The sequence below is a fragment of the Lotus japonicus genome, chromosome 1 (genome assembly GCF_012489685.1).
Source record: "Lotus japonicus ecotype B-129 chromosome 1, LjGifu_v1.2".
In the NCBI taxonomy this organism is placed as follows: Eukaryota; Viridiplantae; Streptophyta; class Magnoliopsida; order Fabales; family Fabaceae; genus Lotus; species Lotus japonicus.
The window spans coordinates 73,105,753-73,177,841 of NC_080041.1; the positions used below are offsets into that span (position 1 = coordinate 73,105,753).

At 38.0% G+C, this 72,089-nt stretch overlaps 5 protein-coding genes and 1 long non-coding RNA gene across 6 annotated transcripts; 3 read left to right on the forward strand and 3 right to left on the reverse strand.

Annotated features, from left to right (window-relative positions):
* Positions 1-11,201: 11,201 nt before the first annotated feature.
* Positions 11,202-12,132, forward strand: LOC130745269 (NAC domain-containing protein 83-like). The gene is made up of 3 exons (XM_057597441.1): positions 11,202-11,406; positions 11,627-11,886; positions 12,025-12,132. The coding sequence occupies exons 1-3, from the start codon at positions 11,202-11,204 to the stop codon at positions 12,130-12,132; spliced, it is 573 nt and encodes a 190-aa protein (XP_057453424.1).
* Positions 12,133-25,903: 13,771 nt separating this feature from the next.
* Positions 25,904-27,297, reverse strand: LOC130745282 (uncharacterized). The gene is made up of 2 exons (XM_057597456.1): positions 27,091-27,297; positions 25,904-26,992 (listed from the first exon to the last, which is right to left on the reverse strand). The coding sequence occupies exons 1-2, from the start codon at positions 27,295-27,297 to the stop codon at positions 25,904-25,906; spliced, it is 1,296 nt and encodes a 431-aa protein (XP_057453439.1).
* Positions 27,298-29,414: 2,117 nt separating this feature from the next.
* On the forward strand, positions 29,415-30,254 carry LOC130745284 (uncharacterized). Its single transcript, XM_057597459.1, has one exon. It carries the CDS (start codon positions 29,415-29,417, stop codon positions 30,252-30,254), a length of 840 nt encoding a protein of 279 aa, XP_057453442.1.
* A 1,499-nt stretch (positions 30,255-31,753) lies between these two features.
* Positions 31,754-32,277, reverse strand: LOC130745292 (uncharacterized). Its single transcript, XM_057597469.1, has 2 exons — positions 32,128-32,277; positions 31,754-32,026 (listed from the first exon to the last, which is right to left on the reverse strand). The coding sequence occupies exons 1-2, from the start codon at positions 32,275-32,277 to the stop codon at positions 31,754-31,756; spliced, it is 423 nt and encodes a 140-aa protein (XP_057453452.1).
* Positions 32,278-52,206: 19,929 nt separating this feature from the next.
* LOC130745298 (uncharacterized) lies at positions 52,207-53,250 on the reverse strand. The gene has a single exon (XM_057597482.1). The coding sequence runs from the start codon at positions 53,248-53,250 to the stop codon at positions 52,207-52,209; it is 1,044 nt and encodes a 347-aa protein (XP_057453465.1).
* Positions 53,251-57,251: 4,001 nt separating this feature from the next.
* Positions 57,252-59,203, forward strand: LOC130732025 (uncharacterized). The gene is made up of 2 exons (XR_009016921.1): positions 57,252-57,312; positions 58,939-59,203. It is a non-coding gene; the product is annotated as an uncharacterized LOC130732025 (long non-coding RNA).
* Positions 59,204-72,089: the final 12,886 nt, after the last annotated feature.

Sequence of the window (72,089 nt, forward strand, 5' to 3'; positions counted from 1 at the left end):
GTTCATATCAAAAGGTTAACTTGTAATCATCAAAACATAGAGTTGTACTACTAGATCAAAACTTGATCTTACAAGATAGATGTAGAATTGATGAACTAAGTCAGTAAAACTATATATGCATCACATTAGTGCAACACCAAACACACATCTCTATCTCTTATCTGGTGAATATATACATATGCATCACTGTAGTGCAACACCAAACACACATCTCTATCTCTTATCTGGTGAATATATACATATAATGGACTGAGAAAAACCTCCATGAGTACTGGTCTCACATGTTTCGTGGCTTACTTGAAATGAGAGCAAGATAAGATCTTGAGTCATCAATCATGTTTCATCTTCAGCTAGCTGAGAATCAGAGAGTGTAGTCAGAAAGAGGTATGCATCTCATTGTCGTTCTGTACCTACGGATAAATTCATGTCAAATGTTTCCAGGGAAGCCAAGGAAATCAATTTATTGTTAGAACATTGGTTTAGGCATTTAGCATATTAGAAAGGATAGCACCAGTTTTAAAAGTCTAACCTCAATAGTATAGCTTGAGCGAACAAAGATAAGCAGTAAAATCTCATCCATAATATGTAGTTCTGTAGTTGTAACGCCAAGCACCAACAATAATAATTAATTTCCTCGGTGCAAGAAGCAGGCAAAAAGAAAAAATTACCAAATAAAAAAGTTGCAAGGAAAAAAATCTACAACTTCTCCTTTCTCTCCCCTCAATTCTTTAGCTCCCTCAATCCACTTCACTGACAATGATTAGGTTAATCAAAACATACACAGATCAATGTTTCACCTCCTATAACATAGGACACAAATTTTAGATGCAAATTAAGAAAAACGAATAAAATAGAATCACATACAAAGGAGAATCAGAAAACATAAAAAACAAATCAAAATATTGCAAAATTCCATATAGAATATAAAATGGACTCACCATCCATGGCTTCCAAAGAATCTCTTTTGGTGGAATATCTATAAAAAAAAAAACCTGAAGAAAAGAATTTGAAATTAGCATGGCAAGTGATGAACGAAATTGACCTTGATGTCAAACATGAGTGAATGAAAGTTAAAGGTAAAGTAAAATAAAATTGAAAAAAACCATAACATATTATGCAAGCAAAGGAAGAAAATGATTTGAAACCTCCAACTATCAAAATCTAGCAAATCACAATAAAAACTCATAAAATCCAGAATTAATTAAAAATCCGAAAATTCAATAAAAATACCATAAAAAATAATTAATACTCTAAAAATAAATAATAATATAAATTAAGATAAAATACAGAAATAAACAACATAAATCCTAATCAAATCTAAAATTAAAAAATGTACTAAATAAAAATAGATAAAAACTATCAAAATCTAGCAAATCACAATAAAAACTCATAAAATCCAGAATTAATTAAAAATCCGAAAATTCAATAAAAATACCATAAAAATTAATTAATACTCTAAAAATAAATCAAAAATAAATTAAGATAAAATCATGAAATAAAAAACCTAAATCCTAATCAAATCTAAAATTTAAAAATGTATTTTTTAATTAAGGAGAAATAAGGTAAGGAAAAATCAGGGCACATGTGGCTAGTGAGGCCAAGGAGAAAGAGCTTACATGTAAAATATTAGGTGAGAATTAATCTGGGAGCGACACGTCACTAACTTGGCCTGTGAGAGCGACACGTCATGCTAGAAGTTGTTCTTTTCTAATATATATATAAAATTTAAAAATGTACTAAATAAATATAGATAAAAACTATCAAAATCTAGCAAATCACAATAAAAACTCATAAAATCCGAAATTAATTAAAAATCCGAAAATTCAATAAAAATACCATAAAAAATAATTAATACTCTAAAAATAAATAATAATATAAATTAAGATAAAATACCGAAATAAACAACATAAATCCTAATCAAATCTAAAATTTAAAAATGTACTAAATAAAAATAGATAAAAACTATCAAAATCTAGCAAATCACAATAAAAACTCATAAAATCCGGAATTAATTAAAAATCTGAAAATTCAATAAAAATACCATAAAAATTAATTAATACTCTGAAAATAAATCAAAAATAAATTAAGATAAAATCATGAAATAAAAAACCTAAATCCTTATCAAATCTTAAATTTAAAAATGTATTTTTTTATTAAGGAGAAATAAGGTAAGGAAAAATCATGGCACATGTGGCAAGTGGGGCCAAGGAGAAATAGCTTACATGTAAAATATTAGGTGAGAATTAATCTGTGAGCGACACGTCACTAACTTGGCCTGTGAGAGCGACACGTCATGCTAAAAATTGTTCTTTTCTAATATATATTGATTAATATTGACATTGATGTGAGTATTAATTATAAACAAAGAGTTTGTATTCTTGTTTAATAATATCATAATATTATTATGAAAGAAAATACTTAATTATTTTAAAATATATAGTAGTTCAAATGAAATTTAGTGACTTCTACTTTTTATATTTTCTCCATCATTATTGTAAAAATATTATTTTAATTAAAATTTATTCATTACATTATATTAATTTCAATATTTATTATTTACAATGGAATTAATATCAATCGTTTTTTTACAACAAAACAAGAACTTTATTGAAAGAAATAACTTCAAGAGAGCAACACTCTCGAGAACCCAGAGAACACCGAAACCCACCCTCATGAGAGGTCATACTTAGATATGTGTCTCATTAAAACCTTACTATAAGTAAAACTCTATTAGGAAAAAACCAAGTGAAGAAAAAAGAATATACAACAAACTCTAAGTAGCCTTATAACATAGCCTACAACAAATCATTACATCCAGTAATACTAATCTTAAAACTTTAACCTTGCAAAATAATTAATTATTAGAAAGTAAATTACTTCTAATGTGAATGAAAAATAATTGAGGTTATAATTAACAATAATAATAAAATAATATGTCTAGTAATATTGATGGTTAAAATTATATAGAAAATAGAAGTCAATAAGATTCATTTGAGTAGTAATATATTTTAATATAACATGTAATTTCTTTGATAATAACATTATCATATTAGTAAATAAGACCCAAAACTATTTATTAATAATTAAGACTCACATAATCCACATAAAGACATAAAATATTTTAGATATACATAATAATTGTTAGCCATAAAAATATACGCATAAGAAAAAATATTTATTATATATATTACGAGACATAATATGCAATGGCCGGAACACAACTATTATGTGTCAAATATACGCATAAAATTACCATATGGTTATTTAAATAAAATACATTGACTTTCCCTTTTTATATACTTTTTCCATCATTATTACTTAACATATTTTTCACATTACAAATGATTAATTAATTTTTATTTATATCAATTGTTTATTACTCATACTAGAATTTATACTAATTTTAGTTACGTGCCATTGAAAAGTAATTAACTTTAGAAATCAATTTTAAAGAAAATGTTAAATAATTGACATCTATAAAATCTATAAATTAATTAATTAGAGTTGATAAATATTAAACTTTTTCATAAAATATTAAAATTTTAAAGATTTGTCCTAATTATCTAAGATTTACCTAGATAAAGTAAAAAACAAAAAATACCATAAAAATTAATTAATAAAAACTATCAAAATCTACCAAATCACAATAAAAACTCATAAAATTCTGAATTAAATAAAAATCCGAAAATTCAATAAAAATATCATAAAATTTAATTAATACTCTAAAAATAAACTTTTTCTTCACCTAAAATTTATTTTCATAACAAATCTTGAAACCGATTTTTTAAAGGTAATTTTAAATCTGAGAAACTATTTCAGAAAATATTAAAATTTTAAAAGATTTACCCTAATTATCTAAGATTGCGCCTTCCTCCATCGAAGATTTTTGTGCATATGGTGATTACGTTTCTTTCATTTCAAAAATTGATTCAGTTTTTTTCCTTTAAAACTTCCTTAGGGTCTGAAACGTAGCCAATATTCCTGATCTGGTTCCAATTTTGATTCTTACGAAGAAGCAAGGTTGATGATTTTTTTTATGATGCACAGGTCACTCAAATTGATGAAAGCATATGAAGAGCTCATATTTAATCTTCATGAGTATGTCTAGCCCATTCTTAAGGTTGGTTCATCTTTCCTTGAAACTCATCAGCTTTACATATAATCAATCATGTTTTAGTACGCCAATTGGGTGACATATCTTACTTTGCTCTATATATTTCCTTAAGTTCAATTTAAATTGATTTTTAGTATAAGTTCATGTTGGGTTCATATCAGAAATCTATAGATTAGAGTCTCTTCCGAGTTCTGAGAGATACTTCTCCGAACAGTGTGAGAAGGAATGCTTGAGAAACTTCTCTCATACAACCCATACAATTGCTGATGTGAGGAGTGGTGGAAACTACGTAGATTAGACACATTTCATGAATTGGAGATTGGGGTTTTTGTCTAACCGTGAATTTTTCTTAATTTAAGGGTTTTTGTGAATTTATTATTCGAATCTTTAGTGTTATGTTTTTCTATTTCTGTATTAGTTAGTTTTCTTTGAATTTTTTGTTATTATAATCTACTATGATAAGTGCGCCCAGGCCTGAATTTTCTATTTGTTTTATGTTATAGTTTAAAGAGCTTGATACAAGGATTCGAGTATGTGGGTGGTGGCGCTGACCATGAACCACCTGACTGAAGTACGTTTTTTTGGTATGTCCCTTTTACTTTAAAACAAGGGGCCTCTTTACATGTGGTTTTGTAATGTGCGATTTTTCTCACGAAGAAATATTGCATCTTTGAACAAGTTGTAGAAAGTGAGGACGAATGAAATATGTGGTTCTCCCTCTGTATTTCTCTTTTGATGACCTCAACTCGCTGTGATTTGTAGAAGTTCTTTAGATATGCAATTCTTCCCTTTTCTAATTGTATGAGAAAATTGATTTTGTTGGAATTTTTTGGTTTTTTCTGAGTGGTTTTGCTCGTTTTTTTTTCTACAATAAAAGATAGGATGAAACCAAATGGATTTGATTCACATTTTGTTTGAGGAAAGCATATTGGAAACTGAATTTGATTTTAGTTTTTGTTTAGTCCAATGATTCCAATGCTGGTTTTGTTGCAGGAACTCTATCAGCCGGTCTAGATGTCCGCTAGATGTGGTAGAAACTCGAATGCAATAGTTGTTTGTTTCTGTAGATTTGGTGGGATCTGCTTTGTTCAAGTTTTTTTTTTTTACTTCTACAGATATCTAAAATCTCCTCATATTTTCTATCTTTTAGAACTTGTCCATCTTAAGAGCAAACACTAAGAGTATTTATTTCTTTGAAGAAGGTCAAAGGACAAAGTAGAAGAAGCATAAGAGAAAACTTTCATTAACCAGAGGAGAAGCACACCATTCCTCATTGTGAGTCGAGGAGTTGGCAATGTTGCATTATATCTTACTTCTGGCGGTAAAGAAGCATGTTGAGGTGAAAGAGAGCAAGTGGAGCTATGATTGAGATGAGACAAGAAGTGGGAAGGTTGTGGGGAAATATTTCTTTTATTAATATAAGTGGAAGTGAAATTTAGCATCTCGGATGATAGATTTTGGTCAATTTTGGTTTGTCATTGTCTGTAGATTTGGTAAATGTACAAGCATTGACTTGGCTGGGATATGTGGAGAATTATGATTCACTGGATTTTTGAGGCATTCTATGTAATGAAAATATGTTGAATTATAGGCGTAAGGAAATTTATTGATTTATGTTGTTTAATTATTTTGGGAAAATAAAGCAGTTATTATTTGATGGATACGGGGAAGATTACAATATTTGATTTGATTGGTTTCCAAATGTTTAAGAAAATGAAAGGTTTTAATAACCATTCCAGAAATAAGAAATTATTATAGAAAAATAAATGGGGGACCCAACTGTCCGCGTACCCGAACCTGCTTTCCTGAGAAACCTACCAGGTTTCCTGTGTATGACATCAAATCCTTGTCTGTCAGCCCCAATTGTCCGAATGCGTCCCCGTAGATGATATCCGCTGAGCTGCCTTTGTCCAAAACACCCTCTGCACATTGAAACCATTAATTCTTACCATTACCACCAGTGGATCATCTGTATGGGCCTTGATTCCCTCAAAATCTGTGGATGATACTACTATATATGGGTGTCGGCACCCAAATGCAGCTGGATATCCATGGACCGATGCCAGCGCCTCTACCCGCTTTTTCCTTGCCGCTGATGTGATGTCGCCGTCGTAAAGGCCCCCTGTGATTGCGTTAACAGTTCTAGCTATCGCCCCGCCCCTGTCGTCGACGTCTTCCTGTGCTTCCTTTCCTTTCGCCATATTTATCTTCTCGTTTCCTGCATTTGGCGCTCGCTTCATGCTGTCCCTGTCCAACCCATGTCCTGCGACCCGTGGTTGCCTCGCCTTGATCAACTGCCTAATTTGGCCCTTCAGAGATAAGCAGTCACTGGTGTTATGGCCTTCCAGGTTGTGATATTCACACCACTTGGACAGACCCTTGACGTCGTGCCAGGGGTCAATTCCGTACTCGCCATCCTCGCCTGTTTTCGCAACCGTCACCTCCAGGAGTGACTTTGCTAATTCATCGCCTGCGTCCCCCTCTGGCCTCTTTCGTCGGCGAGAGTTAGTTGCCCGCCGAGAGCGCTTGCGCTCCACGCTCTCTTTTCTCGAATAGAGTGGATTTCCCTTGAATTCCTTAATTAATTGGCTAACTTCCTTAACCTTCCGCACATTACTTGCTTCCTTGTCCTGTATTTGTTTCCTCGCCAGCGACACCTTTGCCGCCTTCAACCGTTTCCTCTTACATGCGTCGTCTTCTTCTTCTATGATGTAGTCTCTCGCTCGGGTGCGTACCTCCGTCATCTAGTGCGCTGGTTTCCTACTCAGCTCGCAGCTTGGCTTTCTTGACGTTAATCCGCTCTTAAAAGCGCATACGCATGTCCGGGGTTCTGCCTCTTCAAATCTTGCGGACGCGGTGCTGTACCATTCCATGTACTGCTTCAACATCTCTCACTCCTCCAGCCGAATCTGAAACAGATCCACGACCTCGCCGGCAGAGAACTGGCCCAGGAATTTCGTCGCGAAGTCGCGGAACTTCTTTATGGATCCCTATGGCAGGGCCATAAACCAGGTCATTGCTGCGCCTCGGAATGTGGACGGAAGCATTCTACACTTTACCGTGTCCGAAACCGTGCTCATCGCCATCTTCATATTGAAACGGAGCAGATGATCTTTCGGATCGGTTTGTCTGTCATACGTCTCCAACACGAGGCTTGTCATATCGTCCGGTACGGTCACCTCTCGCACTGCTGCCGAGAATGGTTTGACCCCGGCAGCAGCCTCAGCCTCCTTCTCCTCCTCATTCCACTGCCTAAGGTGATAGTATTCCAATTGTTCCTGCAAACACTCATTTTGCAGTCTTAAGTCGCCACTCAGTGCACGGCGTGCCTCCACACGACGATGTGTATCTAACCTTGCGGTGCGCGGGGAAGAAACGTGGCTCCGCTTCGGTTCCTCGCTACACCGTTGGCGAAACGATTCCATCAGGCTCCGTCGATGAACCAAGAATTCGACCAAAAATCTTCAAATCGTAGAAAACCTCACAGAAAATCGAATTTCGCTAAACCAAATTGCAATCCACATAGTCCTGGAATCAAAATCTACCGATCCCCACAGACGGCGCCAAATGTTCCATCATGAACATTGAGATGAGGTATAGTACCTAAGGTGTAAGGAACGTGATGTGAGATTCCTAGGGAGAATGAGAGCGTAACCGCTTTGGAGAGAGAATAACTGAATTTCAATCTTGTTATTTCACAAATGAGCCAAGAGTCCCTTACAATTGGTATTCCTCCCATATTTATAGTTGGGGGAGTTGAGCTTAACGCCTCTGAATCATCATAATGGGCCAGTTGGGCCTCCGGGATGAAGGCCCAAATCCCTGGACCGCTCATCGCCCTATGCCAGCGCTCCTGGGCGAGGGACCCTGGGGTCTCACCCAGTCCAAGCTCCAACTGATTCAGAGAACACCTCCAAAATCTGCTTAGAGGAATTTCTCAAAACCCCCCACCTATACCACTCAACCCTGGATTGCCCAAGGAGGACTCATCCACATTAAATTTAAGAACATTTTCTGAAGGGGTGTACCAGATAGAAGAACGAGGATTGGAGCCACTTGACTTAAGCGATATTGCCACAAAATTTAGAAGGAAGTCAGTTATAGCAAAATGGCAGTCTTTTCGCCAAGCTTTAATCCATCAAGCTATTCTTGAGATGTGCATATCCCAAATGTTTTCTATACCAAACCTCGGATTTGGGAAGATTAGATTATTTCTATCTAACCAAATGCTCCAACATAGAGAAAAAGTAATCAATTCCCAAAGCACTAGATCTGAAACACGCCTCAAGGTTACGTGGTATGCATCAGCTCATGCCTTCTCGAGAGAGAATTGAGCACCACAAGCTCCATATCGACTCACAATGAAGGAGAAGATGGCTGGTAGATTCCACAACGGCGCCACAAATACTACAAAGCCCTCGTTTTCCACCAGCTTTTGCAAATTCTCTTTGACGACAATCTTGTTCAAAGCGGCTTGCCAAAGAAAAATGACCACTCTTGGGGGAGCAATTTTCCGGACTTTCTTGGAGATAATCAGCGGATAAGCACCAAGGATTTTGATCTCCACAAAGTTTTAAATAGCCTTAACCGAGAAAACACCAATCTGGTCAACCAACCAAAGGAGCCACGTCTGCACCTGGACTTGGTAAAACATAATTTATAAATTTGAACAGTTTTGCTTTCTCTTCCAATTCTCATCCAAAGCATTGTCTACGAAAATCCACTGACTAGATTTAAACAATATTTGTGATATTACATTTTTTTAATGTTTTACTATTTTACCATTTCATTTAATATTTGTTATTTATTTTATTTCCAATGAGTATTAAAAAATATTTAAATTATTTAATTGAAAAAGTTTATGTTTAATCCAAAAAAATTAAAAGTTAATTACAAATAAAAAATTTATTTTACAAACTATTAAGGTAAATGATTTAGAGTTATTAAATATTTACTATAATTTTGAAATATTAAATTAGTGATTATGATATTATTTTATTTTAATTAGCTATTATTGTATTTTTGTATCTAACAATATTTAATAATTATAAAATCTCAAAATTATTAATTATTTCAAATAAGAGATGGCATGTTGAGGTTATTGAACATTTAAGTAGTTTCTTAAGTGAAATTTTATAAACATATTACAATTGAATTTAATAAATTTTATACTATTTTGTATATTACTTAAAAAAAATTAATTTTTTAAATGAATTTACAATGTGGTATTTTATGTTAGTTTTTTAATATATTTTAAATTTAAATGATTTAATCATTTATATACTTTCCATAAATTTAGAACATATTAAATATTCAAAATTATTATTCTGTAAAATATTAATATAGGCTAGTTAGAATTAGAATTTTTTTATTTTGAAATAATAACAGTCAGTGACTATGATATTATTTTATGCTTATAAATGAATAGTTATTACATTTCATTTGAAAATGAAATGATTTTTAATAATTATAACATTTAAAATTAATAATTATTTAAAATATCAAATAACATCTTTTTTTTTGAAATAAATATGAGAGAACATGTTAATTTTTTTATTATTTGAATAAATACTTGATTAACCACATAGTTTCAATTTAATTATTTTTAAATTAAATAATGGGTACTCTTTTTCCTTTACTAAGTTTTTATCCCTCTCAGTTTTTCTTAGTGTAAGGTTTTAATGAGGCACATTCTCTAAGTATGAATACCATAGATGATCTTGGTTGATATATTTCGCTTTAAAAAAAATCAAATAATTTATTGATTTTTTTTAAACAATGATTATTAGTGTATTATTTTTTTTTACAGCAAAAGATAGATAGGTAAATTTCATGAGAACAATCTCTTACAAATATGACAAATCAACAAAATCCTACCAATCAATACCACTCCAAAGACCACACCTAGGGAACGTGCCTCGTTAAAACCTTCATAGAAATAACCCATTGGGATAAAAACCTTGTAAAGAAAAAAGAGTACACGATCTCTTAAAAGTGCATTTGAGTCTCGCTAAGCAAAAACAACAAACAGAACATACTTAATAAAACAGAAAACTACTAAAGCCAATACAAGGAAATAATTGAACCCCAAAAGAATATGGCCACCCCACAATTATTTCCATTTAATGGGCCACTATATTGAAATTATGCAATTGAAGAATTTTTATTCAATTCAATAACTTGAAATTTAATTATTATCAAAAAAATTATATTTTAGAAAGTATTAAGGTATAATGAATTGGAGTTATGTAATAACTATATTTTAAATAGTAATTCTCAATAATTGTTTTTATCCTTTCATCATAAATAAATTACATATTTTATTTTGAAAGAATAAATTACATATGTTCAATTAGAAAAGTTTGGAATTGAAGAATTTTTATCAATTCAATAACTTAAAATTTAATTACTATTAGAAAAATTATATTTTAGAAAGTATTAAGGTATAATGAATTGGAGTTATATAATAACTATATTTTAAATAGTAATTCTCAATAATTTTTTTTATCCTTTCATCATAAATAAATGACGTATGTTCAATTAGAAAAGTTACATTTTGGATTCCTATTGATGAAATAAAATTATTTTGACTATTCATATACATTCTCATTACTCTTGTAATGTGCTTGTCAACAAACATACTCTTCTAAAGGTTAACATAAGTGCTATTTTATATACTTTAAAAAGTTGAAGGCCATAATATGACTTAATCTATTAAGGAAAATGATAAGGAAATAAAAAGTAGAAGTTTTCTAAATTTAGCATTTCTTATTATAAATTTTTTAACTACAATATTTTTTATAATTATTTATTATCCCGTCAAAAAAAATTATTCATTATCATTCAAAGCATTTGACTCATTCCCCTTTAGGATGTGCATAAAATAATTTCCCCTATAAAATGCCCTCACTTACATGACTAAAGTGCTCGAATAGTGCTTTGTCACTTCCTTTCCCTAAACCCTAAACCTCTCTCTCTCACACACACACAAACACGGATGGCAATGCATATCTTGTAGCTATAAATTGATGTTCTAGCCGCACAAGTTTACTACACTAATCCATTTAGAGAGTTTCACACACTTGCGATGACGTCATTTGAGATGGAGGCCCTCATAACTTGTGACAAGGATGGGAGTGTTCGGTTGCTACCTGGTTACAAGTTTGATCCCACTGATGAGGTTCTTGTGAATTTCTACCTGAAGAGGAGGGCCTTCGCTCAACCTCTTCCTGTTCAAATAATCCCAAATTTCAATGTGTTTCAGACAGAGCCATGGGGGTTACCTGGAGGAGGTCAATAAATTTTTACTTTTTTGAATTCTCTCTATTTTTCAAAATATCCATTTAATTTTTGGTGGCTTTTGTACTAGTTGGAGAGCATTGTTTTTATCATAGAAAATTCAATTTTAATTCAATTTTTCCATGTCCCATGAAATGTTTATGTGTTGTTGACAAGTGGGAATTGAACAAATATGGTGTTTTAAATTTAATTTGGGTTTGCGTATCTTTGTAGATGGAAATATTTTCAACGAAAGGAAGTGCTTCTTCTACAACACTATGGGTCGTGACCTAGAAAGCCTTGACATAAGAATTGCAGGGAGTGGTCAATGGAAGGTTGTGGAGAAAGGAAAATGCATTCCTATCCGTCAAAACAATGAGGTGATTGGAAAGAAGAACACTTTAATTTTCTGGGAGTTGCAAGGAGCCTCAGCTAAGATGACCAAATGGGTGATGCATGAGTTCCGCCTTGTGTTAGTAGCTAAACAATCTAAGGTAAAAAAAAAGAATAGAACAATGATTGTTTTCAAAATTGAGTCGGTTTAGAGTATTGTCTTTTTGAGTTCTTATGATCGTTTTGTTTTACTCATCACCAATATCATATGACTGCTAAACTTTGTGACTCAAATCTAGATATCAAATTGGGTTGTGTATCGCATATTTCTTGAGAAGGATGCACAGAAGGTGAAGAGTGCAAGAGGGCCTAATGGGAAGAGCTCTAGCAGTGGCGAAAATGCCTGAAGTGTCGAGGTCATTGACTTCCCTAAGGAGAGTGAAAGTTTCTCATGCAATCCCCAATGATCCATTTCTTAAGTGAGGGTTGTGAATCTGCGTAAAATGTTCCAAAATTCTGCGCCTCCCTCTATGTTGCCATTTTTCATGATTTCTTTTGGTAATATGGGAAATAAGCCATTTTTCTATTTGTCTATATTTGGATTGACAATGACCCATTTCATGAGAGGGTTTGTTCTCATGTAATATTCCTTTCAATAATATATATTCAGTTTTTGAAAAAAAAAAAGAGAACATATATTTTAAAGTAAAATGTATGACTATAAATTTAGTTAATTTTTTTAACTTATTAAGTAAAATTTAAACACCTTTTATACTTAAATATTTTTTTGGTTTTGATATACTGTAAGATTTTAAATAAAAATTATTATTTACTATGTTTTCTAAATATTAATACTGTGAAAAGATTTAAAAAAAGAGTGGAACTGAATTTTCTTAAAAGTATAATATGTATTTAAAGGCTTGTTTTAGGTGCATATGAAAAAGGCTTGTTTATATATTTATTTAAAGGAAAATTTTATAATTTGAAATTTTAATTCAATTTATAATATTTAAAAAATTATACAACATTTAAGAATTGGAATTTCCTATTATTACAGATATGGATATTTTTTTTTTGAAAGCAGAAGAATATTATTAAATGGAAAGAAAGCATGAGGACAACCCCCTCTATTAAGTCCCTACAAAATCCTCTCCCAAACCCATCGTTAAGGCCAAAACATAGAGAATGTGCCTCATTAAAACCTTACTAGGAAAAACCCAATGGGAAAAAATCCTAGTGAAGGAAAAAGAGTACTTAAAACTCTAGTAAACCTAAGGGAACCACACAAACCCACAATCTAATATCAATATCATATCAAAACATAAAAACCACAAAACTAGTAACCCCTCAGTACTTTGCCCAATACATTTCCTTCTAGCACACTATTACACCAAATTAGCATATCCCAACAGACTTCCTCCATGTAGTCAAGACCCCTGCATTCGAATACAACAATCCTTCCTGCAACCTTGAACCTTTAATTCCCAAAACAAAACCTTGTCAAACCAATTTGGATTAAAACTCTCCCCTGCAATCACGAAGGTAAAAGAACTAAACCAATGGCTTGAATTAAAAGCACCAGAAGCTAAAATTATAACACCCAAAAGAGGTATACACTCCCCTGAACCAGCACGCCAATAATCAAAATACTCCCCCATCTCCTAGCAGAGCCCATGGTATCAATCCCATGCACCATAAGTAATGTCACCGAAACCAAAAATTCAATAACTGTCAAAGACCCAGAGGGAAAGATAGCTGCAACGTAACACCCCTATTTTTCAGAAAACATCAACTACGCGACCTCTTCAATCCTACTCCATAAAAGCAATATTTCTCTCCCTCCCCCTTTTTGCCAAACAATCTGCCATGCCATTCCGTGAATACATGGTGCCCCCATCTTAAGTCAGTGTTCTGCCAGATGGGGATGGTTCTTTGCGATTTGATCTTGAAGTCCCTGTATTGCCACCTCTTCGTCCCCTCTAAACACCAAACCCAACTCCTTACCTAACTTCCAAGTCTCCTTTGCTCTTGTTTTAAGGTCCAGGACAAAACCATCATCGTCATCCCAAGCGAACTCAGGAGTTACCGCAACCTTAGGCTTGTTTTTACTTCCCTTTGGTCTCCCTCGCTTCCTCTTAACCTTCCTTTCCTCTGGTTCTCGAGCTTTGGTTCTTTGTATTTTTTTGGACCGTTTTTTTCTTTCTCTTTGATCCACTGTTTTCAGCTCATCAAACAACAAATCATTAGCAACATTTACTCCATCCTTCTCTGCGTTGTAAAAGTCTTTTACGTCACTGTTGTTTCTTTCCCTCTCACTGGCGGTCTGTTGAATCAAGCCCTCCTCAATTACAGGTTCTACAACTTCCGTGATCCGATTTGTCCCCTTTAATCTTGCCACCGCTTTTATTTGACGTAATGAAAATCTCCTTTCATTCAACATGCTTTGAATCACACCATCATAATTAAAAACGTGAGCCCTTGTCACTAAAGCTTTGTTTAAAACCACCTCAGTATCCTCATTTGCATCATGGGTCCCTTTCTTCAAAAATTGCCTCACCACCAGAGAATTTGAATTGGAATTTTTCAGCATATTATCATTCCAATTCCAAAACTTACGCCCCCAATTTCCGGCAACACTATCTCCCTGCCACTAGCGTGAATTAAAAGCATTTACTAAGACCCAATTATTTGGTTTCCAAAATTGCAAATTGAAATCACGTCCCATGACGTTAGTTTCTTCCTGTTGTTTCATCAATGCTTCTTCCGTTTCTAACAAATTTTCAAAGCACTTTAATCCCATTAACTCTTGCACCCCATATCCCGCCTCTTTCAAAAATTGTAACCAGAGTTACCAAATTCGTTATTTAGCCTGCGTACCACGTTCCGGTTCACATGAACTGGTTCGTGGTACATTTACGTACCGGTTCACTGTAATTCACGTACTGGTACTCTATGACCGGTTCACTGTAATTCACGTACTGGTACTCTATGTTTAGTGTACTAAAAAAAATTTCTAAGTTGATTTTATTGTAATACAATAAATGGTTTAGAGTTTAAATTTTAGAATCTTGCACCACTGAGAAACGTAAAGCATTCATTGTTGCAGATGAAATTATACTAGGCTTAATTGCAACTTTGGTCCCCGACGTTTATCAATACCACGATTTTGGTCCCCCACCTAATTTAATTACATGGATGGTCCCCGACGTTGTAGGCCGTGTGCAACGTTAGTCCTACCGTTTATTTTTTAATGGAGGAGGCTTACATGGACGTCCAATTGGAGAGAGAAAGGAGGTATAAGAAGAGAGGGAAGCACGTGAGTATCACGTGACCCTTATTTGAACCCATTATACCCAAACCCCTGACCTCTCTAGAACGAAGAAGGTAACACGATTTAGATTCCTAGGGTTTCAGATTTGGGTATAATGGGTTTATATAAAGTTCATGTGATACTCACGTGCTTCTCTCTCTTCTCAGATCTCCTTTTTCTCTCCAACTATACATCCACGTAAGCCTCCTCCATTAAGAAATAAACGGTAGGACTAACGTTGCACACGACCTACAACGTTGGGGACCATCCATGTAATTAAATCAGGTGGGAGACCAAAATCGTGGCATTAATAAACGTCAGGGACCAAAGTTGCAATTAAACCATTATACTAATATCATGACTGTAAATATAATGGTTTTTCAATTATCAATAATTGAAAATTCTTAAATAAGTATTGGAAAATGTAGACTCATTTGTTTACCTAGAAAATTTGCAATTCAATGTGCCAATTTAATAGAGTGATTTGTTCAAATATAAACGGATATAAACTTCTTTTCCTTACCAATGTGTCGTTTCAATCCAATCATTTGGTTAGATAGAAAATATTTAATAATGAGAAAGTGAATAGTCTAATTCATATAGGCTACTTATAAATTGCTACTTATTTTTTTTATTTTTTGTGAAAAAATTTACATGAGTGTACCAGTTAATAGATTAGAATGTACCGCGAACCCAAATAGCGAACCGACTATGTATACCCCCCTCGTACCGAATACTTTACCGGTCGCGTTCCACGTTCCCGAACCCGTACCACGTACCGGAGTGTACCGCGAACCAGGTAACTATGATTGTAACGCCTCCGGCACCGTAACTGGGTAGTCCACCGTTGCCACCGTTTTGCCGTCGGTGATGCCTTCTTCATCACCATCTTTGCCTGGTGTATCCATGACCTCCTCCTCATCGATCCCCTGACTCTGATCCTCTGAATCGGCAACGAAAGCTTGCTCTTGTGATACTGCCTTCTGACGAAGACTCAAACAATCTTGATACACCGACATCTCTTTCTCCACAAGCACCTCACAAATTGTGCCATCTATGTTCACATCCATAACCTGTTGTTTGATAAGCGGATTAGATGTCTGCACCAGCAATCTCCCATCGTTGAGCCTCTCCTTTCTAGCTGTGATCTCATCTACGCACACAAAATTTCCCAATGTATCACCCAAAGCCGCAAAAACCCTTATATTCCATGCTCCAACCGGAACCTTCCAAGCTCTAACCCATATCAAATGCGATTTACCAACCATGAAATTCGAGCATGGTTTCACCCAATCAAAGATCTCCTCCAATGGACTCTTTGCCTCCAAGAGAGTAGTTTCCATGTCAGCTTTGGACTCAAATTCCAGCAACACATCACATGCACCCAACACCTTAAGGATGATGTTAGTAATTCCAAACATTATAAGTTTCTCTCGGACAGCTTCAATTGATTGTAACCCATGTGTCGTTGCACAAGCGCACTGTTGTATCCACATAACATCATCATCATCCATAGAGTACATTGCATTTGTGTTTGGATCCTCCACCACCTTCCTTTTAGCATCCTCACTTGACTTCACCTTTGGCTTCCATACCTTTCCCTTCACTTCAAACTTCAATGTTGTATTGTTCTCACGTAAATTAGAAGCACCCAGAGCCCTTTTCATCTTATACTTCGCTCGTTTTACAGTCAGAAACACCCCTTGAAACTTCAATCCATTGAACATTCTAATCGCCCGCCGAGCATCCATGTCATCTTCGTATCGAACAAAGCCAAACCTGAATCTTCTTCCCTCCCTTCGTCGTGGTTGTAAGTACACATCCCTCATCGGGCTTGCTTTCATAAAAATCGCTGTCACCATCTCCTTACTACCACTTTCTCTGAACCCATCAATGAAAACTGAAAAGGAGCCCCCAACCACACCTTCTCGACGCTGCCTCTCTTTCAATCTCTCTCCCCACCGGTTACTCTGACGCTCCTCCACATTCCTCCTATGCGGTGGCCGGAATCGCCATGCAGACGTTCCAGGGAGCTGAGCCCTAGCAGAGCTCATCTCTCTACATATATGGATATTTAACATTAAATGTATGATATATTGGTAGGAATATATATATCTGATGGTTATATGATATGATGATCCATCACCATTTTTGTAAAACGATACTCTATTAGATATACTACTAATTTGTATATGTGACCATATTTTGTTATTTTTATGGCTTGAAAGTTGAAGCATTATTTAGTTAAGGGTTAATCCTCTACTTGGTCCATGTGGTTGTATGGCCGTCTGAAATTAGTCCCTCCCCGGAAAATTTGAAAATCTAAGTCCTCGCGTTTGGAAAGTGTGTGGAGCAGGTCCGCGCCGGAGTGGGGAGCTCCGACGAGGCTTGCTGACTAGATAATTTTTTCTGACGTGGCATTAAAAAAAATCCCTTAATTAATTAACTTACTCTAATTAACCCTAAACACTAACTTAATCCTAATTACCCCTAAACACAAACTTAATCCTAATTAACTGACTAACACATATCCAATTACTCCCCCCAATGATAATCCACAATTCCCCCCTCAATTAACCCAGGTTCCTAATTTCAAACCCTAATCATCTTCAACCCTCTCACTCGTATCTCATCTTCAAGCCTCTCTCTCGCATCTCATCTTCATCCATTTGCATCATCATCTCCAACCATCAACCAACTTCATCCATTTACCTCAGTTCAAGCCTCTCTTCCTAGTCGCGTTCTCTCCATTGCAGCAAGTTTGAGCAACTGTGAGAAGGCGAAGTCGAAGTTGGGAGCTCGCGTTTGAACTGAGGTAAGCTTGCTTCTTCTTTGCGTCTTCGTTGTGTATGTCGTTTGAAGTTGGTGATTGCGAATAACTCATGTGTTCTTGCTGTGGGAATTTAGTGGGTGATTGTTTAGGGTTTCTTATTTGGGGTTTTGTCCTTCGTACTGGGTTTTGCAAATTTGGGGGTTTATCGATTGTGTTGGGGCATGATTATTTGGGGTTTTCTCGTTCTTAGGTGTAAGGATTGCTTGGGTGGGTATGATTTGGTTTGGATGCTTGGGTTCTTGGGTTGCTATTTTTGGTCTTTGTTTGACTGAACAATGATTGTTTCAGGATGGTGTTTTCCTTGGTTGTGCGGCATGGTGGTTGGTTTGGTACTTCTCCTTATTGACACTACTTTGGGGGTGGTAGAACTGTGCTACGTGATATGGATGAGGATAGATGGTCCTTCCTTGATACTGTGGAACTTGTCCAGAAATTGGGTTACAAAGAGTTTGATCTATGGTGGGTAAATGCTGAGGATATTATTGAACACAAATTCAGGAGGTACAAGACTGACAACGATGCTATGGAGTTAGCTAAGTATGCTACTAGTAATGGTTACAATGAAGCTTTGATGTTTGTTGAGACTAAAGGTGTCCCTGGTTTTGTGCTTGCTGGAAAAAAGGAAAAGGAGAAAAAACAAGTAAAGAAGAATGTTCACCAAGGTAAAACCAAGGCTGTGAGGTAGTCACATAGACTGCAAGCAGTGATGAGAAAGACAAACAATGAGGGCCAGCCCTGTACAACTATTGTTTTGTATGATGATGATGAGTCCCAGAATGATATGTCAGTCCAAGGAGTTGAATATGGCTCTTCACAGGCTGTTCATGAGGATGTTGTCCTCCCAGATATTGTCCCTGAAGTGTTTGATGAAGTGAATGATGAAACTGGGATTGAAGTTGAAGTTGCTGAGAGTAATGCTGAGAATAATGCAGAGAATAATGCTGAGAATCATGTAGTTTTTGAAGTTGTTGAGAATGATGTTGAGAATGATGCTGAGAATCATGCTGAGAATAATGCTGAGAAAAGTCCTGAAGTTGCTCCCAATGCAAATTTGATTGCTGATATTCCCAACCAAGATGGAGAAAACAGTGATAGTGACATTTCCGAGGAGAGCATAAGGCTTGAAGACAGTGAAGAAGAGAGAGACCTTGGGAATGAAGATGGGTTTCCAAACTCAGCTTTTGTTGAGGCAGAGGCACTGTTGAATGAGCATATCAACCAACTGATGCTCCAAGGTAAGGGGGATGACCCAGACTATGATGGAGGATATGAGAGTGAGGACCTAGAAAGTGTTCCAACTGATAGTGACCTTGAAGAACTTCCTAGAAGAAAGTTTCCAAGGTTCAATGAAGAGGATCTCAATGCAGATTTCAGATTCAAACTAGGGATGGACTTCTGTTCCCTACAAGAGTTCAAAAATGCTCTAGTTGACCATGTTGTTGCAAATGGTAGGGAATTTAGCTACAAGAAAAATGATAGCATAAGGTGTAGGGTGGTATGCAGAACTGATGGGTGTCCATTTGTCATGTTATGTAGTAAGGTTGGGAACAAGCAGACATGTAGAATCAAAACACTTATAGATGAACACACATGTGCCAGGGTGTTTGACAACAAGTCTGCTAGTGTTACATGGGTGAAGAAGAAATTGTTGAACAAGGTGAGGACAGTAAACAAAATAAGCACAAATGAGATTGTTGATGACTTTAGAATCAATCTAGGGACTGGAATTACAAGATATAAAGCATGGAAATGAAAGAAATTGACTACTAAAGAGGTAGATGGAGCTATTGATATGCAGTATACTCTCTTGTGGAGATTTGCCAATGAACTAAGAAGAAGGGCAGCAGGTAACACATGCAAGATGAATTTTGTGTCTCCAAGGACTACATTGCATCCTAGATTTAGCCGATTATATATGTGCTTGGATGGATGTAAGAGAGGGTTTCTTAGTGGGTGTAGGCCATTTATTGGCTTGGATGGATGCCATTTGAAGACCAAGCATGGAGGAATTCTATTGTCTGCTATTGGTAGAGATGCTAATGAGCAGTACTTCCCCCTTGCCTTTGCTATGGTTGAATCAGAAAACAAAGACAGTTGGATGTGGTTTATGGAGTTATTGATGGGTGACATAGATCCTGCTAGATCATCTAGATGGGTCTTTATTAGTGATCAACAAAAGGTACTGATCGAGGCCGTACCCGATACAAATAATTAATTTAGAAAACTGTAGTAACTAGGGAGTGACTCCTAGGTCGTTTCCCAAGGATTATCGTTTCAACAAAGACTCAGTATTAAGAATGCACAACGCACACACACTGGGGGGGTTTTGTGATTCAGTGATTCAGTTCAAAAGATCAGCAGAAAGTAAAAACAGATTAATATGATAAGTAAAGACAGACGAATCCCTTTGTTCAGTATATCGCTGCTCAATCACGGGTATCTAAAGATCAATTCTTGTTATTAGTTTCCTAGTGCGTGAGAATTAATTAACTAAGCGATAACTAATTCACAGATTCCTAAACTAAGCGATTAAGAATCGTTTACGCCCTAATATGAACTAAGCGAACATACATCATCTTCTATTTCGTGAACATAAGGAATTAAGCAAACCTAAGCCAGAATTAGAGATGAAGAAAACTAATCAGGTGAATTCTATTAAGCACTATACCTCAAGAGCGCGATATACTTTGCAAAGGAATTCGTTCGAAAGGGATTAGCCTTCCATGGATGGGGCGAATTCAGCAATTGATTTGGAGAAGAGAATAGGGATTAAAAGCATAAAACCCTAGCAGAGCTCTAATATAACTGAAATTCGAAAATTGCATAAAATAATAATGTAGAAGGTAAAAGGTAATTGTTTCTCTCAGCACAAACCCTTAAATAAGAGCTGAGATCACAAATCCTAATCAAAATCAAATCCTAAAAGATAACAATAAATCCTAAAGATAGAGTTTTAAAATAACAACCTAAATAAGTTTGAATCTGAAAGATATCAAACTTAATTTATTCCGAAATTAAATCCTAATATTTCCTAAAATACAATCTTCACTCCAGCACAATCTTCATTCCGCAAATCTCCAAAATGCCCTAGATGTCAAATAAAACCTGAAAATAAGAATAAACGTAATTAGACCAAATAATAGAAATCTCTGTCAAGCAAGGTCAATTAATTACGAATAATTATTAATAATGACAAATTAAGGCTATATAAAATGGGTAAAATATTGCTCATCAAATACCCCCACACTTAGCCTTTTGCACTCCTGGGCAAAATAAAGAATTAAGAACATGAAAACCAATTTGAAACTAGAAGTGAATCATGCAATAACCTAAAAGATCACATACTTAACAATGAATCCTAGGTAATGTAGAGAAATGAGCAAAATCAAGTGAAGAATCAAAGAGACAAGAAATCCATGAATATCATCCAAACATCCAAGCATGTAAAGTAACCAATCAAACCAAGAGGTGAGAACAAAGATGATAGAACCTCACAAGTTATGCTCTCAAAGTGTTTACACTCAAGTGTTTAAGGTTTGTGTTTACGCTCAAAGCACTTCATGAGAACAAACACTACCATAGGCTTGACAAGCCGCTAACATCAACAATCAAAAACACATGCACATAAAGATCAAAAAGGACTTTTAAAGGTTGTAATGGGGCCAAGGACAAGGTAGGATACAATATGGGATAAGTAGCTAAAACCTTAAGAAATAGAGGAGCAATGGGGAATAAGTAAGAAGTAAGTCAAAATCAACCCAATTTCATAGCATAAGATTTGCAACTCTTCCTCCAATTCCACACTTCAACTTTTCATCCTTCATCCTTTCATTCATTTTTTTTTCCTCTTTGGCCTTCTTTTTTTTTTTCTTTTCTTATTTTTTCTCTTTTTTTTCGTTTTTTTTTTTTTACTGAATAACAAAACTAGTAAGAAAAACAGCACCACCATACTATTTACAACAACCAACTAAGCATAACCGAGAATCGGAAGAATTAAAGAACAATGCACCCTTACCCACTTAGTACTTACTCCCAAAACAATTCCAAAGCTCCAAAATTCCCTAAGATTAGGTCAATCATGGTTTTTCACTTATGAGCTTGTAATGAGCTAAAGAAAAGAAGGGTAAAAAGGCTCAAAGTGGCTATCAAAGGATAATTCATTCAAGGTAGGCTTATATGGCTAGTGGCTTATTAATTAAAAGAAGAAAATGCCTAAAATCACCTCAATATGTGCATGTGAATATCAAGTAGAAACAAGCGTCAAGTCAAGTTCTAGAGTGCAAGTAATCAAGAGTGCAATCACACAAGAAAAAGATTAGAGATGGCATACAGTTGACCACCTACAATTAAGGCTCAAAACTCTCACAGGGGGGAATTAAGTCTATCATAATTGTTTCAACCCCTCAATTTTCAAAAGTAACTTGAAACACAAGAACGCATGGATTCACATCACAAGATATCATGACTCAATTCAAAGAAAGAAAAAGGCCCATAATCTAAAAAAGACCTAAGAATTCAAAGAAAAGCATGGATCAATTTATTCATCTAATTTATTCTACCTAAGCTAATCTCCCCCCCACACTTAAACTACACAGTGTCCCAATGAAGCATAACAAATATGGAATTGAACAAGTGCAATAAAAGTAAAGAAGGAGAAAGAAAACTCCCTGATTCATGGCGGGAGGAGGGTGGAAACAACCAAGGAAACATCTTCCATGGTAGCATCCACAAGAGAAGGATTAGTGAGGAAATGCTTGAGGTGATGACCATTAACTTTGAAGCTCTTATCTGTGGATTCACTTTTGATCTCTACAGTACCATAAGGAAACACATTAGTAACAACAAAAGGACCAATCCACTTAGAGCGAAGCTTACCGCTCATTAGGCCAAGTCTAGAGTTATACAACAACACTTGTTGTCCCACCAAAAAGTCTTTTCTGGAAATCAAGCTATCATGGAATATTTTGGTCTTCTCTTTGTAGAACTTATAGTTCTCATAGGCTTCCAAGCGGATCTCATCTAACTCACTCAATTGAAGCTTCCTTTCGCCACCAGCTTGATCAAGAGCCAAGTTGCAAGTCTTCACAGCCCAATAAGCTCGATGCTCTATCTCAACTGGAAGATGACATGCCTTACCAAAGACGACGCGGTAAGGGGACATTCCGATGGGTGCTTTGTAAGCAGTACGGTGGGCCCAAAGAGCATCCTCAAGTCTATTGCTCCAATCCTTCCTGTTAGGCTGGACAGTCTTCTCCAAGATCCTTTTTATCTCTCTGTTGGAATTCTCAGCTTGCCCATTTGTTTGAGGATGGTATGGTGTGGAAATTCTATGAACAACCCCATATTTCTTGAGAAGAGCTTGCATGGACCTATTGCAGAAATGGGTGCCTTGGTCACTAATGATTGCTCTAGGAATGCCAAACCTGCAAAAGATGTTAGACCTAACAAAATCCACAACAACTCGAGAATCATTAGTCCGGGTGGCCTTAGCTTCCACCCATTTAGAAACATAATCAACAGCAAGCAAAATATAATAAAAACCAAAAGAAACAGGAAAAGGACCCATAAAATCGATACCCCAGACATCAAAGACCTCACAAAACAGCATGGGCTGTTGAGGCATCTCTTTTCTCCAAGAAATGGTACCGCCTGCTCTCTGACATGGATCACAAGTGCTGCAAACCCTTGACGCATCTTTGAAGATGGTGGGCCAGTAAAATCCAGAATCAAGCACCTTGCGTGCTGTCCTTTGGGGTCTAAAGTGACCACCCACTGCAGAAGCATGGCAAAACTGAAGGACTGATTCAATCTCATGATCTGGAATGCACCTCCTAATAACCTGGTCAGTACAAAACTTCCACAAATAGGGGTCATCCCAACAATAATATTTAGCATCACTTTTAAGCTTAGCAATCTGAGCTCGAGATGCAAATGGAGGGAAAACAGAAGCAGCTAAATAATTAACAATATTAGCAAACCAGGGTGCTGGAAAAGAAACTGAAATATTAAAGAGCCGCTCATCCGGAAAGTCATCTCTAATGGGTAGAGTATCAACATCCCTCTCTATCCGACTCAAGTGATCGGCCACCAAATTCTGTGCTCCACTTCTATCTCTAATCTCCAAGTCAAACTCTTGGAACAAGAGCATCCATCGGATCAACCTAGGTTTTGATTCAGCCTTCTTCAACAGGAACTTTAGAGCTGCATGGTCAGTATAAACAATAATCCTAGAACCTAGCAAATATGATCTGAATTTATCTAGAGCAAACACAATAACTAGAAGTTCTTTTTCAGTGGTTGTGTAATTCACTTGTGCAGAATCTAAAGTCCTGGAAGCATAATATATTACCCTAGGTAACTTATCCACTTTTTGAGCAAGGACAGCACCCAATGCGTAATTAGAGGCATCACACATGAGCTCAAAAGGGGCTGTCCAATCAGGTGCCTGAATGATAGGAGTGGTGGTCAAGGCTTTCTTTAGGCAATCGAACGCCTCTCTGCATTTCTCATCAAAATCAAACGCCACTTCCTTTTGTAGCAAGTTAGAGAGAGGAAGGGCTTTCTTGCTGAAATCCTGAATGAACCTGCGATAAAAACCTGCATGGCCAAGAAAAGAACGCACCTCTCGCACGCAAGAGGGGTAAGGCAAATGTGAAATAACATCTATCTTGGCGGGATCCACCTCTATACCTTTGTTAGAAATCACATGACCTAGAACTATGCCTTGCTCTACCATAAAATGACACTTCTCATAATTCAAAACAAGGTTAGTTTCAATGCACCTATGCAAAACTTTATCCAGATTATCTAAACATGTATCAAATAAAGATCCGTAAACAGTGAAATCATCCATAAATACCTCGATGCAACTCTCTAAGAAATCACTGAAAATACTTACCATGCACCGCTGGAATGTACCAGGGGCATTGCATAGGCCAAAGGGCATCCTCCTATAGGCAAAAGTGCCAAAGGGACAAGTGAATGTGGTCTTTTCTTGGTCCTCAGGAGCAATGTGAATTTGAAAGTACCCAGAAAAACCATCAAGAAAACAGTAGTGACTTTTACCTGCTAAGCGCTCAAGCATTTGATCAATGAAGGGCAAAGGAAAGTGATCCTTCCTAGTTGCTTGATTGAGCCTCCTATAATCAATGCAGACTCTCCAATTGTTTTGCACTCGAGTAGGGATAAGCTCGTTCCTCTCATTCTTCACTACGGTAAGTCCTGTCTTCTTAGGGACCACTTGAACTGGGCTCACCCAAGGGCTGTCAGAGATCGGATATATAATTCCAGCTTGTAGCAGCTTAGTGATCTCCTTCTTCACAACATCAAGTATCACTGGGTTGAGTCTCCTTTGTGGTTGTCTTACTGGCTTCGCTCCTTCGTCCAAGAGTATTCTATGCATGCACATGGATGGACTAATCCCAGGAATGTCAGCTAAGGTCCAACCAATAGCTTTCTTGTGCTTCTTTAGTACTTGCAGCAACTTTTCCTCTTGATTTTCATGAAGGGTTGAGGAAACAATGACAGGGAGCTTCTTGTCATCCTCCAAGTAGGCATAATTGAGGTTATCTGGTAAGGGCTTAAGCTCCAATACGGGTGCCTGCAAAACAGATGGAACCAAACTAGCAGATACAGTTTCTGCAGCCTGCACTTCAACAACTGGGTTAGTGCAATCAGATTTCTTAACATCTGAGTCAACAACAACAGTGTCCAAAAATTGATCAATGCAAGAATCACACATTTCAGTAGCAGTACATGTATGACAAGTGTATGACCCTGTTAGTGAAGGGAAATCAGAATCATGTAGGAAATCAGATTCATGTTCATCAAGCATATCATCAAGCAGTTCATCAAGCAAATCAATATGAAACACAGAATAGTCTTCAGGTGGATGTTTCATAGCATCAAAAATGTTTATCCTAACCACAATATCACTGAATTCCATAGTCAGTGTACCAGCATAAACATCTATCTTGGTTTGGGCTGTCTTTAAAAATGGTCTCCCAAAAATGATAGGAACTGTATTACGGGAAGATCATTTTTCCATTTCAAGCACATAAAAATCAGCAGGGAAAACAAGTTCACCAACCCTAACCAAAACATCCTCTACCCAACCAGCAGGGTGTGCCGTGCTCCTATTTGCTAATTGGATGACAACACCCGTAGGTTTCAAAGGTCCAAGTGAAAGTGATTTAAAAATAGACATAGGCATCACATTAATTGAAGCTCCTAGATCTAGCATGGCATTTTCAAATTTAGTATCACCTATGACACAAGGAACAGAAAACGTACCTGGATCCTCACACTTTTCAGGAACATCAGGAACAGGAGCAGGTTTACCAGCTTTACCTATGATTGCAGAAGCATTTCTCCCCATGCGAACTCTTTCATTTCCTTTCAGCTTCCTTTTCTGAGTGCATAATTCTTTCAGAAACTTTGCATATCTTGGAATTTGCTTGAGTGCATCAAGTAGAGGTATGTTCACCTCCACTTTCTTGAATACCTCCAAGATTCCTTTATCTACCTCTTCCTTCTTCTTGCTTGGCATAGCTTTCGAAGGGAATGGAAGAGGAATGGAAGGTGGTTGTACTTGGAAGGTTCTTGTGGCAGTGGTCTCTGTCTCCTTTTCAGGTTCAGGCTCTGGCTCTGGCTCTGGTCCATGATCTGCATCAATTTTCTTCCCCGACCGTAAGATGATGGCACTCACATTTCTTGGATTGACAACCGTCTGAAAGGGCAGCTTATCAGAATTCTGGGACTGTAGCTGGTTTATTGAAGTAGCCATCTGTCCTATCTGGGTGGTCAGATTCTGAATAGAGGATCTGGTGTCTTGTTGGAACTGCATGTTTTGGGCTGTCATCTGCTTCAACATATCCTCCAATGAAGATTCTTTAGATTGCGGTGCAGCAGGGTTGTTAGCCTGTTGTTGCATTGGAGGAGGAACATATGGTCTAGCATTATTCTGAAACGGTGCTTGGGCAGGTTGTGACTGATCAGACCATCTAAGATTTGGATGATTTCTCCAGCCATGATTATATCTGTTAGATGACAGATCATAATTTTGCTGAGGTCGATTATTGAAAATGTTGGCAGCATATGCTTCAGGATTCTCATCTGTAGGTTCCTGCAGAGAAGGACAAACATCAGTATTATGGTCTTTAGTGCAAATGCCACAAACCTTTGCCTGTTGTGAAGGTTTATTCTGGTTCATGGCCAAGTAACCAAACTGGCAATGGTTTCCATCCTCTTCTCAAGCTTGTCCATCCTTGGATCTGTCCCAATCTCATTAACAGCTTTAACAGCATCATTACTCCTTGTTTGAAACTGCTGAGAATTAGCAGCCATCTTCTCAAACAACTGCCTGGCTTCAGTAGGAGTCATGTCATTCAATGCACCTCCACAAGCAGCATCAATGAGATGTCTCTCCATGTTGAGAAAACCCTCATAGAAATACTGAACTAGGAGCTGCTCGGAAATTTGGTGATGGGGGCAGCTCACACATAGTGTCTTGAACCTTTCCTAGTATTCATGTAGAGTCTCTCCATGTAGCTGCCTGATTCCTGAGATGTCTTTTCTGATTGAAGTTGTCCTAGAGGCAGGGAAGAACTTCTCAAGAAACTTTCTTTTCAGGTCGTCCCAGCTTGAAATGGATGAAGGAGGCAGGTTATACAACCAGGTCTTTGCAGTTCCCTGAAGGGAATGAGGAAAAGCCTTCAAACAGATATGATCTTTGTCAACTTCAGGAGGCTTCATGGTGGATATGACAGTACGGAACTCCTTGATGTGCATATGAGGATCTTCACCTGCAAGACCACCAAACTTAAGCAATAAATGGATTAGTCCAGTTTTGAGTACACATGGTACATCCTCAGGATACTGGATACACAAGCTTTCGTAGGTGAAATCAGGTGCAACCAACTCCCTTAGTGTTCTCTCTCGCGGTCCTTCTTCAGCCATGTTTTCAAAAACTGCAACAAATTCAGAATCAAAATCAAGGTCAGAATCAGAATCACTTAAATGAGGATCAGTAACAAAAGCTCTACGTGCTCTAATTAACCTATGAAATTCTCGATCTATTTCAGAAATAAATGGATGCAAAAACCCAGGATTAGCCCTAGTCATGCAACACTAAGTATCCCAATTAAAATAAGAATCACTTGAAAGTAAATTTTTTTTTTCGAAACCCGAAAAAAACTTTTGGCGGAAGGCCTCTTTTTGCGTTTTTAAGAATCGATCTCACGGCGTAGCGGTCAAAAATGAATTGGAAATTTTTTTCTACCCCAAAAGCATATATAATATGTTGAATTCCGAGTTTTGGAGCAAAAGATATGACCGTTTGAAGTTACAGCCTAATTATCCTTCAAAAATCACTAATCCTTACCTTCACCAACAAATCCAGTACCTGCGTCAGAGATCGAACTTGTTAATACTACTACTAATAATATAATACTACTAATACTAACTCTATTGAACCTTTGGTAAAGACGATAGTCCCCGGCAACGGCGCCAAATTTGATCGAGGTCGTACCCGATACAAATAATTAATTTAGAAAACTGTAGTACCTAGGAAGTGACTCCTAGGTCGTTTCCCAAGGATTATCGTTTCAACAAAGACTCATTATTAAGAATGCACAACGCACACACACTGGGGGGTTTTGTGATTCAGTGATTCAGTTCAAAAGATCAGCAGAAAGTAAAAACAGATTAATATGATAAGTAAAGACGGACGAATCCCTTTGTTCAGTATATCGCTGCTCAATCACGGGTATCTAAAGATCAATTCTTGTTATTAGTTTCCTAGTGCGTGAGAATTAATTAACTAAGCGATAACTAATTCACAGATTCCTAAACTAAGCGATTAAGAATCGTTTACGCCCTAATATGAACTAAGCGAACATACATCATCTTCTATTTCGTGAACATAAGGAATTAAGCAAACCTAAGCCAGAATTAGAGATGAAGAAAACTAATCAGGTGAATTCTATTAAGCACTATACCTCAAGAGCGCGATATACTTTGCAAAGGAATTCGTTCGAAAGGGATTAGCCTTCCATGGATGGGGCGAATTCAGCAATTGATTTGGAGAAGAGAATAGGGATTAAAAGCATAAAACCCTAGCAGAGCTCTAATATAACTGAAATTCGAAAATTGCATAAAATAATAATGTAGAAGGTAAAAGGTAATTGTTTCTCTCAGCACAAACCCTTAAATAAGAGCTGAGGTCACAAATCCTAATCAAAATCAAATCCTAAAAGATAACAATAAATCCTAAAGATAGAGTTTTAAAATAACAACCTAAATAAGTTTGAATCTGAAAGATATCAAACTTAATTTATTCCGAAATTAAATCCTAATATTTCCTAAAATACAATCTTCACTCCAGCACAATCAAATCTTCATTCCGCAAATCTCCAAAATGCCCTTGATGTCAAATAAAACCTGAAAATAAGAATAAACGTAATTAGACCAAATAATAGAAATCTCTGTCAAGCAAGGTCAATTAATTACGAATAATTATTAATAATGACAAATTAAGGCTATATAAAATGGGTAAAATATTGCTCATCAGGTACACCTACACCTTCATTTTTTGCTTCTATGTATTACAATATCATACTAGATCATCTAATGCTTATTCAATTATTCCTCAGGGTTTGATGGAGGTGTTCAAAGAAGAGCTTCTGCAAGGTTGTGATCATAGATTGTGTGTGAGGCATCTATATGCCAATTTAAAGAAAAAGTTTGGTGGTGGAGTCCTTCTTAGGAACTTGATGATGGCAGCAGCCAAAGCTACCTATGAAGAAGCATGGAGGGAGAAGATGGACTTGATTAAGCAGCAGAATGCACTAGCCTATGAATGGTTGATGGACAAAGCTAAATCCTCATGGTGTAGACATGCATTTAGCATTTACCCAAGGTGTGATGTTGTCATGAATAACCTCTCCGAGTCCTTCAATGCAGCTATTTTGATGGCCAGAGACAAACCTATACTGACTATGATGGAGTGGATAAGAACCTATGTCATGGGGAGATTTCCAATTATGATGGAGAAGCTCAGCAAGCACAGCGGACAGATTATGCTAAGACCTTTAAAGAGAATGAAATTTGAAGCTGCAAAGTGTAAGAATTGGATCCCTAGGATTGTGGGTGAAGCTACTTATGAAGTTCGACATTTTGTCCATTTAGAGAGGCATGTTGTTAACGTTAATGCCAAGAAATGTTGTTGTGGATTTTGGGAGCTGAATAGATTTCCTTGCAGACATGCAGTTTGTGCAATTAATTTCCACCGCCATGATCCTAAGGACTATGTTGAAGACTGCTATAAGAGGGCAGCTTTCCGGGCAACATATGAAAACTATATCACACCACTGCCTGGTCCTAACTAGTGGATTGTGACACCAAATGACCCTGTCTGTATTATGCCACCCTTGTTTAAGAAAGGTGCAGGGAGGCCAAAGAAATTGAGAGGGAGGGATCCTTATGATAACCGTAACCCAAACAAATTGAAGAGGGGGGGAGCATTTGTAAGGTGTAGCAATTGCAAGCAGTTTGGACACAACAAAAAGGGATGCAAGAACCCAGTTGTAGATGATGATGATGAGGCAGATTTAGAGGGATTAATGCAAACAATTGGAGAAGAAGTTGATACAGAGCAAGATGCAAAAGGAATAGCAAATGATGTGCCTGAAACTTATGAACCTGCAGCTGATAAGAAGAAACCAAAGGTAATGCATATGTGTTGGTAATTAATCTTGTATCCTAATACTATGCATTTGTATAAGCCTCAAAACTAATGCATATTTTATTGTTGTGAATATTGGTGTGCATAATTTTTCCAGAAGAGGGGTTTTAGAAAGTGCAGTAAATGCAAACAATATGACCACTACAAAAACAGTTGCAAGAACATCCCACAGGTCCAACCACCTTCTCTGCCTGGGATTGTTATAAGGGAACCTGTGAATACTCTTGCCCCTGTCACACTGCCTGTGAATTCTGGAAAACAGGTATTGATCTATCCCTATTCTGGATTTCTAGTGATAAACAAAGGGTTAACTGTGAAACTAACCTTGTTAAATTGTTTCAGAAAGAAAAAGTGGTAGAGGTTCCCAGATCTGAGAAGGGAAGAGGCAGCAAAAGCAAGCAGTTTTCTGGAATCACCTTTGATGGAGGTGCAAGCACTTCTGCCTCAAATTTCCAAGGTCAGATGGAGAGTGTAGCAGTTACAGTTGCAGCACAAGAGACCCCCATGCCCAATCAAGAACAAGCTATGGTCGATGGAGATGCTCTACCTACACAGTGCAGTGGTGTTGTTGACATAGCCCTTGGATGAAGAGATGACTTTTGCAGAGTGGGAAAAAGCAAGGAATCTCAGCAGAATTTGGACCACATGGCCACTAGGGTCTGATTTTTTGTAATATTTATGGCGGGGTGGGGATTATGGACCACATACTATGCCCAAGACTATTATTATAAGTGTTTGTTTGTTGAAACCCTGTTTAAGATGCTCTGTCAGATTTGTCCAAACAATGAGCAGTGTCATTTTGTCCACACTTATGTATTCAATTTCATGGTTCCAAATTTGTGGTTTCATTTGAATTATGCATTCAATTTCTTTTCTTTACTTGTTGTCATCTTAATGAGGGTTCAATGATAAATGTGTTTGGTGAGTGAGGTATGAACTCAAATTGAGAAATAAATTTCACAACAACTCTTGTTCAATTTCATTAAGTAGGACAGAAATCACACCATCCCATTACATTTTTTCTAGTACCACAAAACAGCAACTTAAAACAACAGACAAATCACACCCTCTCCTTACATTTTCTCCACCCTAAACCATAAACACCACACAACACAACAACAGCTCAAAACAACAAGAGACAATTTAAACCCTCCCCTTACATAAACACCACACTGTCACTAAAAAACATATGACAGCAATCACACTTGCAACATTCTTCTGAAATCTCTCTACTTCAAGTTTCTTCTTCAGCTTTTTCATTTTTTTCTTCAAATCATGATCATGCTGCACAAACTTGTGGTTTGATGAATTGCCAATCTCAGAACTCATTGTCTCAGTATCCACATGTGGTATAACTGGTTCTCTACCTTCAACTGGATCATCAATCCAAAAAAAGAAATCACATGTGCATGGAAGCTGAAGATTTAATCAAAGTCAGTGTTGAATAAAGATAGGGGATTTAGGAATACCACACACATATGGCTGCAAATTGGATAGCTAAGTCACAACCAACTTACCTGCCAATTTCTGCACCTAAGAAATCTCCTTTCTGGGTTTTCACGAGTATCAGCAGTGTAGAGCATTAGAGGAACTCCACATTGACATTTTGCCCTACCACCTGCACTTCTATGCCTGGAACGACAGGAGGATGCAGAAGAACCATTCATGTCTAATGAGATCGAGAGGGAGGAGATCGAAGAGAGGAGATACACGAGCACTAGAGAGGAGAAACAGAGGATCGAAAGGAGGGATGAGGAGAAGAGAGGAAGGAGATCGCAGGGATGGAGATCACAGGGAAGGAGATCGCAGGGATGGAGATCACAGGGAAGGAGATCGCAGGGAGGGATGAGGAGAAAGATGCTCGAAGGGAGGGATGAGAAGAAGAGAATTGGGATGGCATGAACCCTAATTTTACTTATTATGATCTGAAAATTGGGGTGAATTTAGGAATACAGATTGTATTTGGACCTCAATTAGGATTAAATTTGTGTTTAGGGTTAATTCGAGTAAGTTAATTAATTAAGGGATTTTTATTTTTATTTTTTAATTTTTAATTTTTTTTAATGCCACGTCAGAAAAAATTATCTAGTCAGCAAGCCTAATCATCACTCGCCGGAGCTCCCTACTCCGGCGAGGACCTGCTCCACACACTTTCCAAACGCGAGGACTTAGATTTTCAAATTTTCAGGGGAGGGACTAATTTCAGACGGCCATACAACCACAGGGACCAAGTAGATGATTAACCCTTTAGTTAAATACATAAAATCAAAAATTTCAATAAAAACTAGAAAATATATACCAGAAAATGTTATTATTATTATTATATTATTGACTTAATGGTTATATTCAAGTATTGATTACAGAAATTAAGAAAGTTAATAAATATTTTGATTAAATATTAAATATTAAAAAGTAAATTCTAAATATTTAAAAGGTAATTAATATCAATTTTTTTATTAAATATAAAAACTAATCATGCATGTCAAAGCATGAAAAGTGACGTGTGTGTGTATATATATAGAGAGATAAAAAAAAATTTAAAATTAAATATAAATAATAGAAATTCAAATTCATTTTTTCAAACATTACTCTAATTTTTAAATGTGACAAATTTTTATTATTATTGATTTAAAATTTGGAGTATTAATTAGTTAATTTCAGGAAAACAAAATCAATGATTTTAATAACTATCTGTAAAAGATATAATTATATACAATTAAATGTATTTCTATGATTATTATATTATTATTATTGACTTACTAGCTAGTTACCAGGGCCGGCCCTAGGCCTGTGCAAGCAGGCCCACAGCCTAGGGCCTCCAAAAAGAAGGGGCCTCAAAAAAAAATTTCCAAAGGCTACGGTTTCTAAAGTGTGGCCTAAAGTTTTTATGCAACAGCTTTGAAACTGTTGCCTTTTCTTCTGCTGATCATAACCGAGGAAGCTGCACTTTATAGCCTGATTCTCCATTCTCCAGCTTTGTCTTGAGTTGCTTCCTAAAGTGTGGCCTAAAGTTTTTATGCAACAGCTTAGAAACCGTTGCCTTTTTAGATTTTTGGCCACGGTTTTTTGACTGGGGCACACGTCCGTTGCCTTTTCTCAAAAAACTACACTACTTTACTAAATAATTTAAATAGATAATGTTCCTTAAAAAAATTATTAAGGGTCCATTTTTATTATTTGCCCAGGGCCTCCAAAATGTCAGGACCGGCCCTGCTAGTTACATTTAAATATTGATTAAAGAAATCAAGAAAGTTAAGGAAATATTTGGTTGAATATTAACTATTAACTAATGTATATTGATAAATGTTTGAAAGGAAACTAATATTAATTTGGTTTTCATAAAATATAAGAACACATTATGCATGTCATGGCAACCGGAGATGGGTTGGGTTTCGCTCTCCCCAGCTTAGAGCGAGGCGAGTTTGAGGAATGTGAGGATAAAAGTATGATAAATGATCACATTGCTCTTAAAGAGTTCGAGCAAATGCACGGAAAATAAAGCCTTGTCTATTTTAAAATAATTTATTTAATCTAATTTGTTTTTATATTTTTAAAATCTATATAAAAAATATTTTATTTATGTAGTTTATAAAATATACGTAAAAAAAGGTTAAATGTATGAGTTAAAAGATGACTGTATACCAAAAAATGTTATTATTATTGTACTGCATGTTGACTTACTTGTTACAGCCAAGTATTGATTAAAGGAATTAAGAAAGTTAATGAAATATTTTGATTGAATATTAATAATAAAGTATATGCTAAATATTTGATTAGCATATCAAATAATTTTTTTGGTTAAGTTTATAAAATCAATAATCTTAATATAGTTAAGTTCAAACGCATCATAACGTTTTTAAAATCTTATTTTGATCATAACAATTTTTAGAGGAGTAATTCTGTTGTCAACTAAGCTTCTTATAGCATTTGAATTTAAGGAGAAATTCAATTCACGTCATATGCTTCAACGTTCAATCATCACAAAAAGTAAAAGCTTCAGATGTCACAAGACTGTTTGGCAAGCAGACTGCTTGTAGTCAAGGCACATCTACTCTGACCGTCCAATGCCAGTTCATCAGTCAAAAATATTGAAGACCAATTTTGAGCGCCAAAGACAAAGTTAGATTGCAACCAATTGACCTACATTCAAATCAAAGAGCAACCAATTGACTTGCATTCAAATCAAGTCACCTGAAGACTATATCTCTGCAAAGTGAAAGAGAGAACCTCGTACCTTAAAAAATTCAAACCTCTTTATTCCCTTCTCTCTTAGACTTAGAACTCTCAAGTGAACCAAAGTCAAATCTAAACCCAAACACTTAGAGTTCTAGTGCTATAAATTTTCTACCTATACTCTTGTACGAAGAGAAACCCTGTAGAGTGAATTAATCTTGTAACGATTGTAGGAGAAGTCCTGAACAATACTTGCGGGAGGAGTCCTGTAGAATACTTGGAGGAGTCCGTGATAATACTTGTTGGAGAAGTCCTGAACAAGACATGTGGGAGGAGTCCTGTAGAATACTTGGAGGAGTCCGTGATAATAGTTGTTGGAGAAGTCCTTGAGAATAATTGTACCAGAGAAGTCCTCGATACTTGCTAGTGAAAATCTTGGTGGTGGTCAAGTACTAGACGTAGCCCCAATCGTTTATGGTGAACCAGTATAAATCTCAGTGTGCTGATCGTCTGCCTTTACTTGCTTATATTTCTGTTGCCACAGTTTAAGAAAAGTTTCACTAAACGTTTTTAAGAACTAATATTCTCTTCACAAACCATCAAGAACACAATTCACCCCCCTTCTTGTGTTATTTATTTGCATCTTAAATACCTATTTGAAAAAGATATAGTTATATAACATAATGTGATTATTATTATTATTTGGTTGAATTAATATTAACTATTATATATATCTCCCTCCCTCTCATGTAACTCTTACACTCTCTATAACTCACAAAGATGACAGTGCATGTCTTACACAGTTATAAATGGATTTTCTAACTGCATGAGTTTACTACATTGGTCCAAATAGAGTTTAGACGAGTCCATTTCTTCACTTGCGATGACATCATTTGAGATGAGGCTCTCATAACTTGTAACAAGGACGGGAGTGTTAGGTTGTTACCTAGGTAAAAACTTGATCTCACTGATGAAGTTTTTGTGAGTTTCTACCTGAAAATGAGGGTTTTTGCTCAACCTCTTCCTGTTCAAATAATCTCAAATTTTGATGTGTTTTAAATTAAACCTTGGGAGCTACTTGGAGGAGGTTGATGAAACTTCTTTTTTAAATTATCTTTTTTTTTTCACTATTCCATATCCTTTTTTATTTTTGTATTAGCTCCTATGCTATCCCATAAAGCATTTTTTTCTATCATAGAAAAATTCAATTTGCCCATGTCCATGAAATGTTTATGTGTTATTTTCAAGTGGTAATTGAACCAAGATGGTATTCTAAATTTAATTTGGGTCTGCCTATCTTTGCAAATGGAAAAGTTTTCAATGAACGGAAGTGCTTCTTCTACAACATCATGGATCGTGACCTTGAAAGCCTTGACATGAGAGTAGCAGAGAGTGGCCAGTGGAAGGTTGTAGAGAAAGGTAAAGATGTTCTTATCCATCAAAACAATAAGGTAGTTGGAAAGAGGTCAGGTGGCGAGATGATGGTCCATGCAATGACACTCCGACGCTCAAGTTAAAACGTGGGTTAAGAGACTGAGAAATGAGATAGAATAATGTGTACCTTAAGTTCTCCATGCCTTGGCTTTTATAGAGTTTAGGATTACGCCGTTCGAGGAGGTCATGAGTGCCTAGTACATCCTCGGGCTTTGTGTCTTTGTCTTGGTTACTAGTTCATAATTACTTGGTTAGTCAATTTGGGTTGATCGTCCCTATAATTGGTCGGGTGAGGAGACAACATGATCGACCCGGGGGGTGATCGGCTGGAGCGTCACCCAGAAGAGGACGTGGCCATCCTATGATGGTCGGGTGGGGAGTGAGCGATCTTGCCGACTCCTAGAACAGTAGTCTCCTAGTTTTGGCCCACTAGGATAATGGAGCTTGAACTAAGAGTCTGGTCGTTCTATCTTGGTTGGGTGGGGAGTAATCGATCTTGTCGACTCCTAGAACAATGACTCGAAATGCAACAAACTAACAAACGAAAGAACGAACGAACGAGGCTTGAAATGGAACAAACTAACAAGCGAAAGAACTGAAATGGAACAAACTAACAAACCAAATTTCTCAAAACCTATGCTAACCTTTTCTTATTCAATAGATTGCAAGTTCCAACAACTATAGTGCTTCTTCTACAACACCATTAGTCGTGACCTTGAAAGTCTTGACCTTAGAGTTGCAGGGAGTGGTCAGTGGAAGGTTGTGGAGAAAGGCATAGACATTCATATCGCTCAAAACAACAAGGTGATTGGGAAGAGGAACACTCTGGTTTTCTGGGAGGTACAAGGGGCCTGTGTTAGGAGGACAGAATGGATGATGCAAGAGTTTCGCCTTTTGTTCATAACTAACCCATATGAGGTAAATAAAGAATAAAACAATGAGTCTTTTCAAAATTGAGCAGGTATAGAGTATTTGTAAGATCAAGTTTTGATCTAGTAGTACAACTCTATGTTTTGATGATTACAAGTTAACCTTTTGATATGAACAATTGTGGTACTCTAACGTGTTTTTCTGAGTGTGCTACTTACAGGCTCTGACCTCAACTCAATCTCACACAAATCAGAAGCACTGTGTATAAAGAGTGACCCAAGCAACGCTTTCGCATTCACCATGTTCAGTATGAACAGTGGAAAAGCTTCAGAAGTTCTGAAGCTATACAAACTCTGATGTGGACTCAGTCGCTAGAAGCTCTGAAGATCCAGAAAGTCTGATAACCAAGAAACACTGAAGGCTCAGATGTTCTGATGGTGTAGAAGACTCTGAAGATCCAGAAGCTAATTAGTGAAGTTCTGATGTCCGGGAGCAAGAAACTCTGAAGGCCATGTTCTTCCCTCTGAGTTCAGAATCAGAAGATACAATGGTCAGAGGATCTGTGCTTTCCCTCTGACTCTGATCAACCGGCTTCACAAGTTCCAATATGAAGCATTCCCCTGATCAGAAGTCTCCTAGGTTTAAAGGTCGCGTCGCTATCCAAGTACAAAAGCAACTGTACCTCCCTGACGACCTACCTAACGTTCTCAGCCACAGAAAAAGCTGGATTTTCCAGAACTGCCCTCCAACGGTAGCATTTCCCATGCATCGCTCAACCCTAATCCTTGGAGTATATAAAGAGGCTGAAGACTGAAAGAAACGGCTAGAAGAAGCATTCACATACGCAAGACATATTCAAAATCTTCTAAGTTTTCTTTCATCTGAAATTCATTGAGTTTACTATTAGCTTTTTAGAAGCAAATCTCTTGTAAACAATTCTTTGATAAACAGTTTGTTTAGTTCCTTTAGGAGATCAAGGTTGATCGGATCCTAGAGAAGACTAAGAGAGTGAATCTTAGTGTGAGCTAAGTCAGTGTAATTGTTAGTCACTTGTAGGTTTCAAGTGCAGTTGTAACTCTTACCTGATTAGTGGATTGCCTTCATTCTAAGAAGGAAGAAATCACCTTAACGGGTGGACTGGAGTAGCTTGAGTGATTTATCAAGTGAACCAGGATAAAATCCTTGTGTGCTTTTCTATCTCTTATCTTTAACACTTAAGTTCTCGAAAGATTTGTCAAAATCTTTAAGGTGGAAGTTTTATACTGAAAACGTTATTCAAACTCCCCCTTTCTACCGTTTTTCATACCTTCAATTGGTATCAGAGCGCAAGTTCTGATTACCACACCTAACAGTGTTCAGTGATCCGGGCCGGTGTGAAAAACAATGGCTGCCACCACCAGTGAAACTCAAAGAGATGGTTACAATGCAAAGCCTCCTATGTTCGACGGTCAAAGGTTCGAATATTGGAAAGATAGACTGGAAAGTTTCTTTCTGGGTTTCGATGCAGATCTCTAGGATATTATTGTGGATGGCTACGAGCGTCCAGTTGATGCAGATGGCAAGAAGATCCCAAGGTCAGAGATGACTGCAGATCAAAAGAAGCTGTAATCACAACATCACAAAGCAAGAGCAATTCTTCTAAGTGCTATTTCCTATGAAGAGTACCAGAAGATTACAGATCGTGAGTTTGCAAAAGGCATTTTCGAATCTCTGAAGATGTCTCATGAAGGAAACAAGAAAGTCAAAGAATCAAAGGCATTGTCTTTGATCCAAAAGTATGAATCCTTCATCATGGAGCCAAATGAGTCCATTGAAGAAATGTTCTCCAGATTTCAGTTGCTTGTAGCTGGCATACGACCTCTCAACAAGAGCTACACAACAAAAGATCATGTCATAAGGGTCATCAGGTGTCTTCCTGAAAGTTGGATGCCTTTAGTGACTTCAATAGAGCTCACGAGAGACGTTGAGAATATGAGTTTAGAAGAACTCATCAGCATTTTGAAATGCCATGAGCTGAAGCGCTCAGAGATGCAAGATCTGAGGAAAAAGTCCATAGCCTTGAAATCCAAATCTGAAAAGGCTAAGGTTGAGAAGTCAAAAGCTCTTCAAGCTGAAGAAGAGGAATCTGAAGAAGCGTCAGAAGATTCTGATGAAGATGAGCTGACTCTGATCTCCAAGAGACTCAACCGCATCTGGAAGCACAGGCAGAGCAAATACAAAGGCTCTGGAAAGGCAAGAGGAAAGTCTGAATCCTCAGGTCAGAAGAAGTCCTCACTTAAGGAAGTCACATGCTTTGAGTGCAAAGAATCAGGGCACTACAAAAGTGACTGTCCAAGATTGAAGAAGGACAAGAAGCCAAAGAAGCACTTCAAGACAAAGAAGAGTCTGATGGTGACATTTGATGAATCAGAGTCAGAGGATGTTGACTCTGATGGTGAAGTCCAAGGACTCATGGCTATTGTCAAAGACAAGGAAGCAGAGTCAAAGGGAGCTGTTGACTCTGACTCAGAATCAGAAGGAGATCCTAACTCAGACGATGAAAATGAGGTATTCGCTTCTTTCTCTACCTCTGAACTGAAACATGCATTGTCTGATATTATGGATAAGTATAACTCCTTATTGTCTAAGCATAAGAAGCTTAAAAAGAACTTATCTGCTGTTTCCAAGACTCCTTCTGAACATGAGAAAATTATTTCTGATTTGAAAAATGATAATCATGCCTTGATCAATTCTAACTCTGTGCTTAAGAACCAGATTACTAAGTTTGAAGAAATTGTTGCCTGTGATGCCTCTGATTGTAGAAATGAATCTAAGTATGAAAAATCTTTTCAAAGATTCCTAGCTAAAAGCGTGGATAGAAGCTTAATGGCTTCAATGATCTATGGCGTAAGCAGAAATGGAATGCATGGCATTGGCTATTCTAAACCAATTAGAAATGAGCCCTCTGTGTCTAAAGCTAAATCCTTGTATGAATGCTTTGTTCCCTCTGGTACCATATTGCCTGATCCTGTACCTGCTAAAGTTGCTAAACATCCTCTTAAAAAGGGATCTTTCTCTATGACTAAATATCATGCAAATATTCCTTTAAAATATCATGTTGAGACACCCAAGGTGATCAGAACCTCTGGGGTAACTAACAAGAAAGGACCCAGAAAGTGGGTACCTAAGGACAAGATTATCTATGTTGCAGATATCCTTGATAGCTCCACTGAAACACCAATCATGGTATCTGGACAGTGGATGCTCGCGTCACATGACGGGAGAAAGGCGTATGTTCCGAGAGCTGAAACTTAAGCCTGGAGGTGAAGTTGGCTTTGGAGGAAATGAAAAGGGTAAAATTGTTGGTACTGGTACTATTTGTGTAGATAGTAGTCCATGCATTGATAATGTGTTATTGGTAGACGGCTTAACACATAACTTATTGTCTATAAGTCAATTAGCAGACAAGGGTTATGATGTTATATTCAATCAAAAGTCCTGCCGGGCTGTAAGTCAGATCGATGGCTCTGTTCTGTTTAACAGCAAGAGGAAGAACAACATTTATAAGATCAGATTATCTGAGTTGGAGGCTCAGAATGTGAAGTGCCTTCTGTCTGTTAATGAAGAGCAGTGGGTATGGCATAGACGGTTAGGGCATGCCAGTATGAGAAAGATTTCTCAGCTGAGCAAGCTAAACCTTGTCAGGGGCTTACCCAATCTGAATTTCGCTTCAGACGCTCTTTGTGAAGCATGTCAGAAAGGAAAATTCACAAAAGTCCCTTTCAAGGCAAAGAATGTTGTCTCAACCTCAAGGCCGTTGGAACTTCTGCATATCGACCTTTTTGGACCAGTGAAAACTGAGTCTATAGGTGGCAAGAGATATGGGATGGTTATCGTTGATGACTATAGCCGCTGGACATGGGTAAAGTTTCTAACCCGCAAGGATGAGTCTCATGCTGTGTTCTCTACCTTTATTGCTCAAGTGCAAAACGAGAAGGCTTGTAGGATTGTGCGTGTCAGAAGTGACCATGGTGGAGAGTTTGAGAATGACAAGTTTGAGAGTCTGTTTGATTCCTATGGAATTGCACATGATTTCTCTTGTCCCAGAACTCCTCAACAAAATGGTGTTGTTGAGAGGAAGAACAGAACTCTTCAGGAGATGGCTAGAACCATGCTCCAAGAAACTGGCATGGCTAAGCACTTTTGGGCAGAGGCAGTAAATACAGCATGTTACATTCAGAACAGAATCTCTGTGAGACCAATTCTGAATAAGACTCCTTATGAATTGTGGAAGAACATAAAACCCAACATTTCTTATTTTCATCCTTTTGGCTGTGTTTGTTATGTTCTCAATACTAAGGATAGATTGCATAAATTTGATGCTAAGTCTTCTAAGTGTCTATTACTCGGTTACTCTGAGAGATCTAAAGGTTTTAGATTTTATAATACTGATGCTAAGACTATTGAAGAATCTATTCATGTTAGATTTGATGATAAGCTTGACTCTGACCAGTCAAAGCTAGTTGAAAAGTTTGCAGATTTAAGCATTAATGTTTCTGACAAAGGCAAAGCTCCAGAGGAAGATGAGCCAGAGGAAGATGAACCAGAAGAAGAAGCTGGTCCCTCTAACTCACAAACTCTGAAGAAGAGCAGAATCACTGCAGCTCACCCTAAGGAATTGATTCTGGGCAACAAAGACGAACCAGTCAGAACCAGATCTGCCTTCAGACCCTCTGAAGAGACCTTGCTAAGTCTGAAAGGATTGGTGTCCTTAATTGAACCCAAGTCCATAGAAGAAGCTCTTCAGGACAAGGATTGGATTCTGGCCATGGAAGAAGAATTGAATCAATTCTCCAAGAACGATGTTTGGAGCTTAGTGAAGAAGCCTGAGAGTGTCCATGTTATTGGAACGAAATGGGTATTCAGAAACAAGCTGAATGAGAAAGGAGATGTAGTCAGAAACAAGGCAAGGCTAGTTGCTCAAGGCTACAGCCAGCAGGATGGAATAGACTACACTGAAACATTTGCTCCAGTAGCGAGACTGGAGGCGATCAGACTGTTGATTTCTTTTTCAGTAAATCACAACATAGTTCTACATCAGATGGACGTGAAGAGTGCCTTCCTAAATGGTTATATCTCATAGGAAGTCTATGTTCATCAACCCCCAGGTTTTGAAGATGAGAAGAAACCAGACCATGTGTTCAAATTGAAGAAATCACTCTACGGTCTGAAGCAAGCTCCTAGAGCATGGTATGAGAGACTTAGCTCATTCCTTCTGGAGAATGAGTTTGTAAGGGGTAAAGTAGATACAACTCTTTTTTGCAAGACTTATAAAGATGATATCTTAATTGTGCAAATTTATGTTGATGATATTATATTTGGTTCTGCTAATCAATCTCTATGCAAAGAATTTTCTGAGATGATGCAGGCTGAATTTGAGATGAGTATGATGGGAGAATTAAAGTACTTTATGGGAATACAAGTTGATCAAACACCAGAAGGAACATATATCCATCAGAGCAAGTACACTGAAGAACTTCTGAAGAAGTTCAATATGCTGGAATCTACAGTGGCCAAGACTCCAATGCATCCTACATGCATTCTGGAGAAAGAAGATAAAAGTGGTAAAGTATGTCAGAAGCTCTATCGTGGCATGATAGGTTCACTTCTATACTTAACTGCATCTAGGCCAGACATATTATTTAGTGTTCACTTATGTGCTCGCTTCCAATCAGATCCAAGGGAAACCCACTTAACTGCTGTTAAGAGGATCCTAAGGTATCTGAAAGGCACCTCTAACCTTGGCTTGATGTATAAGAAAACATCAGAGTATAAGCTTTCAGGTTATTGTGATGCTAATTATGCTGGAGATAGAACAGAGAGAAAAAGTACTTCTGGAAATTGTCAATTTCTGGGAAGCAATCTAGTCTCATGGGCAAGCAAGAGGCAATCAACCATTGCACTATCAACTGCAGAGGCAGAATATATCTCAGCAGCAATATGCAGCACTCAGATGCTCTGGATGAAACATCAGCTGGAGGATTATCAGATCCTTGAGAGCAATATCCCAATCTATTGTGATAACACTGCTGCAATCTCATTGAGTAAGAATCCTATCCTGCACTCAAGGGCAAAGCACATTGAGGTAAAGTATCACTTTATTAGAGATTATGTACAGAAGGGCGTACTTCTTCTGAAGTTTGTTGATACTGACCATCAATGGGCAGATATCTTTACAAAGCCCTTAGCAGAGGATAGATTTAATTTTATTCTGAAAAATCTAAACATGGACTTTTGTCCAGAGTGAAGATGGATCAGAACCTCTGACTATGATACTTCTTGATCAGAAGATGTCTAGTCCAGAAGGTAACTCAATCAGAGTGTGTGTACCCACTGGTACTGACTCTGAAGCTGAGACAACAACACGTGTGTCAGTATTTCTGATGCATAGTTCCTTGTGCCCGTGTGACAGTCTGTTATGATTGCGTGTAGATGTGCTTCTCTCCTGTGTGTGATTTGTGTATTTACTGTTACTATCTATCTTTAATTTTCAACCGTTGATCTTAAAGTGCTTTTTGAATCAACAACGGTTATTTGATAAAACCCACTATGCACACACGATCCCGTTCACTTCCGGTTTTTACTCTCGCTCTCTCTGCTTTTCAAAACCGCTTATTCTCGATTTCTCTCTCGATCTCTCTTCATCTTTCAACCTTCATCTTCTACCTCAAACCTTCAACCGCTTCAAAAATGGTGAGACAAACCAGAAGATCTACTGCAGATGCACCCCAGTTCCCTCACATGGTAGTTGGTCTAGCAACGGGTCAAAGGGGCCCTGAGAATCCGACACAAGATCAAGGTCAAGCTCAAGAACAGAGTGTTCCAATTGCAGAACGGAGCTGTGCCGTTCACTGCGTATTTGCTCCTGAGGAACTTCAAGTCCTGGCAGAATGGAGATTCGACCTCGACAACCTGGCTACAAATGGGTATGATCTTCGTCCTGAAGTCCAAGTTCAAGGTTGGGGAAATTACTTCAACAGACTTCGAGGATCGGTGTATGATAGATTGGTCAAGGAATTCTGGAAGCACGCCGACTGCGATGATACTCAGGTGGTATCTCACATTCTCGGAAGAAAGATCATCATCACAGAGAAGTCTTTCGTGAATTTGCTGGGTGCAGACACTGCTTATGGGTATCGTTTCCAACTCACGGAATCGAAGCTGAAACCCAGCACCAAGGATACAATCAACCAGGCCCTGTACACCACTTACAAACCGGGCAAGACGACTTACAAGGTTATGGACCTTCACCCCAAGCTCAGGATCTGGCACAAGATCCTGCTCCATTGCATAAACCAGAGACCGAAGGGCAGTTCTCCAGACTACATCAACTTCAACCAGAAGGTGATGTTGTTCTTCATCCAAGACCAGAAGAAGATCTGCCTTCCCTACTTCCTGTTCTCCTACTTGAAGGAATGCATCCGGAAGTCTCGCACCACTGCCTCCATCAAGTCAGCAATCAAATATATCCCCTTTGGGAGACTGCTCTCAGACTTTCTCATTGAAAGCAACCTGGTGCAAGATCTGGTCAATGCTGGATGTGTAGAGGATCTGAGCACCATTGTCAGTGATGTCTTCACTGCAAACTCTCTGAAGAAGATGGGTTTGGTCCAGAAGAAGATTGCTCCTGCTCGTGAAGACACATCTTCTGAAATCAGAAGTAGAAGGATGCCTCTGAATGACTACCCTCTGTAGACACAGGCAGACAATCCTGACGCCATTAGGTGCTATGTTGATGACCTAAGGGCTCAAGGATTCGAAATTGATCTTGATGATTTCGTCAGCAGACTGCCGCCAGCTCCAGAGTTTCCTTCTCCTCCCAAGAAGAAAGCTCAGAGGAAGATGATACTGGACGAATCTTCTGAGGAATCAGATGTCCCTCTGGTCAAAACGAAGAAGAGAAAGCCTGATGATGGTGATGATAGTGATAATGAGGATGGTCCTCCTAAGAAGAAGAAGAAGAAGCAGGTCAGAATCGTTGTGAAGCCTACTCGGGTGGAACCAGCTGCTGAAGTGGTCAGAAGGACTGAACCTCCTGCCAGAGTGACTAGATCATCAGCACATTCAAGTAAGTCTGCACTTGCTTCTGATGATGATTTGAATTTATTTGATGCACTCCCTATTTCTGCCATGCTCAAACACTCCTCAAATCCCCTCACTCCTATTCCTGAATCCCAACCAGCTGCACAAACCACCTCTCCACCACATTCCCCAAGGTCTTCATTTTTTCAACCTTCTCCTACTGAAGCATCTCTCTGGAATTTGCTTCAGAACCAACCCTCTAGGTCAGAAGAACCTACCTCTCCCATCACCATTCCATACAACCCACTTGAACAACCAGAGCCTACCCACACACAACCTGGACCCAGAACCTCTGATCACTCTTCCACAGCCTATACACCTGTATCCTTCCCGACCAATGTTGCTGATTCTTCTCCCTCCAATAACTCTGAATCCAATAGAAAATTCATGGAGGTTAGAAAAGAAAAGGTGTCTACCTTAGAAGAGTACTATCTCACTTGTCCAAGCCCTAGGAGATATCCTGGCCCTAGACCTGAACGTCTAGTTGACCAAGATGAACCTATCTTGGCCAATCCTTTACAAGAGGCAGACCCTTTGGCTCAACAAGCTCACCCTGTCCCTGACCAACAAGAGCCTATTCAACCAGAACCTGAACCCGAACAATCAGTGTCTAACCAATCCTCGGTTAGATCACCCCATCCTCTGGTTGAAACTTCAGACCCTCACCTTGGAACCTCTGAACCCAATGCTCAAATGATTAACATTGGTTCTCCACAAGGTGCCTCTGAAGCTCATAGCAGCAATCACCCAGCCTCTCCTGAAACCAACCTCTCCATAATTCCTTATACTCACCTCCAACCCACATCTCTCTCTGAGTGCATCAATATTTTCTGTCATGAAGCCTCTTTGCGGCTCCGCAATGTGCACGGTCAGACTGACCTCAGTGAGAATGCTGAACGTGTGGCTGATGAGTGGAACAATCTGGGCACTTGGCTAGTGGCTCAAGTTCCAATTATGATGCAGCTCCTGCATGCAGAGGGAAGTCAGAGGATTGAGGCTGCCAAGCAAAGGTTTGCTCGAAGGGTGGCTCTTCATGAACAAGAACAGAGAAATAAGCTTCTTGAAGCTATTGAAGAAGCCAAGAGAAAGAAGGCTCAAGCAGAAGAAGCTGCACGTCTAGCAGCAGCTCAAGCTGAACAAGCCAGACTTGAGGCAGAACGACTTGAAGCTGAGGCTGAAGCTCTTAGATGCCAAGCACTTGCACCAGTAGTGTTTACTCCTGATGCTTCTGCTTCCATTCCAGATCCTCAAGCTGCTCAGAATGTTCCTTCCAGTTCTACTCAGTCAAGCTCATCCAGACTCGACATCATGGAACAGCGTCTTGACACTCATGAATCCATGCTAATTGAGATGAAGCACATGATGATGGAACTTCTGCGACGAACTGATAAACCTTAGTTTTTTAGGATCTCTTCGTTTTTTCTTTTTCTTTAACGTTGTTTTATTTTTGTTAAACTCTGTTTCTTTTTATTTAGTTATTCTACTTTGTTCGTTTGTGATTATATATGCATATCTATATATATTTTGTGTCACATATGTTTGCAAAAATCTTTTTATTCATACTATTTTTATGTTTACATCATACATTCTTTCCCTAAAGTCTAGAATGGAGGATCTCTCCTCATTCTTCTGCACTCCTGGCGCTGCTCTGACCTATCCGTCTCCAGACGCTCCAGTACATGCTGGATGTTGCTGAGCCTGTTCTTTAGCTCATCCCTCTCCAGAATCTCTTCTGCAGTCTTGAGCTTCTCTTCCAAACTCTCTTTTTCTTCCAGCAGCTTGAGTTCAAGCCGGCTGAGTTCTTGCACCTCCTCAACGAAGGCAAGAAATTCCTTCAGGTCTCTCTCCAACTCTGGACGCAGGTCCTCTTCCAGCAGTGTCCGTGTTAGCTCCGAGATGGTCGTTGTACCCTCTGGATGCCTGATGTTCAGGAACAAGTCCTCCTCGAAGGCCTTCTTCCTCAGCTCTTCTAGTGCTACGATGTATGATGCCATTTTTTTTTACTGAAATTGTTCGAGGTGTGAAGCTTACCTTTCTCTCCAACGCTTTATATAGGCTTCACTTTCTCTCTGAAAGTTAATGCTCCTACAGTTTCTCGAGGTTAAGTTCTTGGTAACTGACCCTTCTCTTTACTCCCTTGACCGGTAGTAAACGTTCTTCTCTGCATTAACTCTTCTATTTATTTCGCCTAACTCTGATTCTTGCATCGTTTTCTTTTCTTTAAACTTAGACCTTCTCTAAGGGGGAGTACCTTGTACTTCAAGCTAAGTTTTTCACACCCCAAGCTTTTTGCTTATGACAAAAAGGGGGAGTAAACCCAGTTTTTGATGTTTAAGATGTGTTAGTGTGAATTATTTTTCTTTTGGAGAATTTAAGAGTTCCACCTTCATGACCATAGATGTGTCACTGGGAAAATACAAGGAATACATTTCACTTCTTCTGAAGTGATTCTAGTTGACTCTGATACCCAAGACTCTGATACCTTGTCCATGACTCTGATTACTTATGCGCTCTGATTACTCGATTTTCATCTATGTCATAAGTTTTTCACTCTGAACTCTTATATCATTTAGCTCAGAATCTAGACTTTACTAACGTTTTCATCAAGTATTAGATTCAGGGGGAGCTAAGCTCAGAATCAAGCAGTGACTTGAATTCAGAATGAGCAAGATAAACTATTCACATCAGGATAAGTATTATTCTATATCTCTAAACTCTGAGTGAATTCAGTTTAATGTTTAAGAATTGTTCATCAAAAATCTTAGTTTTGTCATCATCAAAAAGGGGGAGATTGTAAGATCAAGTTTTGATCTAGTAGTACAACTCTATGTTTTGATGATTATAAGTTAACCTTTTGATATGAACAATTGTGGTACTCTAACGTGTTTTTCTGAGTGTGCTACTTACAGGCTCTGACCTCAACTCAATCTCACACAAATCAGAAGCACTGTGTATAAAGAGTGACCCAAGCAACGCTTTCGCATTCACCATGTTCAGTATGAACAGTGGAAAAGCTTCAGAAGTTCTGAAGCTATACAAACTCTGATGTGGACTCAGTCGCTAGAAGCTCTGAAGATCCAGAAAGTCTGATAACCAAGAAACACTGAAGGCTCAGATGTTCTGATGGTGTAGAAGACTCTGAAGATCCAGAAGCTGATTAGTGAAGTTCTGATGTCCGGGAGCAAGAAACTCTGAAGGCCATGTTCTTCCCTCTGAGTTCAGAATCAGAAGATACAATGGTCAGAGGATCTGTGCTTTCCCTCTGACTCTGATCAACCGGCTTCACAAGTTCCAATATGAAGCATTCCCCTGATCAGAAGTCTCCTAGGTTTAAAGGTCGCGTCGCTATCCAAGTACAAAAGCAACTGTACCTCCCTGACGACCTACCTAACGTTCTCAGCCACAGCAGAAGCTGGATTTTCCAGAACTGCCCTCCAACGGTAGCATTTCCCATGCATCGCTCAACCCTAATCCTTGGAGTATATAAAGAGGCTGAAGACTGAAAGAAACGGCTAGAAGAAGCATTCACATACGCAAGACATATTCAAAATCTTCTAAGTTTTCTTTCATCTGAAATTCATTGAGTTTACTATTAGCTTTTTAGAAGCAAATCTCTTGTAAACAATTCTTTGATAAACAGTTTGTTTAGTTCCTTTAGGAGATCAAGGTTGATCGGATCCTAGAGAAGACTAAGAGAGTGAATCTTAGTGTGAGCTAAGTCAGTGTAATTGTTAGTCACTTGTAGGTTTCAAGTGCAGTTGTAACTCTTACCTGATTAGTGGATTGCCTTCATTCTAAGAAGGAAGAAATCACCTTAACGGGTGGACTGGAGTAGCTTGAGTGATTTATCAAGCGAGCCAGGATAAAATCCTTGTGTGCTTTTCTATCTCTTATCTTTAGCACTTAAGTTCTCGAAAGATTTGTCAAAATCTTTAAGGTGGAAGTTTTATACTGAAAACGTTATTCAAACCCCCCCTTTCTACCGTTTTTCATACCTTCAGTATTGTCTTTTGAATTCTTATGAGAATAATTGGTTTTGTAGGTCGAGTCATGATCAAAGTTGTTTCATTTTATTTATTCATCACCAGTACTATTTGATCACTGAACTTTGTAACTCAAATGTAGATGTCAAACTGGGTCGTGTATCGCATATTTCTGAAGCAGGATGCGAGAGGGTCTAATGAGGAAAGCTCCAACGGTGGTGGACATTTTTAAAGTATTGAGGTCAATGATTTCAATGAGAAGAGTTAAAGTTTCTTAGATCTTCCCCCGATGTCCCCTTCCTAAGTGAGGGCGATGTGAATCTGCTTAAAATGTTCCAATTCCATGCCTTCCTTATTGTTTCCAATATTTATCACTATTGCAAAATAATTTATGATAAAGAATGTCATGTCCTGACAAATAATGATGAGTTTTAAAATTAACATTTTGATTATCAATAAAGAAAGGGCAGTACAACCCTCTAGACTAGAGAGGCATGTGAGAGACACATCTACAACATGTTATTCTCAAATACTTTGAATAAAATATCAACTACATTTGAAAGAGTTTTTTTATTTAATAATACTAATGAATTTAGTTTAACCCTCATCGAAAAAATTAACCAAAATCTAATTCAAAAGTTAAGAGTAACCATATTTAAATTAGTCATTTTTTAATTCGAGAATACTCATGTTAAATTTTATGAATATTGATCATTAGTGAGATGATATCTTAACTAAATCAAATTTCAAACATAAATTTTTTATATAGTTAAACATAGCTTGATAAAAAATATGATCAAAGAACTTTGATTTGTTTATTTTATTTTATTTTTGTTAATGAGTGTTATGACTTGAGGCGACCCCAAACTCGGTTTAAGTCACACTTCAAATCCACTAAACTAAACGATTAGGACTTGAGGTTGCGTATTCTCCGAGTTTGGCGATCCCAAACTTATTTTAAGGAACATGTCACACATCAAGTCCTCTATAAGCTCATCGCTTAGGACTTGGGGAGCTCAATGACCCTAAACCCCGACCTTGGAAGTTTGTGTACCTTCCGAGTTCTGCAAACCCCAAACACGGTTTAAGGCACGAGTCACAATTTAAATATACTAAGCTCAAAACTTTGGACATGGGGTTGTGTACCTCCTCCGAGTTCGACGATCTCAAGCCAGATCAGAACGAGTCACACTTCAATTTTAATTCATTTTGAAACGCGCGATATTAAAAAGCCTTTTACATTTTTATAAACATTATTATTTACCATGTTTAATAAAATACAAAAGTTAGGAAAATCATTTGAAGGATTGAATTTAATTTTCTTAAAAATAGAAATTACACTTATAGTATAATATTAAATTATAAATTTTAGTGAAGTTTATTCTTATTGCTAAAAAGTTAAACAAGTTTCATATATTTAAAATTTTGAAATAATTTATTATTTAATATGTTTATTCAATAGTTTTTTTTACAACTGAATTTCATATTACTAATAAAAGACCAATGAGCTGGCCAAAATCAACAAATGACGACTCCTGCTAGGGGTGGGAATAGGCCAGGCCGTTCGTAGGGGCCTATGGCCTAGCCTACCACAGGCCCAGGCCAGGCCAGACCAAATTGGTAAATAGCCAAGGCTTAGGCTTTTTGAAAAGCCTATTTAGTTAAAAAGGCCAGGCTCAGGCCATTCAACAAGCCTTGTAAGCCTTACAGGCTAGCCTATTTAAGTAAATATGATTAGTATTTTTTGGTAAATTGTAAATATGATAAGTATAAATATATTTTACCCTTGATGATGTCTATATATTAAAAATTTATAATAATATCTTGATATTATATACTTATTGAGATTTTAGTATATTTAAGCAAATTGACTTATATAACGATTCAAAGTTATAAGTCTTTTTAAAAATAAATATATGACGTATTTAAATATCTTAATATGGCGTGTGATTTTAAATTGGCTCTTCAACTCTAAGAAACCAACATAATCTCGTTTAGTTTCATCACGACCTATTAGCTGATAATATTATAAGTCTGATTGTTGAAAATATTATTTTAGTATAATTTAACCCGTTAGCTTATAAGTTTGATAACTTCTTTACAGATAAATTTATTAACAAACGTAAAACTCTTGTTGTGAAACGGGTCTTTAAACAGGCTACCAGGCCAAGCCAGGCTTTCGGAAGGCCCAGGCCAGGCTCGAAAAAAAGCCTTTGATAGGCCATAGGCCAGGCTCAGGCCTTAAGATTTTTAAACAGGCTAAGCCTATTTAAGTAAAGCCTACCTAGGCCTAGCCTATTCCCACCCCTAACTCCTGCCCCCCTCCCCCCGTTTAAACAGTGAATTTTTTTTTTGATAAGCATTTAAACAATGAAAGTGACTTTTCTGAAAAATGATAAAAAGTTTTTACATTGTAAACATTATTTTTTATTATGTTAACAAAATATTAAAATCATTAAATGATTTAAAAAACTGATGTCTTTCTTCTTTTTCGTGAGTAATTGTCATTCTTAAAAAGAGAATAAATAATTTAAGCCCAAATCCCTGGTCCGCTCATCGCCCTATGCCAGCGCTCCTGGGCGAGGGACCCTGGGGTCTCACCCAGTCCAAGCTCCAACTGATTCAGAGAACACCTCCAAAATCTGCCTAGAGGAATTTCTCAAAACCCCCCACCTATACCACTCAACCCTGGATTGCCCAAGGAGGACTCATCCACATTAAATTTAAGAACATTTTCTGAAGGGGTGTACCAGATAGAAGAACGAGGATTGGAGCCACTTGACTTAAGCGATATTGCCACAAAATTTAGAAGGAAGTCAGTTATAGCAAAATGGCAGTCTTTTCGCCAAGCTTTAATCCATCAAGCTATTATTCTTGAGATGTGCATATCCCAAATGTTTTCTATACCAAACCTCGGATTTGGGAAGATTAGATTATTTCTATCTAACCAAATGCTCCAACATAGAGAAAAAGTAATCAATTCCCAAAGCACTAGATCTGAAACACGCCTCAAGGTTACGTGGTATGCATCAGCTCATGCCTTCTCGAGAGAGAATTGAGCACCATAACAAATCCTCCAGTAGAATGTGCCAGATTGGCTGATCTCTGTGCATATTTCGGGTTCTTGAACTTGAAGCCAGGAGGGAAACCATGCTTCTTGTAGCAATCCTCAACAGTATGCCCCATTTTTCCACAGTAAGAACATTTCTTGCTTGAGTATCTATTGTTTCCTGAGCTAGATTGACAACCTCCATAATTGGATTGAGAATTCCTGTTATGATCTGACTGTGACCCTCTATTATCATTAGAATTCTCTCGTGAAGCTATCAGTGCCCTTGATCCAGAGACATTCTCAAAAGAAAATTGTCTTTCTTGCTGAGCAATGAGGGCAAAAACCCGATTCACATTGGGTAAATTGTCTAACAACATCAATTGGGATCTAACCCCAGAAAATTGATCATTCAAACCTCTGAGAAACCTAACTACCTGATTCTTATTACGTTCATCCTCAATATTCTTGATTGCTCCACAAGCACAACGAGGATTACAAGTGCATACAGGCAATGGATTCAGAATATCCAATTCATCCCAGAGAGTTTTCATACTTGTATAGAATTTTGAGACAGAATTGTCACCTTGTTTCAGACTGAAGATCTCTTCTTGAAGTTCTGAGATTCTGAACAGATCTGCTTGAGCGAATCTTTCACGAAGCTCCTTCCATACATCTGTTGCCTTGTCTCGCCATAGAATCGACTGAGCAATCTCCACGCTGATCGATTTGATTAGCCAACTCAACACAAGCATGTTGCATCGCTGCCAGAAAGGAAGAACGGGATGATCTTGTGGCGGCTCTGCGATCGTTCCATCAACGAAACCCAGCTTGTTCTTCGTGAGAAGACTCATCTTCATAGCTCTTGCCCAGTTGTGGTAGTTGCCTTCTGAGAGTGGCGGTGACACCAACACGGTGGAAGGACTCTCGTTCGGGTGGATGTAGAGAGTGTGGGAAGCGGTTTGTGCATCTTGCACTGTGAATGGGTATGGCGCTTGTTCAGCCGCCATTGATGCGCGCAGCAGAGCTCTCTCTCTAAGAGAGCTCTGCTCTCTCTCTAAGAGAGCTCTGATACCATAACAAATTGATGATACCAAGAAACTTCAACTGAAGCCTCTAACAGAAAATCTTATTGATCAAAACTGAATGAATGAATCGTAAATTGTACAGTAGCTATGCTTATATACAATGACAATCTAACTAACCTAACCAGCCTAACAACCAAGTAACTGAACCAGTAACCGTGGTTAGTAGTGGTAAGGAAAGGTAAAAAGGTAAAAGTAATTTTATTTACTATCTAATACACCACAAGCTCCATATCGACTCACAATGAAGGAGAAGATGGCTGGTAGATTCCACAACGGCGCCACAAATACTACAAAGCCCCTCGTTTTCCACCAGCTTTTGCAAATTCTTTGACGACAATCTTGTTCAAAGCGGCTTGCCAAAGAAAAATGACCACTCTTGGGGGAGCAATTTTCCAGACTTTCTTGGAGATAATCAGCGGATAAGCACCAAGGATTTTGATCTCCACAAAGTTTTAAATAGCCTTAACCGAGAAAACACCAATCTGGTCAACCAACCAAAGGAGCCACGTCTGCACCTGGACTTGGTAAAACATAATTTATAAATTTGAACAGTTTTGCTTTCTCTTCCAATTCTCATCCAAAGCATTGTCTACGAAAATCCACTGACTAGATGTAAACAATATTTGTGATATTACATTTTTTTTAATGTTTTACTATTTTACCATTTCATTTAATATTTGTTATTTATTTTATTTCCAATGAGTATTAAAAAATATTTAAATTATTTAATTGAAAAGTTTATGTTTAATCCAAAAAAATTAAAAGTTAATTACAAATAAAAAATTTATTTTACAAACTATTAAGGTAAATGATTTAGAGTCATTAAATATTTACTATAATTTTGAAATATTAAATTAGTGATTATGATATTATTTTATTTTAATTAGCTATTATTGTATTTTTGTATCTAATAATATTTAATAATTGTAAAATTTCAAAATTATTAATTATTTCAAATAAGAGATGGCATGTTGAGGTTATTGAACATTTAAGTAGTTTCTTAAGTGAAATTTTATAAACATATTACAATTGAATTTAATAAATTTTATACTATTTTGTATATTACTTAAAAAAATTAATTTTTTAAATGAATTTACAATGTGGTATTTTATGTTAGTTTTTTAATATATTTTAAATTTAAATGATTTAATCATTTATATACTTTCCATAAATTTAGAACATATTAAATATTCAAAATTATTATTCTGTAAAATATTAATATAGGCTAGTTAGAATTAGAATTTTTTTACTTTGAAATAATAACAGTCAGTGACTATGATATTATTTTATGCTTATAAATGAATAGTTATTGCATTTCATTTGAAAATGAAATGATTTTTAATAATTATAACATTTAAAATTAATAATTATTTAAAATATCAAATAACATCTTTTTTTTTTGAAATACATATGAGAGAACATGTTAATTTTTTTATTATTTGAATAAATACTTGATTAACCACATAGTTTCAATTTAATTATTTTTAAATTAAATAATGGGTACTATTTTTTCTTTACTAAGTTTTTATCCCTCTCGGTTTTCTTAGTGTAAGGTTTTAATGAGGCACATTCTCTAAGTATGAATACCATAGATGATCTTGGTTGATATATTTCGCTTTAAAAGAAATCAAATAATTTATTGATTTTTTTTAAACAATGATTATTAGTGTATTATTTTTTTTACAGCAAAAGATAGATAGGTAAATTTCATGAGAACAATCTCTTACAAATATGACAAATCAACAAAATCCCACCAATCAATACCACTCCAAAGACCACACCTAAGGAACGTGCCTCGTTAAAACCTTCATAGAAATAACCCATTGGGATAAAAACCTTGTAAAGAAAAAAGAGTACACGATCTCTTAAAAGTGCATTTGAGTCTCGCTAAGCAAAAACAACAAACAGAACATCTATATTATATATAAAGGGAGAGTTTGTGCAGCCTTGGGGCAAACCTGTCATTCAATAATTAATTCCAAAAACTGTGAAAGATGAGCATGGATATTTTAGTAAAAATGCATTTTATTTCACTTAGATTGAATCTCAGCCGTTGATTCACAAGGATTTGAGTTTTTAATTGCATCATATTCACTCTTTCATTCCATTCCATTTAAAACCTCTCATCTGTAAGATCAAGTTTTGATCTAGTAGTACAACTCTATGTTTTGATGATTACAAGTTAACCTTTTGATATGAACAATTGTGGTACTCTAACGTGTTTTTCTGAGTGTGCTATTTACAAGCTCTGACCTCAACTCAATCTCACACAAATCAGAAGCACTGTGTATAAAGAGCAACCCAAGCAACGCTTTCGCATTCACCATGTTCAGTATGAACAGTGGAAAAGCTTCAGAAGTTCTGAAGTTATACAAACTCTGATGTGGACTCAGTCACTAGAAGTTCTGAAGATCCAGAAAGTCTGATAACCAAGAAACACTGAAGGCTCAGATATTCTGATGGTGTAGAAGACTCTGAAGATCCAGAAGCTGATTAGTGAAATTCTGTTGTCCAGAAGCAAGATACTCTGAAGACCATGTTCTTCCCTCTGAGTTAAGAATCAGAAGAAACAATGGTCAGAGGATCTGGGCTTTCCCTCTGACTCTGATCAACCGGCTTCACAAGTTCCAATATGAAGCATTCCCCTGATCAGAAGTCTCCTAGGTATAAAGGTCAAGTCGCTATCCAAGTACAAAAGCAACTGTACCTTCCTGACGACCTACCTAACAGTCTCAGACACAGCAGAAGCTGGATTTTCCAGAACTGCCCTCCAACGGTAGCATTTCCCATGCAACGCTCAACCCTAATCCTTGGAGCATATAAAGAGGCTGAAGACTGAAAGAAGCGGCGAGAAGCATTCACATACGCACAAGACATACTCAAATTCTTCTAAGCTTTCTTTCATCTGAAATTCATTGAGTTTACTATTAGCTTTTTAGAAGCAAATCTCTTGTAAACAATTCTTTGATAAACAGTTTGTTTAGTTCCTTTAGGAGATCAAGGCTGATCGGATCCTAGAGAAGACTAAGAGAGTGAATCTTAGTGTGAGCTAAGTCAGTGTAATTGTTAGTCACTTGTAGGTTTCAAGTGCAGTTGTAACTCTTACCTGATTAGTGGATTGCCTTCATTCTAAGAAGGAAGAAATCACCTTAACGGGTGGACTGGAGTAGCTTGAGTGATTTATCAAGTGAACCAGGATAAAATCCTTGTGTGCTTTTCTATCTCTTATCTTTAGCACTTAAAGTTCTCGGAAGATTTGTCAAAATCTTTAAGGTGGAAGCTTTATACTGAAAACGTTATTCAAACCCCCCCCCCTTTCTACCGTTTTTCATACCTTCAATTGGTATCAGAGCGCAAGTTCTGATTACCACACCTAACAGTGTTCAGTGATCCGGGCCGGTGTGAAAAACAATGGCTGCCACCACCAGTGAAACTCAAAGAGATGGTTACAATGCAAAGCCTCCTATGTTCGACGGTCAAAGGTTCGAATATTGGAAAGATAGACTGGAAAGTTTCTTTCTGGGTTTCGATGCAGATCTCTGGGATATTATCGTGGATGGCTACGAGCGTTGTAACACCCCGTTTTTAATTAAAATAATGTTGGTATTTTATTTTAATTAAGATTATATTGTATGGTGGTTTAATAGGTGATATAATAATACTTTAATGAAATAAAATATTTTTTTTGTGATGCTGGGTGTGTTTTATGAAATGGAAGAGAGCTAGGGGTGAAAGTTAGGATTAAAAATAGAGACAAGGACTAGGAGAGATTTTAGGATTTTTAGTTCAGCCCTTGAGGAATTAGGTTTAGATGGTTTAATAAGGATAGGGAAGCAGCTAAAGAAAAAAAAAATAAGAAAGAAGATGACGCGTGAAAGAAGGAGAAAAAAAAAGAAGGCTGTGCGTGAAGTAGCAGGAAGAGAGGGAGAGCGGATCGGCTTCGGAGAATTCTATCGGGAACGGGGAGCTGCACTCAATCCAAAGGTAAGGGTGGGATTTTGAGTTCTAATGGAATTATGGTGAATGATATTAGGGATTTGGGAGATGTAGAATTGTTTCTGTTAATGATGTTCTGGAAATCTGATTTGAAATCCATTGATTTTGGGATTTTCTTTTGTGTGATTGAACGGGGTGAGGGCAGAACCATAGTATGCTAGGAGTTTTGGGTTGAGGTTCCCTTTTGATTTTCTTTATGATCACGCACATAAGGACTGTTAGGTAGCATGCTTGTTAGGTTTTGTGTCTTGTTTGATGATAAACAACTTTAATCACTTATTTTGGAACATAAAACGGACTGGTCATTTTCCTGGTATGAACCGTGACTTTCGAAGCCTTTTAGAGCCTGTTTAGAGTTCTCGAATAATGTTGCGTTGAACTGAGAAAGTGTAGGCCTTTGAAAGAGCTTTCTGGAATGATATGGTACATAATTTTTGGTTGAGCGACGAGGTCTGTAAGTTCAGTTTAGTAAACCATGTTTTTCTGCGCTCTGTATCTGCTATCTCTGCCAGTGAACTTCAACGTGATTTTTCACCTTGTTAATGTGCCCAGAAAATTCTTTGATGAACTAGAAAGAGGTGGAGTTTTCTGTTAGCTTTTCAAATTGAGGTCATTTGTAATTTTTGAACAAGTAACGAATCTTGTAGGTTATCTCTACTGAAATATGTTTCTGCTGTGAGCGTAATTCCTGAACTGCTATATGATTTATGCACAGATTTGATGATGCTGTGCTGCTGTCCAAAATTTCCTGGGCTGGACAGTACACTTCGAGACCTGTTTTCGCCCAGTTAGAGTGCTCAAATGAGGATGTGATCAACTAAGAAATTGTAGGACTTTAAGTTAGCTTTCTAGGCATATAAAATACATGATTTTTGGTTCAGTAACGAATTCAGGAGACCGCTTTTAGTGGCTGGTGTTCCTGCTGTTTTTCCAGATTACGGAAATTATGATTGTTTTGGAAATATAATTAGATTTAGCTTACATGTTGTATGAAAGTTAATGTCTTTATGTGCCATGTATTAGCTATGAGGATGATGCATGTGGCTGAACACCTTTAGCATGAAATCCATAATTTATTTACCATATGTGATAGCTTCTTCCATGATTGCATGCTTAAGTGAGTTGTTTCATTGATTTGGTGCCAAAATTGCCTAAGATGTCAGGGTAATTGTATAGTTGATAAAAATCCATGTGTGCTGAATTGTGTTGTTTTAAGCGATGTTAGTGATGTAGTGATATAGGCGCAATGCCTCATGTTGAAGTGATGATTATGAGATGTATACGTCCTTTTGAGTCGCATAGCATCTGCATACTCTGTGATGGCCTGTATTGGCGATTTGTGATGAAGGCTTATGCCTTGTGCCTCCAATAATTGGCAATTAGTGATGAGGGCTGAAGCCTTGTTGGTACCACATACATATGCATAGTCATTGTTGTGTTCGAATTGTATCCGAGTCGATGACGTTATTTGTGACTGTTTTAGTAACTGAGCTATATGAATATAAAAAGAAGTGGTGTGGCATTAATCTAGCATATTTATTGCCATTCTTATATTTATGATACTCGATATCTCACCCTTTCTGTTTGAATGTTACCCTTGTTGGTAACGTGCAGGTAATCAGGAGGAGTAGTCTATAGCCTTTATTTCGAGTTGGAGTCCTTGCTCTGATACGTAGCACTCGGGGGGGAAATGGACGCTTGTTTTCCTTCTGTTATAATTTGAATTAAGTTGTTATTTGAGAAGTTGTTTCTGTTTTAAGTTGTGGGCAAGATACTATGTTTTCTTTAAGTTTTAAAGACATTGGATTCGCTGCATAACTATTTGTCAAAGTGAACTAGTTCAAAGACTAATTAACTGTCACAAGAGCATTTAAGTTTATTTATGAGTTCATCTCAAAGTTTATGTGCTATGTATCTGTTACAAGAGCATTATGTTAATGTTTTAAGTGATTATGTAATGCCTCATGAGTGTTAAATTTTTTATCACTCTGATATTTGCAATACATATGCCGTTTAGAATTGGGGTGTTACAAGCGTCCAGTTGATGCAGATGGCAAGAAGATCCCAAGGTCAGAGATGACTGCAGATCAAAAGAAGCTGTACTCACAACATCACAAAGCAAGAGCAATTCTTCTAAGTGCTATTTCCTATGAAGAGTACCAGAAGATTACAGATCGTGAGTTTGCGAAAGGCATTTTCGAATCTCTGAAGATGTCTCATGAAGGAAACAAGAAAGTCAAAGAATCAAAGGCATTGTCTTTGATCCAAAAGTATGAATCCTTCATCATGGAGCCAAATGAGTCCATTGAAGAAATGTTCTCCGGATTTCAGTTGCTTGTAGCTGGCATACGACCTCTCGACAAGAGCTACACGACAAAAGATCATGTCATAAGGGTCATCAGGTGTCTTCCTGAAAGTTGGATGCCTTTAGTGACTTCAATAGAGCTCACAAGAGACGTTGAGAATATGAGTTTAGAAGAACTCATCAGCATTTTGAAATGCCATGAGCTGAAGCGCTCAGAGATGCAAGATCTGAGGAAAAAGTCCATAGCCTTGAAATCTAAATCTGAAAAGGCTAAGGTTGAGAAGTCAAAAGCTCTTCAAGCTGAAGAAGAGGAATCTGAAGAAGCGTCAGAAGATTCTGATGAAGATGAGCAGACTCTGATCTCCAAGAGACTCAATCGCATCTGGAAGCACAGGCAGAGCAAATACAAAGGCTCTGGAAAGGCAAAAGGAAAGTCTGAATCCTCAGGTCAGAAGAAGTCCTCACTTAAGGAAGTCACATGCTTTGAGTGCAAAGAATCAGGGCACTACAAAAGTGACTGTCCAAAATTGAAGAAGGACAAGAAGCCAAAGAAGCACTTCAAGACAAAGAAGAGTCTGATGGTGACATTTGATGAATCAGAGTCAGAGGATGTTGACTCTGATGGTGAAGTCCAAGGACTCATGGCTATTGTCAAAGACAAGGAAGCAGAGTCAAAGGGAGTTGTTGACTCTGACTCAGAATCAGAAGGAAATCCTAACTCAGACGATGAAAATGAGGTATTCGCTTCTTTCTCTACCTCTGAACTGAAACATGCATTGTCTGATATCATGGATAAGTATAACTCCTTATTGTCTAAGCATAAGAAGCTGAAAAAGAACTTATCTGCTGTTTCCAAGACTCCTTCTGAACATGAGAAAATTATTTCTGATTTGAAAAATGATAATCATGCCTTGATCAATTCTAACTCTGTGCTTAAGAACCAGATTGCTAAGTTAGAAGAAATTGTTGCCTGTGATGCCTCTGATTGTAGAAATGAATCTAAGTATGAAAAGTCTTTTCAAAGATTCCTAGCTAAAAGCGTGGATAGAAGCTTAATGGCTTCAATGATCTATGGCGTAAGCAGAAATGGAATGCATGGCATTGGCTATTCTAAACCAATTAGAAATGAGCCCTCTGTGTCTAAAGCTAAATCCTTGTATGAATGCTTTGTTCCCTCTGGTACCATATTGCCTGATCCTGTACCTGCTAAGGTTGCTAAAAACCCTCTTAAAAAGGGATCCTTCTCTATGACTAAATATCATGCAAATATTCCTTTAAAATATCATGTTGAGACACCCAAGGTGATCAGAACCTCTGGGGTAACTAACAAGAGAGGACCCAGAAAGTGGGTACCTAAGGACAAGATTATCTATGTTGCAGATATCCTTGATAGCTCCACTGAAACACCAATCATGGCATCTGGACAGTGGATGCTCGCGTCACATGACGGGAGAAAGGCGTATGTTCCGAGAGCTGAAACTTAAGCCTGGAGGCGAAGTTGGCTTTGGAGGAAATGAAAAGGGTAAAATTGTTGGTACTGGTACTATTTGTGTAGATAGTAGTCCATGCATTGATAATGTGTTATTGGTAGACGGCTTAACACATAACTTATTGTCTATAAGTCAATTAGCTGACAAGGGTTATGATGTTATATTCAATCAAAAGTCCTGCCGGGCTGTAAGCCAAATCGATGGCTCTGTTCTGTTTAACAGCAAGAGGAAGAACAACATTTATAAGATCAGATTATCTGAGTTGGAGGCTCAGAATGTGAAGTGCCTTCTGTCTGTTAATGAAGAGCAGTGGGTATGGCATAGACGGTTAGGGCATGCCAGTATGAGAAAGATTTCTCAGCTGAGCAAGCTAAACCTTGTCAGGGGCTTACCCAATCTGAAGTTCGCTTCAGACGCTCTTTGTGAAGCATGTCAGAAAGGCAAATTCACAAAAGTCCCTTTCAAGGCAAAGAATGTTGTCTCAACCTCAAGGCCGTTAGAACTTCTGCATATCGACCTTTTTGGACCAGTGAAAACTGAGTCTATAGGTGGCAAGAGATATGGGATGGTTATCGTTGATGACTATAGCCGCTGGACATGGGTAAAGTTTCTAACCCGCAAGGATGAGTCTCATGCTGTGTTCTCTACCTTCATTGCTCAAGTGCAAAACGAGAAGGCTTGTAGGATTGTGCGTGTCAGAAGTGACCATGGTGGAGAGTTTGAGAATGACATATTTGAGAGTCTGTTTGATTCCTATGGAATTGCACATGATTTCTCTTGTCCCAGAACTCCTCAACAAAATGGTGTTGTTGAAAGGAAGAACAGAACTCTTTAGGAGATGGCTAGAACCATGCTCCAAGAAACTGGCATGGCTAAGCACTTTTGGGCAGAGGCAGTAAATACCGCATGTTACATTCAGAACAGAATCTCTGTGAGACCAATTCTGAATAAGACTCCTTATGAATTGTGGAAGAACATAAAACCCAACATTTCTTATTTTCATCCTTTTGGCTGTGTTTGTTATGTTCTCAATACTAAGGATAGATTGCATAAATTTGATGCTAAGTCTTCTAAGTGTCTATTACTCGGTTACTCTGAGAGATCTAAAGGTTTTAGATTTTATAATACTGATGCTAAGACTGTTGAAGAATCTATTCATGTTAGATTTGACGATAAGCTTGACTCTGACCAGTCAAAGCTAGTTGAAAAGTTTGCAGATTTAAGCATTAATGTTTCTGACAAAGGCAAAGCTCCAGAGGAAGTTGAGCCAGAGGAAGATGAACCAGAGGAAGAAGCTGGTCCCTCTAACTCACAAACTCTGAAGAAGAGCAGAATCACTGCAGCTCACCCTAAGGAATTGATTTTGGGCAACAAAGACGAACCAGTCAGAACCAGATCTGCCTTCAGACCCTCTGAAGAGACCTTGCTCAGTCTGAAAGGATTGGTGTCCTTAATTGAACCCAAGTCCATAGATGAAGCTCTTCAGGACAAGGATTGGATTCTGGCCATGGAAGAAGAATTGAATCAATTCTCCAAGGACGATGTTTGGAGCTTAGTGAAGAAGCCTGAGAGTGTCCATGTTATTGGAACGAAATGGGTATTCAGAAACAAGCTGAATGAGAAAGGAGATGTAGTCAGAAACAAGGCAAGGCTAGTTGCTCAAGGCTACAGCCAGCAGGAAGGAATAGACTACACTGAAACATTTGCTCCAGTAGCAAGACTGGAGGCAATCAGACTGTTGATCTCTTTCTCAGTAAATCACAACATAGTTCTACATCAGATGGACGTGAAGAGTGCCTTCCTAAATGGTTATATTTCAGAGGAAGTCTATGTTCATCAACCCCCAGGTTTTGAAGATGAGAAGAAACCAGACCATGTGTTCAAATTGAAGAAATCACTCTACGGTCTGAAGCAAGCTCCCAGAGCATGGTATGAGAGACTTAGCTCATTCCTTCTGAAGAATGAGTTTGTAAGGGGTAAAGTAGATACAACTCTTTTTTGCAAGACTTATAAAGATGATATCTTAATTGTGCAAATCTATGTTGATGATATTATATTTGGTTCTGCTAATCAATCTCTATGCAAAGAATTTTCTGAGATGATGCAGGCTGAATTTGAGATGAGTATGATGGGAGAATTAAAGTACTTTCTGGGAATACAAGTTGATCAAACACTAGAAGGAACATATATCCATCAGAGAAAGTACACTAAAGAACTTCTGAAGAAGTTCAATATGCTGGAATCTACAGTGGCCAAGACTCCAATGCATCCTACATGCATTCTGGAGAAAGAAGATAAAAGTGGTAAAGTATGTCAGAAGCTCTATCGTGGCATGATAGGTTCACTTCTATACTTAACTGCATCTAGGCCAGACATACTATTTAGTGTTCATTTATGTGCTCGTTTCCAATCAGATCTAAGGGAAACCCACTTAACTGCTGTTAAGAGGATCCTAAGGTATCTGAAAGGCACCACTAACCTTGGCTTAATGTATAAGAAAACATCAGAGTATAAGCTTTCAGGTTACTGTGATGCTGATTATGCTGGAGATAGAACAGAGAGAAAAAGTACTTCTGGAAATTGTCAATTTCTGGGAAGCAATCTAGTCTCATGGGCAAGCAAGAGGCAATCAACCATTGCACTATCAACTGCAGAGGCAGAATATATCTCAGCAGCAATATGCAGCACTCAGATGCTCTGGATGAAACATCAGCTGGAGGATTATCAGATCCTTGAGAGCAATATCCCAATCTATTGTGATAACACTACTGCAATCTCATTGAGTAAGAATCCTATCTTGCATTCAAGGGCAAAGCACATTGAGGTAAAGTATCACTTTATTAGAGATTATGTACAGAAGGGCGTACTTCTTCTGAAGTTTGTTGATACTGACCATCAATGGGCAGATATCTTTACAAAGCCCTTAGCAGAGGATAGATTTAATTTTATTCTGAAAAATCTGAACATGGACTTTTGTCCAGAGTGAAGATGGATCAGAACCTCTGACTATGATACTTCTTGATCAGAAGATGTCTAGTCCAGAAGATAACTCAATCAGAGTGTGTGTACCCACTGGTACTGACTCTGAAGCTGAGACAGCAACACGTGTGTCAGTATTTCTGATGCATAGTTCCTTGTGCCCGTGTGACAGTCTGTTATGATTGCGTGTAGATGTGCTTCTCTCCTGTGTGTGATTTGTGTATTTACTGTTACTATCTATCTTTAATTTTCAACCGTTGATCTTAAAGTGCTTTTTGAATCAACAACGGTTATTTGTCAAAACCCACTATACACACACGATCTCTTTCACTTCCGGCTTTTACTCTCTCTCTCTCTTCTATTTCGAAACCGCTTATCCTCGTTTTCTCTCTCGATCTCTCTTCATCTTTCAACCTTCATCTTCTACCTCAAACCTTCAACCGCTTCAAAAATGGTGAGTCAAACCAGAAGAACTACTGCAGATGCAACCCAGTTCCCTCACATGGTAGTTGGTCTAGCAACGGGTCAAAGGGGCCCTGAGAATCCGACACAAGATCAAGGTCAAGCTCAAGAGCAGATTATTCCTATTGCAGAACGGGGCTGTGCCGTTCACTGCGTATATGCTCCTGAGGAACTTCAAGTCCTGGCAGAATGGAGATTCGACCTCGACAACCTGGCTACAAATGGGTATGATCTTCGTCCTGAAGTCCAAGTTCAAGGTTGGGGAAATTACTTCAACAGACTTCGAGGACCGGTGTATGATAAACTGATCAAGGAATTTTGGAAGCACGCCGACTGCGATGATACTCAGGTGGTATCTCACATTCTTGGAAGAAAGATCATCATCACAGAGAAGTCTTTCGTGAATTTGCTGGGTGCAGACACTGCTTTTGGGTATCGTTTCCAATTCACGGAATCGAAGCTGAAACCCAAGACGAAGGATGAGATCAGCAAGGCCCTGTACACCAATTACAAACCGGACAAGACGAATTACAAGGTGATGGACCTTCATCCCAAGCTCAGGATCTGGCACAAAATTTTGCTCCACTGCATAAACCAGAGACCAAAGGGCAGTTCTCCAGACTACATCAACTTCAACCAGAAGGTGATGTTGTTCTTCATCCAAGACCAGAAGAAGATCTGCCTTCCCTACTTCCTGTTCTCCTACTTGAAGGAATGTATCCGGAAGTCTCGTACCACTGCCTCCATTAAGTCAGCGATCAAGTATATTCCCTTCGGGAGACTTTTGTCTGATCTCTTCATTGAGAGTGGCCTCATTCAAGATCTGATAAATGCTGGATGCACAGAGGATCTGACCACCATTGTCAGTGATGTCTTCACGGCAAATTCTCTAAAGAAGATGGGCCTAATCAAGAAGAAGATTGCTCCTGCCCATGAAGACACATCTTCTGAGATCAGAAGTAGAAGGATGCCTCTGAATGACTACCCTCTGTGGACACAGGCAGACAATCCTGACGCCATTAGGTGCTATGTTGAAGACCTAAGGGCTCAAGGATTCGAAATTGATCTCGATGACTTCTTCAGCAGACTGCCGCCAGCTCCAGAGTTTCCTTCTCCTCCCAAGAAGAAAGTTCAGAGGAAGATGATCCTAGAAGAATCTTCTGAGGAATCAGATGTCCCTCTGATCAAAAAGAAGAAGGCTGGTCAATCCAAGAGAAAGCAAGATGAAACCAACAAGCCTGATGATGGTGATGATGGTGATAATGAGGATGGTCCTCCTAAGAAGAAGAAGAAGCAGGTCAGAATCGTGGTGAAGCCTACTCGGGTGGAACCAGCTGCTGAAGTGGTCAGAAGGACTGAACCTCCTGCCAGAGTGACAAGATCATCAGCACATTCAAGTAAGTCTGCAATTGCTTCTGATGATGATTTGAATTTATTTGATGCACTCCCCATTTCAGCCCTGCTCAAACAATCTTCAAATCCCCTCACTCCTATTCCCGAGTCCCAACCAGCTGCACAAACCACCTCTCTACCACGTTGTTTTATTTTTGTTAACTTCTGTTTCCTTTTATTTATTTATTCTACTTTGTTCGTTTGTGATTATCTATGCATATCTATATATATTTTTGCACATGTGTTTGCAAAAATCTTTTTATTCATACTCTCTTTATGTTTACATCATACATTCTTTCCATAGAATCTAGAATGGAGAATCCCTCCTCATTCTTCTGCACTCCTGGCGCTGCTCTGACCTATCCTTCTCCAGACGCTCCAGTGCATGCTGGATGTTGTTGAGCCTGTCCTTTAGCTCATCCCTCTCCAGAATCTCTTCTGTAGTCTTGAGCTTCTCTTCCAAACTCTCTTTTTCTTCCAGCAGCTTGAGTTCAAGCCGGCTGAGTTCTTGCACCTCCTCCACGAAGGCAAGAAATTCCCTCAGGTCTCTCTTCAACTCTGGACGCAGGTCCTCCTCCAGCAGTGTCCGAGTTAGCTCCGAGATGGTCGTTGTACCCTCTGGATGCCTGATGTTAAGGAACAAGTCCTCCTCGAAGGCCTTCTTCCTCAGCTCTTCTAGTGCTACGATGTATGATGCCATTTTTTCCTTACTGAAAATTGTTCGAGGTGTGAAGCTTACCTTTCTCTCCAACGCTTTATATAGGCTTCACTTTCTCTCTGAAAGTTAATGCTCCTACAGTTTCTCGAGGTTAAGTTCTTGGTAACTGACCCTTCTCTTTACTCCCTTGACCGGTGGTAAACGTTCTTCTCTTGCATTAAGTCTTCTATTTATTTCGCCTAACTCTGATTCTTGCATCGTTTTCATTTTCTTTAAACTTAGACCTTCTCTAAGGGGGAGTACCTTGTACTTCAAGCTAAGTTTTTCACACCCCAAGCTTTTTGCTTATGACAAAAAGGGGGAGTAAACCCAGTTTTTGATGTGTAAGATGTGTTAGTGTGATTTATTTTTTTTCTTTTGGAGAATTTAAGAGTTCCACCTTCATGACCATAGATGTGTCACTGGGCAAATACAAGGAATACATTTCACTTCTTCTGAAGTGATTCTAAGTTGACTCTGATACCCAAGACTCTGATACCTTGTCCGTGACTCTGATTACTTATGCGCTCTGATTACTCGATTTTCATCTATGTCATAAGTTTTTCACTCTGAACTCTTATATCATTTAGCTCAGAATCTAGACTTTACTAACGTTTTCATCAAGTATTAGATTCAGGGGGAGCTAAGCTCAGAATCAAGCAGTGACTTGAATTCAGAATGAGCAAGATAAACTATTCACATCAGGATAAGTCTTTTCTATATCTCTAAACTCTGAGTGAATTTAGTTTAATGTTTAAGAATTGTTCATCAAAAATCTTAGTTTTATCATCATCAAAAAGGGGGAGATTGTAAGATCAAGTTTTGATCTAGTAGTACAACTCTATGTTTTGATGATTACAAGTTAACCTTTTGATATGAACAATTGTGGTACTCTAACGTGTTTTTCTGAGTGTGCTATTTACAGGCTCTGACCTCAACTCAATCTCACACAAATCAGAAGCACTGTGTATAAAGAGCAACCCAAGCAACGCTTTCGCATTCACCATGTTCAGTATGAACAGTGGAAAAGCTTCAGAAGTTCTGAAGTTATACAAACTCTGATGTGGACTCAGTCACTAGAAGTTCGGAAGATCCAGAAAGTCTGATAACCAAGAAACACTAAAGGCTCAGATATTCTGATGGTGTAGAAGACTCTGAAGATCCAGAAGCTGATTAGTGAAATTCTGTTGTCCAGAAGCAAGATACTCTGAAGACCATGTTCTTCCCTCTGAGTTCAGAATCAGAAGAAACAATGGTCAGAGGATCTGGGCTTTCCCTCTGACTCTGATCAACCGGCTTCACAAGTTCCAATATGAAGCATCCCCTGATCAGAAGTCTCCTAGGTATAAAGGTCAAGTCGCTATCCAAGTACAAAAGCAACTGTACCTTCCTGACGACCTACCTAACAGTCTCAGACACAGCAGAAGCTGGATTTTCCAGAACTGCCCTCCAACGGTAGCATTTCCCATGCAACGCTCAACCCTAATCCTTGGAGTATATAAAGAGGCTGAAGACTGAAAGAAACAAAAAGAAGCATTCACATACGCGCAAGACAAACTTAAATTCTTCTAAGCTTTCTTTCATCTGAAATTCATTGAGTTTACTATTAGCTTTTTAGAAGCAAATCTCTTGTAAACAATTCTTTGATAAACAGTTTGTTTAGTTCCTTTAGGAGATCAAGGCTGATCGGATCCTAGAGAAGACTAAGAGAGTGAATCTTAGTGTGAGCTGAAGGTATGAAAAACGGTAGAAAGGGGGGGTTTGAATAACGTTTTCAGTACAAAACTACCACCTTAAAGATTTTAACAAATCTTTTCGAGAACTAAGTGCAAAAGATAGAGATAGAAAAGCACACAAGGATTTTATCCTGGTTCACTTGATAAATCACTCAAGCTACTCCAGTCCACCCGTTAAGGTGATTTCTTCCTTCTTAGAATGAAGGCAATCCACTAATCAGGTAAGAGTTACAACTGCACTTGAAACCTACAAGTGACTAACAATTACACTGACTTAGCTCACACTAAGATTCACTCTCTTAGTCTTCTCTAGGATCCGATCAACCTTGATCTCCTAAAGGAAAATCAAACAACTGTTTGAGGTTGGTGTTTACAAGGGTTTGCTTCTGAATAAGCTGAGTGTAAACTAAAATAAATTACAAGATGAAAGAAAGCTTAGAATATATCTTGCGCGTGTGTATTGCTTCTTGTATATTTTTTTCTTCTTGCCGCTTCTTTCAATCTTCAGCCTCTATATATACTCCAAGGATTAGGGTTGAGCGTTGCATGGGAAATGCTACCGTTGGAGGGCAGTTCTGGAAAATCCAGCTTCTGCTGTGGCTGAGAACGTTAGGTAGGTCGTCAGGAAGGTACACTTGCTTTTGTACTTGGATAGCGACTTGACCTTTTAACCTAGGAGACTTCTGATCAGAGGAATGCTTCGTATTGGAACTTGTGAAGCCGGTTGATCAGAGTCAGAGGGAAAGCACAGATCCTCTGACCATTGTATCTTCTGATTCTGAACTCAGAGGGAAGTACATGGCCTTCAGAGTTTCTTGCTTCTGGACTTCAGAGTTTCCACTATTCAGCTTCTGGATCTTCAGAGTCTTCTACACCATCGGAACATCTGAACCTTCAGTGTTTCTTGGTTGTCAGAACTTCTGGATCATCAGAGCTTCTAGCGAGTGAGTCCTCATCAGAGTTTGTATAGCTTCAGATCTTCTGAAGCTTTTCCACTGTTCATACTGAACATGGTGAATGCGAAAGCGTTGCTTGGGTTACCCTTTATACACAGTGCTTCTGATTTGTGTGAAATTGAGTCAGGGTCAGAGCCTGTAAATAGCACACTCAGAAAAACACGTTAGAGTACCACAATTGTTCATATCAAAAGGTTAACTTGTAATCATCAAAACATAGAGTTGTACTACTAGATCAAAACTTGATCTTACAATCTCCCCCTTTTTGATGATGACAAAACTAAGATTTTTGATGAACAATTCTTAAACATTAAACTGAATTCACTCAGAGTTTAGAGATATAGAATAAGACTTATCCTGATGTGAATAGTTTATCTTGCTCATTCTGAATTCAAGTTACTGCTTGATTCTGAGCTTAGCTCCCCCTGAATCTAATACTTGATGAAAACGTTAGTAAAGTCTAGATTCTGAGCTAAATCATATAAGAGTTCAGAGTGAAAAGCTTATGACATAGATGAAGAACGAATAATCAGAGCGCATAAGTGATCAGAGTCATGGACAAGGTATCAGAGTCTTGGGTATCAGAGTCAACTTAGAATCACTTCAGAAGAAGTGAAATGTATTCCTTGTATTTGCCCAGTGACACATCTATGGTCATGAAGGTGGAACTCTTAAAATCTCCAAAAGAAAAATAAGTCACACTAACACATCTTACATCAAAAACTGGGTTTACTCCCCCTTTTTGTCATAAGCAAAAAGCTTGGGGTGTGAAAAACTTAACTTGAAGTACAAGGTACTTCCCCCTTAGAGAAGGTCTAAGTTGAAAGAAAATGAAGACGATGTAAGAATCAGAGTGAGGCGATAATAAATAGAAGAGTTAATGCAAGGGATGAACGTTTACCACCGGTCAAGTGAGGAAATAGAAGGGTCAGTTACCAAGTACTTAACCTCGAGAAACTGTAAGAGCATTAACTTTCAGAGAGAAAGTGAAGCCTATAAAAACGTTGGAGAGAAAGGTAAGCTTCACACCTCGAATAATATTCAGAAAAAAAAAAATGGCATCATACAGAATGGCATTAGAAGAGCTCAGAAGGAAGGCGTTTGAGGAAGATATGTTCCTCAATATTAGGCATCCCGATGGTACAAAGACCATACAAGAGCTGACGAAGACACTGCTTGAAGAAGATCTTGGTCCAGAGATGGAGAAAGATCTGAAGGAGTTCCTCTGCTTCGTGGAAGAGAGTCAGGAGCTTTGCCAGCGGGAGCTGAATCTGCTGGAAGAGAAGGAGACTGTGGAAAAGAGACTTAAGACGGCAGAAGATAGTCTAGAAAAAGATGATCTAAGCATCAAACTTGGCAACATAGAGTATGCATTGGATCGTCTGGAGAAGGAAAGAGTGGAGCAGCGCCAAGAATGCAGAAGAATGAGGAAGGATCCTCCATTCTAGATATAGGGAATAATGTATGATGGAAAGAATTATGATGTAAACATAGAACAATTATGAATAAAACAGGTTTTGCAAACATATGTGCCACAAATATATATAGATATATGCATATAGAATCACAAATGAACAAATTAAAGTAAGTAAATAAGCAGAGTTTAAATAAAACAACGTTAAATAAAAAGGAAAAGGAAGAAAAAGAAGAGATCCTAAAAACTAAGATTTGTCAGTACGGCGCAGAAGTTCCATCATCATGTGCTTCATCTCAATCAGCATGGATTCATGAGTGTCAAGACGTTGTTCCATGATGTCGAGTCTGGATGAGCTTGTCGGAGTAGAGCTGGAAGGAACGTTCTGAGCAGCTTGAGGTTCTGGAATGGAAGCAGAAGCAGCAGGAGTAAACAGAACTGGTGCAAGTCGCTCTGCCTCAGCCTCAGCTTCAAGACGTTCGGCCTCAAGTCTGGCTTGTTCAGCCTGAGCTGCTGCTTGACGGGCAGCTTCTTCTTCTTGTTCTTTCTGTCTCTTGGCTTCTTCAATGGCTTCAAGAAGCTTGGTTCTCTGTTCGAGTTCATGAAGAGCCACCCTCCTAGCAAACCTTTTCTTTGCAGCCTCAATGCTCTGACGTCCCTCTGCATGCAGGAGCTGCAGCATAACGGGAAACTGAGCCACTAGCCAAGTGCTCAACTCGTTCCACTCATCAGCCACATTTTCAGCATTCTCACTGAGGTCAGTCTGACCGTGCACATTGCGGAGCCTCAAGGAGGCTTCATGATTGAAAATATTGATGCACTCAGAGAGAGATGTGGGTTGAAGGTGAGTATAGGGAATGATGGAGAGGTTGGGTGCAGGAGAGGCTGGGTGATTGCTGCTATGAGCTTCAGAGGCACCTTGTGGAGAACCAATGTTAATTATGGGAGCATTGGGTTCAGAGGTTCCACGGTGAGGGTCTGAAGTTTCAACCAGAGGGTGAGGTGATCTAACCGAGGATTGGTTAGATACTGATTGTTCAGGTTCAGGGTCTGGTTGAATTGGCTCTTGTTGGTCAGGGACAGGGTGAGCCTGTTGGACTAAGGGGTCTGCCTCTTGGATAGGATTGGCCAAGATAGGTTCATCTGGGTCAACTAGACGTTCAGGTCTAGGGCCAGGATATTGCCTAGGGCTTGGACAGGTAAGGTAATATTCTTCCAAGGCAGATACCTTCTCTTTCCTAACCTCCATGAATTTTCTAAGTGATTCAGAGGTGTTGGAGGGAGGAGAGTCAAAGACATTGATGGGGAAGGATACAGGTGTGAAGGCTGATGAA

Coding starts and splice junctions, on each gene's coding strand:
- LOC130745292 (XM_057597469.1), bottom strand. CDS start 32,277: ATGAATGGTTCTTCTGCATCCTCCTGTCGTTCCAGGCATAGAAGTGCA. Junction 32,027..32,127: donor TTAGGTGCAGAAATTGGCAG/GTAAGTTGGTTG, acceptor TTAAATCTTCAG/CTTCCATGCACATGTGATTT.
- LOC130745284 (XM_057597459.1), top strand. CDS start 29,415: ATGGGTAAAATATTGCTCATCAGGTACACCTACACCTTCATTTTTTGC.
- LOC130745282 (XM_057597456.1), bottom strand. CDS start 27,297: ATGGAGAGACATCTCATTGATGCTGCTTGTGGAGGTGCATTGAATGAC. Junction 26,993..27,090: donor TGGAAACCATTGCCAGTTTG/GTTACTTGGCCA, acceptor CCTTCTCTGCAG/GAACCTACAGATGAGAATCC.
- LOC130745298 (XM_057597482.1), bottom strand. CDS start 53,250: ATGGCGGCTGAACAAGCGCCATACCCATTCACAGTGCAAGATGCACAA.
- LOC130745269 (XM_057597441.1), top strand. CDS start 11,202: ATGACGTCATTTGAGATGGAGGCCCTCATAACTTGTGACAAGGATGGG. Junction 11,407..11,626: donor ATGGGGGTTACCTGGAGGAG/GTCAATAAATTT, acceptor GTATCTTTGTAG/ATGGAAATATTTTCAACGAA. Junction 11,887..12,024: donor TAGTAGCTAAACAATCTAAG/GTAAAAAAAAAG, acceptor ACTCAAATCTAG/ATATCAAATTGGGTTGTGTA.